At 45.9% G+C, this 72,089-nt stretch overlaps 1 protein-coding gene and 2 pseudogenes across 1 annotated transcript; 2 read left to right on the top strand and 1 right to left on the bottom strand.

The window, feature by feature from the left end:
- The first annotated feature begins 27,789 nt into the window (after positions 1–27,789).
- LOC123170787 (uncharacterized) lies at positions 27,790–31,224 on the top strand. The gene is made up of 3 exons (XM_044588548.1): positions 27,790–29,149; positions 29,846–29,918; positions 30,772–31,224. Exons 1-2 carry the CDS (start codon positions 27,865–27,867, stop codon positions 29,905–29,907), a joined length of 1,347 nt encoding a protein of 448 aa, XP_044444483.1. The 5' UTR covers positions 27,790–27,864; the 3' UTR covers positions 29,908–29,918; positions 30,772–31,224.
- A 94-nt stretch (positions 31,225–31,318) lies between these two features.
- On the top strand, positions 31,319–41,064 carry LOC123182322 (uncharacterized; annotated as a pseudogene).
- A 10,688-nt stretch (positions 41,065–51,752) lies between these two features.
- Positions 51,753–71,192, bottom strand: LOC123159580 (CST complex subunit TEN1-like; annotated as a pseudogene).
- Positions 71,193–72,089: the final 897 nt, after the last annotated feature.

Here is a 72,089-nt window from a genome sequence, read left to right on the forward strand (position 1 = left end):
TGGTACTTGTTGAGTTGGCATAGATCAAGATTAGGATTTGTCACTCCGATTGTCGGAGAGGTATCTCTGGGCCCTCTCGGTAACGCACATCACTATAAGCCTTGCAAGCAATGTAACTAATGAGTTAGTTGCGGGATGATGCATTATGGAACGAGTAAAGAGACTTGCCGGTAACGAGATTGAACTAGGTATTGAGATACCGACGATCGAATCTCGGGCAAGTAACATACCGATGACAAAGGGAACAACGTATGTTGTTATGTAGTTTGACCGATAAAGATCTTCGTAGAATATGTAGGAACCAATATGAGCATCCAGGTTCCGCTATTGGTTATCGACCGGAGATGAGTCTCGGTCATGTCTACATAGTTCTCAAACCCGTAGGGTCCGCACGCTTAACGTTCGGTGACGATCGGTATTATGAGTTTATGTGTTTTGATGTACCAAAGGTAGTTCAGAGTCCCGGATATGATCACGAACATGACGAGGAGTCTAGAAATGGTCGAGATATAAAGATCGATATATTGGACGACTATATTTGGACGTCGAAATGGTTTCGGGTGAGTTCGGGCATATACCGGATCACCGGGAGGTTACCGGAACCCCCCGGGAGGTATATGGGCCTTATTGGGCCATAGTGGGAGAGTGGGGAAGGGAGCAAAGGAGGGAGTGCGCACCCCCAAGCCCAATACGAATTGGGTGGGGGCCGACCCCCCCCCCTTTCCTTCCTCCTTCCTCCCCCTTCCTTCCACTCCTAGTCCAACTAGGGAAGGGGGGAATCCTACTCCCGGTGGGAGTAGGACTCCCCATGGGGCGCGCCATAGGAGGGCCGGCCCTCCCCCTCCTCCACTCCTTTATATACGGGGGAGGGGGGCACCCCATAGAAACACAAGTTGATCATTGATCTCTTAGCCGTGTGCGGTGCTCCCCTCCACCATAATCCACCTCGGTCATATCGTTGCAGTGCTTAGGCGAAGCCCTGCGCCAGTAGCTTCATCATCACCCTCATCACGCCATCGTGCTGACGAAGCTCTCCCTCGACACTTTGCTGGATCGTGAGTTCGTGGGACGTCACCGAGCCGAACGTGTGCAGATCGCGAAGGTGCCGTACCTTTGGTGCTAGGATCGGTCGATCGTGAAGACGTACGACTTCATCAACCGCGTTGTCATAACGCTTCTGCTTACGGTCTACGAGGGTACATAGACAACACTCTTCCCTCTCGTTGCTATGCATCACCATGATCTTGCGTGTGCGTAGGAATTTTTTTGAAATTACTATGTTCCCCAGTAGTAGTCACGTACTACACATATAGCAGAAATATCTACACAAATAGATAGTACAACCAATATAAAATAAATAGGAGCCGACTAAATGAATTATACTCTCCAGTCTACCAGGTCATAGCCGTTGCAGCGGTAGCGTTCTCATCGGCAGCTTTCTTCTCGGCTTCGGCAGACATGCATGATGATGTCAAAGGAGACAATGACGTAGTCGAAGTAGTGGACAAAGACTAACACCGGCGAGAAGTCGCTCCCCAAAACATTGTCCTTCTCCTAGTGCAGAATCACAAAGGGCGGGGTTTCGGTGGACGAGATAGGATTGCTAGAAGCAACGGCAACGAGCGGAATGGCGGCGGGCTTTTGCATGAGGGGGTAGAGCAGATGCAATATGATCTTGGCGACGACTAAGATTGCCGACGCATCCAATATATAGTCGTTCATGGTAGGGAGACGTGGGCTGGACACATTCCTGGGTTGGCAACAACCCAAGATCCAGCGTCTCAGATTCGTCGTGCGTCCATTAATGACTCATAATTAATTATATGTTGCTGACCGGCAAGAAGCACACGCATGACATAGGTCTGAGCTCGGCTTGTTCATGAAACATGGAATGTGAGGCGTGCAGTGGAGGAGCAGTGCGTGAAAATCACTCCTCTTCTCATGCTCCAATAGTATGTGGAAGAGGATCCCTTTTAAGGAGACCGAGAACTTTCTTCACTCCCGGGGTGGCACTAAACTTCCCACCACCATCCTTGCCATGACACTCGCATGGGTATTTAAAGCTTTTTCTAAACTTGTTTTATGGGCCTAAAGCCCTCCTATATTTCAACGAAATCCTGTAGTACCATCAGAACTCCTTTTAAACATCCACATACCATGTTGAAGAGGAATTTTCTTTCCCTTTTGTTTGGCACACGTGAACAATAAAACAGTCTAGACCCATCTCCTTCCATTCCAATTCCTTGGAATCGTTCTATTTTGGTGGAAAGAACATGAAAAATCGCTAGAAAGACGATGTGATATGGGGAAAATGGATTGATCTCACAAGGGAAAACCAAGAGCCAGGGGCACTTCGAACCATCACGCATGAGATGGAGTGATGGACTATGGGGAGGTGTCAACAAACTTCATGGTCTGCCTAGCATGATCTGGTACAACTGGTACCATCGTAGCAGTGCAGGCACCCCTACTTGACTTCTTGTCAAGTGTGCTCGAGACCAAACCATGACTTTCACTTGAAAATTTTGAGCCCTTCCACGAGAGCATGGAAGATGGAATCATGTGTACGACGGTTCGATCTCAGAATATTGTTGAACTACCATGGCAAACAAAGATGTTTTTTTAGCAAAAGAGGGTTTCCCCTTCGATTTCATTTAAAGAAATCAAAACAGTGATCCAGAACAAGTCTGCAAGCGCACGACCCAGACATTCGACTCTGAACCAACTAAGAGCATCTCCAATAGATGGTCCAAATGTAAAAGTAACTAACTTTTGGACCGTCTGAGGCCAAAAACGCAGCTCCAACAGACGGTCCATATGTAAAAAAAAATTGGACCGCGGCCTTCTCGTGATGTAAAATACAACACCTTGCGGTGCAAATTTACATCACGAGGTGCATCTGGTCCAAAACCAGCCGCCGCCCGCGAACGCCCAACCGCTAGTTCCTTTCCTTTCCCGCCCGTCCGCCGCCGCCTCCACACCCCGCCGCCGCCCCGTCGCACTCCGCCCACATCAGATCCGGCCCCGTCCCGCCCCCCGCTGCTGTTTCCACGCCGCCCCGCCGCCCGCCTGCCGCGGATCCGGCCGCAGCGCACGCCACCGCCCCTCAGCTCCGCTCCGTCCGGCTCCGTCCGCCACTGCCCCGGCCACACGCCGCCGCAGCTCCACCGCTCTCACCGCTCTCCGATGGCGCCGGAGAAGGCGCTGAAGGGCAAGTCGGGTTTCGTCGGCGTGAGGTAGAAGCCCTCCAGTAACTTCGGAGTGCAGTTCTCCGACGCCGAGGCGTTGGTGGATCAGCACGTACCCCTCCGCCCACGAGGCCGCGCGTGCCTAGACATGGCGGTGTGGCGTGCCGAGAGGCCTCAGGAGCACCTCAACTTCCCAAAGATCGAGAGTCGGGCGGAAGCGGAGATGCTTGTGCCGCAGGGCATCAAGATGAAGGAGATCCCTGATACGTCTCCGTCGTATCTACTTTTCCAAACACTTTTGCCCTTTGGACTCTAACTTGCATGATTTGAATGGAACTAACCCGGACTGACGCTGTTTTCAGCAGACTTGCCATGGTGTTATTTATGTGCAGAAACAAAAGTTCTTAGAATGACCTGAAACTCCACGGAGATTATTTTTGGAAATAATAAAGAATACCAGAAAAAAATCAAGGCGAGGGGGCCCACGCCCTTTCCGCGAGGGTGGGGGGCGCGCCTGCCCCCCTGGGCGCGCCCCCTACCTCATGGGCCCCCTGACGCTCCACCGACCTCAACTCCAACTCCATATATTCCTATTCGGGGAGAAAAAAATCAGAGAGAAGGATTCATCGCGTTTTACGATATGGAGCCATCGCCAAGCCCTAAAACCTCTCGGGAGGGCTTATCTGGAGTCCGTTCGAGGTTCCGGAGAAGGGAATCCGTCGCCATCGTCATCATCAACCATCCTCCATCACCAATTTTATGATGCTCACCGCCATGCGTGAGTAATTCCATCGTAGGCTTGCTGGACGGTGATGGGTTGGATGAGATCTATCATGTAATCGAGTTAGTTTTGTTAGGGTTTGATCCCTAGTATCCATTATGTTCTGAGATTGATGTTGCTATGACTTTGCTATGCCTAATGCTTGTCACTAGGGCCCGAGTGCCATGATTTCAGATCTGAACCTATTATGTTTTCATGAATATATATGAGTTCTTGATCCTACCTTGCAAGTCTATAGTCACCTACTATGTGTTATGATCCGGCAACCCTGAAGTGACAATAATCGGGACCACTCCCGGCGATGACCGTAGTTTGAGGAGTTCATGTATTCACTATGTGTTAATGCTTTGGTCCGGTACTTCTATTAAAAGGAGGCCTTAATATCCCTTAGTTTCCACTAGGACCCCGCTCCCACGGGAGGGTATGACAAAAGATGCCATGCAGGTTCTTTTCCATAAGCATGTATGACTATATTCGGAATACATGCCTACATTACATTGATGAATTGGAGCTAGTTCTGTGTCACCCTATGTTATAGCTGTTACATGATGAACCACATCCGGCATAATTCTCCATCACCAATCCAATGCCTACGAGCTTTTCACATATTGTTCTTCGCTTATTTACTTTTCCGTTGCTATTGTTACAATCACGACAAAATCCAAAAATATTACTTTTGCTACCGTTACCATTACTATCATACTACTTTGCTACTAAATACTTTGCTGCAGATATTAAGTTATCCAGGTGTGGCTGAATTGACAACTCAGTTGCGAATACTTGAGAATATTCTTTGGCTCCCCTTGTGTCGAATCAATAAATTTGGGTTGAATATTCTACCCTCGAAAACTGTTGCGATCCCCTATACTTGTGGGTTATCAATCCCGACGAAGAAGAAGACGACGAAGAAGCCGTGGGTTGTCGTAAGTGCCGGCGAGACCGACGAGGAGGCGATGGCGAGGTTTGCTCGGGAGCATCCGGAGTACGTCCAGGCCGAGCTGGGGTACTACTGGAAGCGTGAGGCGGAGCAGAAGAAGAAGGGGGCGAAGAAGGAGGACGAGGCCGGTCCCTCGACGGTGATCCCCATCGAGTCCTCTTCCAAGGAGGACTGGGCAGACTTCGAGGAGGAGGGGTGCGACGACCCGGAGAAGGAGGAGTTCTGGGCGCAGTTCCGCAGCTCCGATGACGAGGAGTAGTTTATTTAGTAGTTTGAATAAGTAGTAGTTGAATTTGATGTTTGAACTATGTTGAATGGACTAGTAGTTTGTCGTTTTAAGAAATTTACATCTTCATTTTGGACCATCTATTGGAGTTGCTATTTTGGACCATCAATTTGGACCATCTGTTGGAGTTGAGCTTTTTTCGGAGCTCCAAAACGCATTTTTTCGCGGTCCAAATTTTACATCTCCGGTTTTGGACCACCAAATTTTGGACCATTTATTGGAGATGCTCTAAGAAAACTAACAACGAGCAGGTATCCAAACCATGGTAAACAAAGATGTGTTTAGACTTCTACTCCCTCCATAATAGTGATCTAACGGTCTTGTATTTCTTTATTTACAGAGGGAATAGTTTTGAGGGGAAGAGGCGTTCTATCTTTTGTTTTTGAAAAACAAATTTGTTTCAACCGCAAAAAAAATAAAAAAATTGTTTGGTCTTTGTTGTGCTTGGAAGGATAGCAAACGCACTGTTTTAGTTCGACCAATGTACCGTCCCACCGACAGGTGGGGTCCATGCTGAGCGCATGGGAAGAGCCTTTTCGCGGAGCTGAATGAACCGAGTCCATGTGAGCCAGCCGTCCTCGGCCTCTCTCTCCGATTCCACCACCACCTCAGGCACCCCTCGCTCTCTAGCTACAGTTCCACCACCAAATCGACCACCGCCGACTCCTCTGGCGAGATGCCGCTCCCGCTCCACCGCCTCTCCGGCCCCCTCCGCCGCTCCCTCTCCACCGCCGCGTCGCGCCCCGCCTGGGCGATGGTCTACCGGATCTCCACGGCGGAGGAGTCGGCGCGGGGCGCGTCCCTGTCGCTCACCCCGCCCCCGCTCCCCTCCCGCGTCACCGTCCCTGGGCGCTAGGTCGTTTGTCATGCACTCAGCTATGTCGTTGGAGTTGATGGACTCACTTTATCTTCCAAGCCTTCCGCTGTTATCTTATTTAGATGGCCTTAAGCCATATTTATTGTAATAAGTTCTCTTTGGAGACATTCGATGTAATAAGTGTGTTATTGCTACTCCGTTGTAAATCCTTCGAGTACTGTGTGTGTCAGCATTACCGATCCAGGGATGACACTGAGCATAGAGACTTGACCGTCTGAGGTCGGGTCGCTACACTATATTACTGATAAGGATTATGATTTCTCTGTCGATCCTGAGATAATTACTTTGGTTGAATCTAATCCTTTCTATGGCTATGAATCCGAAACTGTTGTGGCACATCTTACTAAATTAAACGATATAGCCACCCTATTCACTAATGATGAGAAAACTCGCTACTACTATATCCTTAAATTGTTTCCGTTCTCATTAAAGGGTGATGCTAAAACATGGTTTAATTCTCTTGATCCTGGTTGTGTGCGTAGTCCCCAGGATATGATTTATTACTTCTCTACTAAATATTTCCCCGCTCATAAGAAACAAGCTGCTTTAAGGGAAATATATAATTTTGTGCAAATTGAAGAAGAGAGTCTCCCACAAGCTTGGGGGGAGGCTTCTCCAATTACTTAATGCTTTGCCTGATCATCCTCTCAAGAAAAATGAAATACTTGATATCTTTTATAATGGACTAACCGATGCTTCCAGAGACCACCTGGATAGTTGTGTTGGTTGTGTTTTTAGGGAAAGAACTGTTGATCAAGCTGAACTGCTATTGAATAATATGTTGACTAATGAAAATAACTGGACACTTCCTGAACCAACTCCTAAGCCAACTCCGAAGAAAAGGGCTATTCTATTTCCCAGTCCTGAAGATATGCAAGAGGCAAAGAAATCTATGAAAGAAAAAGGTATTAAAGCTGACGATGTTAAGAATTTACCTCCTATTGAAGAAATACATGGTCTTAATTTGCCACCTATTGAAGAAACACATGGTCTTAATAACCCGACATAGGTAGTAAAGGTAAATTCTCTCTATAGATATGATAAAGCTGAAATCCCTCTTACTAAGTTCACTAGCCAATGCTTAGATAAGTTTGATGACTTTATGGTTAAGCAAGAAAACTTCAATGCTTATTTCGGTAGACAATTAAAACACAATGCTTATATGATTGAACACTTGGGTGATTACATGTCTAGAGTTAAAGGTGAACTTAAACTCATTAGTAAACATGCTTCTATGGTTACCACTCAAGTAGAACAAGTACTTAAAGTTCAGAATGATTTGCTCAATGAAATGAATAGTAAGAATAATGACTTTGCTGTTAGAGTGTCTACTAGAACTGGTAAAATGACTCAGGAACCTTTGTATCCTGAAGGCCATCCTAAGAGAATTGAGCAGGATTCTCAGAGAAATAATATTGATGCACCTAGTCCTTCTAAGAGGAAGAAAAAGAAAAATGATAGGACTTTGCATACTTCTAGTGAACCTGTTGTTGACACACCTGAGAATCCAAATGATATATCTATCTCTGATGCTGAAACACAATCTGGTAATGAACATGAACCTAGTGATAATATTAATAATGTTGTTCATGTTGATGCTCAACCTAGTAATGATAATGATGTAGAAATTGAACCTGTTGTTGATCTTGATAACCCACAATCAAAGAACCAACGTTATGATAAGAGAGACTTTGTTGCTAGGAAGCACGGTAAGGAAAGAGAACCCTGGGTTTAGAAACCCATGCATTTTCCTCCTAAACCATCCAAGAAAAAGGATGATGAGGATTTTGAGCGCTTTGCTGAAATGATTAGACCTATCTTCTTGCGTATGCGTTTAACTGATATGCTCAAAACAAATCCTTATGCTAAGTATATGAAGGATATTATCACAAATAAAAGAAAGATACCAGAAGCTGAAATTTCCACCATGCTTGCCAATTACACTTTTAAGGGTGGAATACCTAAGAAGTTAGGAGATCCAGGAGTACCCACTATACCATGCTCCATTAAAAGAAATTATGTTAGAACTGCTTTATGTGATCTTGGAGCCGGTGTTAGTGTTATGCCTCTCTCTTTATATCGTAGACTTGATTTGAATAAGTTGACACCTACTGAAATATCTTTGCAAATGGCTGATAAATCAACTGCTATACCTGTCGGTATTTGTGAGGATGTGCCTGTTGTGGTTGCAAACGTTACTATTTTAACGGACTTTGTTATTCTTGATATTCCCGAGGACGATAGTATGTCTATTATTCTTGGAAGACCCTTTTTGAATACTGCAGGGGTTGTTATTGATTGCAACAAAGGCAATGTCACTTTTCATGTTAATGGCAATGAGCATACGGTACACTTTCCGAGGAAACAACCTCAAGTCCACAGTATAAACCCTATTGGAAAAATTCCATCGATTATTTTTGGAGGTTTTGAATTTCCTCTTCCTACTGTCAAAAAGAGATATGATATTCTTATTATTGGGGATGTGCATATCCCTGTTGAGGTAACCTAGTGATATTCGAAAATTCTTCGGTTTCATGTGATTCGGAATGAGTTTGTTAACAAGACCTAATCAACCTTGTTAGTGGATTCCTTTTGATGAGCATGAGATGGATGAAGTTAGAAAGCACAACCTTCTGTACCCTCCTTTTACTTTCTGTTATTTAGTTGAAATAAGGTAAAAATAGTATTTTTTGTCTGTTTTTTGAATTATCAGTGCAATATAAAAATACCCCGAAAATAAAAGTTCTCCAAATGCCCTGAAAGTGGAATATGATTTTTTCTAGAATATTTGAGAATATCTGGCACTGAGAACACATCAGGGGGAGCAAGCACCTGGCCACGAGGGTCCAGGGCGCGCCCCCTGCCTCATGGGCCCTTGGTGGCTCCCCTCCACTTCTTCCAGCCACCACACACTCCTTCTTCCTCCCAAAAAAATCACCATCCAGCTCAAGCACGAGTTCTAGCTCATTTTGCTGCGATTTTCGATCTCCTAGCTCAAAGCACCTCTCACAAAACTGTTTTGGGGGATTGTCCCTTGGTATGTGACTCCTCCAATGCTCCAATTAGTTTTTGTTCTAGTGCTTTATCCATTGCAAATTTTTGCTGCTTAGGTGACCCTGTTCTTGAGCTTGCATGTCAAATTTATTTGGTCCCAAGTAGTTCTAATGCATGATATAGTCTCTAGGCACTTGTAGGAGTAGTTGCTATCAATTTTATTGAGTTTGGCTCACTTTTATTTTGAAGCTACTAAAATTTTCAGAATTTTTCAGAGGAAGAAATATGTTTAGGAAAATGTATCAAGGTGGTTCTTCAAGGAACCAAGGACCTAGGCTCGCAATGCGCGATGCTGACGAGGAACCACCGAGAGAAGCTCCAGTGCGGGCTTGTGAATGGCCTTCAGAAGACTTTATGGATCGAGCGGGAATCAAGGAAGAATTTAACGCATATGTGCGTAACGCTGATCTTGTGAGCTTCGAGGCAGATAAGTGCCGTCAGTACCATTATCTCACTGACTCCTTTGTGAGAAGGTTTGAGTTTTCATCTTCACGTAATTCTCAAACTGTCCTGTTTGATCTTTATGAAAATTCTTATACCATGGACTTAGAGGATTTTACCACTGCTTGCAAACTTCCACAATGGGGTAGCACTAGTGAGCCTCGCAAATCTGAGTTTAGAGATTTTCTTGCTAGTATAACTGTGGGGGAGTCTAGAGATATAACACAAGCTACCATAGGGAGCATTCATTTTCCTGCTATACATTATTTTGCTCTCTTCATAGGTAGGTGCATAAATGGTAAAGATGAAGCATGTCATGTGTGTGTCCCTGACCTCAGTGTTCTCAGGAGTGCTGTATTAGGAGATAAACGTTATAATTTGGGAGCCATTGTTGCACGTAGGTTGCATAACAATAGATTTAATGGAGATTTCTTTGGTGGAATTTATGCAACCCGTTTAGCTAATTTTCTTGGTGTAGCCATACGTGATGATGATATTGAATTGCCTCCTGCTTATCTAGATTTTAATGCTATGGTTCACCATCAGTTTGTCGAGAGGAATGAACCACCTCTCCCGTACTGACTAATCTTTGACAGGCGTCACGCTGTCAATATTGTTCTCCCTGCCCCTACTCTCTTTGACTTTCAGGCAAAGGGGAGATATTTCATAACCAGGGAGGAGGCTAATGAGTACGAGAGGAGGACGAGGGCAGCTCGCCTCCAAGTTGCAACCCACGATGCAATAGCCGCTGCATCTCAGTACGACCCCAACTATAACTTTGGATATCCGTCAGGTCAGCCGTGGCAGTAGACCAACTTAGGCCAAAAGCCTAAGCTTGGGGAAGTACGTATTTCTCACCGACATTACATTTATGTTCACACATTCATTTCTAGTTGTCGGTGTTCATACTCTTTCATTGTAATATCCATGCTAGTTTACTTTCTTTTTCTTGCTTTCTTCTTGTGTGTTTGAAAAACCTTAAGAAAACTAAAAAAATAGTAGTAGCTTTTAGCTAGTTTACTTTCTGCTGTAGTAGTAATAATTAAATGAAAACCCAAAAAGATTTCCTGTTCTTCTTTTGCTTGTTGGGAGCTTTCCCGTGTAAATAGTTTTATTTCTTTTCTTTTCTTTGGGGGTCGATAGGAGAGGACCATGATGAAATTGTTAAAGTGGCTCTTATATGCATTATTGTTGAATTAACCAAGAACCCATATTACCTTGTCTTCTCCTTTGAATTTGAATGCTTGCAGATTCCAGCTTAGTCCAATGCACGTGCATTATTATTATTATTCACATCGTTCAGTCGTGCAAGTGAAAGACAATTATGACGATATATGATGGACTGACTGAGATGAGAGAAGCTGGTATGAACTCGACCTCTCTTGTTTTTGTAAATATGATTAGTTCATCATTCCTGATTCAGCCTATTATGAATAAACATGTTTGCAATGACAATTAGAGATTATAGTTGCTTATGCCATGCTTAATTAGCTAGGAGTTTATAATGGTTTATCTTGCGTGCCAACATGCTATTAAAATGGTTGTGATGTGGTATGATAGGGTGGTATCCTCCTTTGAACGATTCGAGTGACTTGACTTGGCACATGTTCACACATGTAGTTGAAACAAATCAACATAGCCTTCACGATATTTATGTTCATGGTGGATTATATCCTACTCATGCTTGCACTCAATGTTTATTAATTTTAATGCATGTTCATGACTGTTGTCGCTCTCTAGCTGGTCGCTTCCCAGTCTTTTGCTAGCCTTCACCTGTACTAAGCGGGAATACTGCTTGTGCATCCAATCCCTTAAACCTCAAAGTTATTCCATATGAGTCCACTATACCTTCCTATATGCAGTATCTACCTGCCGTCCCAAGTAAATTTGTATGTGCCAAACTCCAAACCTTCAAATGAAATTCTGTTTTGTATGCTCGAATAGCTCATGTATCAACTAGGGTTGTCTGTATCTTCCATGCTAGGTGGGTTATTCTCAAGAGGAGTGGACTCCACTCCTCACTCACGAGAAAATGGCTAGTCACCGGGATGCCCAGTCCCATGCTTTATGCAAACCAAATCGAAATAATTGCAAACAAAACTCCCCCAGGACTATTGTTAGTTGGAGGCACTCGTTGTTTCGAGCAAGCCATGGATTGATGCTTGTTGGTGGAGGGGGAGTATAAACTTTACCATTCTGTTTGGGAACTGCCTATAATGTGTGTAGCATGGAAGATATCGTCATCTATTGGTTGTTATGTTGACAATGAAAGTATGCCGCTCAAAATATTATCTATCTCTATTTCAAAACCGAGGTCTGGCACCTCTACAAATCCCTGCTTCCCTCTGTGAAGGGCCTATCTATTTACTTTTATGTTGAGTCATCACCCTCTTCTTAAAAAGCACCAGTTGGAGAGCACCGCTGTCATTTTCATCCATTACTATTAATTTATATTGAGTATGACTATGACTGGATCTCTTTTACCATGAATTACAATGTCTAGTCAGTCCTTGATCTTTAAAGGTGCTCTGCATTTATGTTTTGCGGTCTCAGAAAGGGCTAGCGAGATACCATCTTGTTATATCATATCATGATTGTTTTGAGAAAGTGTTGTCATCCGAGATTTATTATTATTGCTCGCTAGTTGATTATGCCATTGATATGAGTAAACATGAGACCTAAGTGTTATTGTGAATATGGTTAGTTCATAATCTTTGCTGAAAACCTGAATGTTGGCTTTACATATTTACAACAACAAGAGCAAACAGAGTTTGTAAAAGTTTTTCTTTATCACTTTCAGTTTATCAACTGAATTGCTTGAGGACAAACAAAGGTTTAAGCTTGGGGGAGTTGATACGTCTCCATCGTATCTACTTTTCCAAACACTTTTGCCCTTGTTTTGGACTCTAACTTGCATGATTTGAATGGAACTAACACGGACTGACGCTGTTTTCAGCAGACTTGCCATGGTGTTATTTATGTGCAGAAACAAAAGTTCTCGAATGACCTGAAACTCCACGGAGATTACTTTTGGAAATATTAAAAAATACCGGCGAAAGAATCAAGGCCAGGGGGCCCACACCCTTTCCACGAGGGTGGGGGGCGCGTCTGCCCCCCTGGGCGCGCCCCCTGCCTCGTGGGCCCCCTGACGCTCCACCGACCTCAACTCCAACTCCATATATTCGTGTTCGGGGAGAAAAAATCAGAGAGAAGGATTCATCGCGTTTTACGATACGGAGCCGCCGCCAAGCCCTAAAACCTCTCGGGAGGGCTGATCTGGAGTCCGTTCGGGGCTCCGGAGAGGGGAATCCGTCGCCATCGTCATCATCAACCATCCTCCATCACCAATTTCATGATGCTCACCGCCGTGCATGAGTAATTCCATCGTAGGCTTGCTGGACGGTGATGGGTTGGATGAGATATATCATGTAATCGGGTTAGTTTTGTTAGGGTTTGATCCCTAGTATCCATTATGTTCTGAGATTGATGTTGCTATGACTTTGCTATGCTTAATGCTTGTCACTAGGGCCCGAGTGCCATGATTTTAGATCTGAACCTATTATGTTTTCATGAATATATATGAGTTCTTGATCCTATCTTGCAAGTCTATAGTCACCTACTATGTGTTATGATCCGGCAACCCCGAAGTGACAATAATCGGGACCACTCCCGATGATGACCGTAGTTTGAGGAGTTCATGTATTCACTATGTGTTAATGCTTTGGTTTGGTACTCTATTAAAAGGAGGCCTTAATATCCCTTAGTTTTCACTAGGACCCCGCTGCCACGAGAGGGTAGGACAAAAGATGGCATGCAAGTTCTTTTCCATAAGCACATATGACTATATTCGGAATACATGCCTACATTACATTGATGAATTGGAGCTAGTTCTGTGTCACCCTATGTTATAGCTGTTACATGATGAACCACATCCGGCATAATTCTCCATCACCGATCCAATGCCTACGAGCTTTTCACATATTGTTCTTCGCTTATTTACTTTTCCGTTGCTATTGTTACAATCACTATAAAACCCAAAAATATTACTTTTGCTACTGTTACCATTACTATCATACTACTTTGCTACTAAATACTTTGCTGCAGATATTAAGTTATCCAGGTGTGGCTGAATTGACAACTCAGTTGCTAATACTTGAGAATATTCTTAGATTAATTATTGTGTGCTACCTAAAATTGTTCTTCCACTCATATTCTTCTCGCAACTACTTGCCAGGCTGCCAAAATTTATGGGTTGGTGTGTCAGCATGGATATTCCATCCCTTCATTCAGGTGTATTAGTGTTTCTGAACTAGCAGGCACAAACGATCGCTGGCAACGCAGGGAACCGCGACATCTTCAGTTGAGGACGGCCCTGCCGTGCCATCCCAGTCCCGCTTCTCCGGGTTTGGCCCCACGGCCGGACCGCCAAGGATCCCACTGGCCGGCCAGGCAGCGCCGGCTGTTGCTCCTCTCCAACAACCTATGGTTTTCGGGGTTCCCACGGCGCCGGCTGGTGCTCCCACGTCTAGCCGTCCCAGCAACAACAACAAGAAAAAGAAGCGGAAGGGTGCCCGGGTTCCTGCGTGGACTTCCTCGGGACCGCCGCTCTTTGTTCCGGTTCCTCAGGCCACTCCTGCTGCTCCGGTGTTGCCTGGGCCCGTGCCGACCGGGCTTTCCGCTGTTTCGGCTGACACGCAGATTGGAGGGAAGAAGACTAGTCTTTGGTGCTACAAGTGTAGGACAGATGATCATCTTTCTAAGGATTGCAATGTGACTCACTTCTGTTACATTTGCAATAATCATAAGCATCCTCTTCATCGTTGTTCTGTGCTGAAGCAGCCGAGACCTATGGCAGCCTTAGGTGGTGTTGGTCTAAATGAGGCCATGTTCGTGCATCTGCCCGACTCGGTTTTTAAGGAGCACCTTGCACCATCATGTTCACCAACTGGTCTGGTTATGATATCGGGAGGTTCGGTGACGGCAGCTATTGTGGAGGCTGAGATTGCTAAAATCGCCTCGGTTCAAACTTCATGGAAGTGGGAGGCCGTTCCTCATGGTGATGATGCCTTCTTGGTTGCCTTTCCATCTATGGAGGTTTTGCGTCGAGTGTCTGCTTTCGAGTTCAAAGTCAAGTCTCACAATGTCATGATTGCTATTAGTGAATGGAAATCAGAAAATGATGTCAAGCCTGCATATAATCCGCTGAAGCCAGTTTGGGTACATGTCACTGGAGTTCCACCGACACTTTGCCACTTTCTTGGTTTGTGGGCAGTGGGATCCGTCATCGGTGCAACACAAGATGTTGACTTGATTTGCTTACGACGTCGTGGCATCGTGCGTATTCAGCGTATTCAGGTGGCTGTCCTGAATCTAAATATATTCAAGAAAGAGGATAATGCAGGGAGTGCCTCAGTGTCGGCTGGGGTGTATATCAAATTAAATGGTTATGACTTCCGGTTTGTTCTCGAGGACAATGATTTCAAGCCCGATGATGATTTTATCCCTCGTATTTGGGTACACCATGATGATGGTCCCGACCATGGGGCTAACCGCGAGGATGACTTGCCTGATTGTGATGCGAATAAAAAGGCAAAAAAATTCTGGAGTCTTCGGTGCAGCTTCATCTGAATCTCATTCTGATGGGAGTGGGACTGTCCCAATGAACACAGATGTTCGTTTTTTGGATGCACAGAGAGTTTGCTCGCACACACCCATGAGCACCATTGAAGAGTCACGTACAAGTACCATTCCATCCATTGATGCGATGCATGCAGATAAATTGGACGCAAGCATTGCTGGCCATGGCAATGCACACGCAGGCCTGGACCTTCCCAACCGAGTCACTGCCATGCATCAGATTAATGGGGAGTTTGGTCCACCAGCTGCTGGCCTAGCGGAGACCGTCGGCTCATCTACATGTCCAGCTGATATGCATGAGGCTACAGATCTCCGCCAGCGAATGGACGTGCCGGTTCAGCAGCCGGCTGTTGCTGTGGTCAGCCCACCCACGCAGGCTGGTCTGCAGTCTTCCAAGCCGTCTCACGATGCTACACAGATGGCTCCATGTGTTCGTCTCTCTGCACCGACTTCGTCTTCAACACCTACCATGTTCGCTACTGCTTCATCATTGTCGACGGATCGCCCAATGACACCAGTGGCTCTTATGTCTGAGGGAAGCTCTCCCCTTCGGCGTAGTAACCGTCACCCCGTCTCCGTTGACGGTTCTTCTCCGACCGATGAACATGCTATGGACAAGGCAATGCGACGTCGGGCTGCACGTAATTTGGACACCGTTCCAGGTAACTTATGCACAAAATATTTTCTTTCCTTTTCAGACTCACGTATTTCTTCTAGCTTAAAGAATGTTGGATGCTCTATTGGAAAGAATGATAATGAAATCAATTTATCGGTTGGGGTGCTTAAACATATGGAGATTGACCGATTAAAGGTTTCTCCGAAGTGTAATGCCTCCATACCTAACCCCGAAACCGAGGAGGAGGATGAAGCAGATGCCAAATATGATGGTCCGCTTATATCCCACTTGGTTGGTGAGGTTACCGAGGTTGGATTGGATGACGCAAGACCTGGGTCCATGTTTTGTGACTTCATAGCGTCCTCGCGAAAATCTAAATCACACTCCTCTAAAAAGAAACAAAAACCGCCCAAGAAGGCGAAGAGTTCCACACCAATCCGAGTTTCCCCATGAAAGGCATGTTTTGGAATAGCAGAGGTCTCTCGGACTTGGCTAAACATAAACACGTCGGTGATTGTGTAAGGGAACATGGATTGGATTTTGTGGCAATTTCCGAGGCTGGTAAGTGTGATTTTCGCCCGCATGTCCTCGATCACCTATCAGGTGGTTTCGACTATGCATGGCATAGTCTACCAGCTCGTGGAAGGTCTGGAGGAATTCTTCTTGGTATTCTGACAATAGTCATGGACTTGTTGGCCTTGTCAATCGGTGAATTTCATATAAAATATCACCTAAGAAACAGAGCTGACAATTTTACATGGACTCTAGTCACAGTCTATGGGGCTGCCCAAGATGAGCATAAACCGGCTTTCCTTCAGGAATTGGTAAACCTGGCGAAGGATAACCCGTACCCAATGCTTATTGGAGGGGACTTCAATATCCTTAGATACCAGGAAGAGAAAAATAATGACCGTTTCGACACTCATTGGCCCTTCCTATTCAACGCTGTGATAGACAGTTTGGATCTTCGGGAGGCGAGTATGTCGGGGCGTCAGTTCACATGGGCTAATAACCGATCTGTGCCGATATATGAGAAGCTTGATGAGTACTCATGGATACCGAATGGGAACTAAGATTTCCTCTGGTAACCGTACGAGCCCTAGAGCGTATCGAGGCGTTATTGGATCATGCACCCATCATTCTAGATTCTAAATCTACGAACCTAGCTGCACGTCGTCCTTTCAAATTTGAATTGGGATGGATGCATCGGGAAGGATTTGTAGACATAATCAAGAATGTTTGGGAGAGGCCTGTTGTTGGTCGTACACCTATTCACAGATGGAACTTTAAAATGAGGGCCATGAGGCAACATCTCACTGGATGGGCGATACATACCAACGGGATATATAAAAAAGAAAAACAATGACTCTGTATCATCATTGATGACCTCGACAAAATTGCTGAGATGCGCACCTTATCTCAACAAGAGATTGAATTGAAAAATAAATCTAATGAGAAGGTTGCACGTCTTTTGCAACAAGAAGAGATCAAATACTACCAAAGATCCAAAGCTGATTTCATTCTGATGGGTGATAGTAATACAAGATACTTCCAATTGGTCGCCAATGGGCGGCATAGGAAGAAATGTATTTACAGTCTCCAACAAGATGAGGGGCGGATCGAAGGTCAGGAGGAACTCAAAAAGTATATCACTAACTACTACAAATCTCTGTTCGGGACGACCGCCGAAGGGAACTTCACCCTTGATGAGACCCGAACAGATGATATCCCACAAGTCACGGCTGAAGAAAACGATATCCTTACATCACCATTCTCTGAAGAGGAGGTGAGAGCTGCGGTGTCCAAATGGAACATAACAAAGCTCCAGGTCCAGATGGTTTTCCCGCAGAATTCTATCAGAATTTCTGGGATATAATCAAGTCTGACCTAATGGAGTTCTTTAATTGCCTTCATGCCGACAACCTTGACCTATTCAGACTTAATTTTGGTGAGATTGTCTTGTTGCCGAAGATTAAGGAGGCTGAACGGATCCAACGGTTCAGACTCATATGCCTCCTTAATGTCAGCTTCAAAATTTTCACCAAAGTGGCTACGAATAGGTTAAACTTGGTAGCTGACCATGTTGTCCGTCCATCTCAAACGGCTTTCATGCAAGGAAGAAATATACTTGATGGCGTAGTGAAAGATCGTGGATGTCGCCTAGAGGGGGGGGTGAATAGGCGCTTTAAAATAATTACGGTTTAGGCTTGAACAAATGCGGAATAAACCTAGCGGTTAATTTGACAAGCACAAAACCTACAACAACTAGGCTCACCTATGTGCACCAACAACTTATGCTAAGCAAGATAAACAACTAAGTGATAGCAAGATATATGACAAGAAACAATATGGCTATCACAAAGTAAAGTGCATAAGTAAAGGGTTCAGGTAAGAGATAACCGAGACACGCGGAGACGACGATGTATCCCGAAGTTCACACCCTTGCGGATGCTAATCTCCGTTTGGAGCGGTGTGGAGGCACAATGCTCCCCAAGAAGCCACTAGGGCCACCGTAATCTCCTCACGCCCTCGCACAATGCAAGATGTCGTGATTCCACTAAGGGACCCTTGAGGGCGGTCACCGAACCCGTACAAATGGCAACCCTTGGGGGCGGTCACCGAACCCGTACACTTTGGCAACCCTTGGAGGCGGTCACCGGAACCCGTCAAATTGCTCGGGGCGATCTCCACAACCTAATTGGAGACCCCGACGATTGCCCGGAGCTTTACACCACAATGATTGAGCTCCGAACACCACCAACCGTCTAGGGCGCCCAAGCACCCAAGAGGAACAAGCTCAAGGGCACCAAGCACCCAAGAGTAATAAGCTTCTCAACTTGTAACTTCCACGTATCACCGTGGAGAACTCAAACCGATGCACCAAATGCAATGGCAAGGGCACACGGAGTGCCCAAGTCCTTCTCTCTCAAATCCCACCGAAGCAACTAATTCTAGGGAGGAAAAAGAGAGGAAGAACAAGAAGGAGAACACCAAGAACTCCAAGATCTAGATCCAAGGGGTTCCCCTCACATAGAGGAGAAAGTGATTGGTGGAAATGTGGATCTAGATCTCCTCTCTCTTTTTCCTCAAAAACTAGCAAGAATCCATGGAGGGATTGAGAGTTAGCAAGCTCGAAGAAGGTCAACAATGGGGGAAGAACACGAGCTCAAGAGATAAGGTTCAATGGGGAAGAAGACCTCCTTATATAGTGGGGGGAACAATCCAACCGTTACCCCCACTTCAGCCCCGCAAAGAGTGGTACTACCGCTTGGCCAGCGGTACTACCGCTTGCCCCTATAAGTGGTACTACCGCTCCCCCTCGCGGTACTGCCGCTGAGCCCAGAGCGGTACTACCGCGGTGGCAGGGCGGTACTACCGCATACGAGCGGTACTACGGCCCCCACTGCCGCGGCTAGTACCGTAAAACCCGACACGAAAAAGACCCCTCGAATCGAGGTGGTACTAGCACGAGACCACCGCGGTACTACGGCTGGGGGCTACTAGCGGTACTACTGCTCTGGAGCGGTACTACTGCTCTGGAGCGGTACTACCGCTCCTAGAGCGGTACTACCGCTTGTAGCACCCAAGCGGTACTACCGCTCCGTCCCGCGGTACTACCGCTGGGACCAGAGGGAGCACACAGTTGAGGCTATCAGCGATACTACTGCTCTGGGCGGTACTATCGCTCCTGAGCGGTACTACCGCTTGTAGCACCCAAGCGGTACTACCGCTCCGGCACGCGGTCCTACCGCTAGGAAACCAAAACTGCCATAACTTCTGCATATGAGCTCCGAATTGAGCAAACTCAAGCTTGTTGGATAGAGGAAGACGAGTAGCATCAAAACAGAGGAGTGAAACCTCCAACCGAGAAGAGGCAGGGGAGGTATGCCAACAAATAGAGGAGTGAAACCTCCAACCGAGAAGAACCGACATAACCTCCAACATCGAAAACATCATAGAAGATGCGAGTGAACTCCGTTTTCGATGAACTCGAGCTTGTCATCAAGATGACCATAAGCTCCAAAACCCACAAAGAGAAGAACCAAACAAGAACCAATAAAGAAGATGCAAGGATGCAATGGTTTGAGCTCTCTATGAACGATACGATCAAGCTACTCATCGAGAGCCCCCCTTGATAGTACGACAATCGATCCTATAACCCGGTCTCCCAACTACCATCACGAGACCGGTAAAATAGAAAACCTATCAAGAGCAAACCTTTGCCTTGCACATGGTCCACTTGAGCTAGATGATGACGATCTTGACTCCCTAAAGATGGACCACCTTTCTTGATTGCGTTGGCTCGATGAAGACTAGTTGATTGCTCCCCCATACTCCACTATGGGTGAGCCACCCTTCCGCACATCTTCACAAGTCCATTGTCACCACAATGGACGACAAGCTTCAAGCATTTGATCTCTTCATGATGCTTCACTTGAGCTTGCACACCGCAACATCTTCACAAGTCCATTGTCATCACAATGGACGGCAAGCTTCAAGCATTTGATCTCTTCATGATGCTTCACTTGAACTTGCACACCGCAACCTAACCCCACAAAGAACTCTCACGAAGATCATGGGTTAGTACACAAAGCGTAATTGACAATGCTTACCACACCATGGGATCGCTTGATCCCTCTCGGTACATCTTCTACGCTTTGTGAGTTGATCAAGTTGATTCACTCTTCACTTAGTCTTGATCAACCTTGAATCTTTTCAACTCTCTTCATTTGGATGATGTCTTGAAGATATACATGAATGACCACACAATCTTCTTCTCCACGACATGCTTGCAATAAGCTCAACTCTCACATGACCAATCTTTGGATAATTCCTTAATAACACCTTGGTCACCACATAAACTCCTTGAAACCAACACATGGACTTCAAGAAATGCCTATGGACAAATCCTTCAAATATAACTCAAGGCAACCATTAGTCCATAGAGATTGTCATCAATTACCAAAACCAAACATGGGGGCACCGCATGTTCTTTCACGTAGTAATCCTACATGAGACCGTCCATGAGATGCACCGAAAAAACATGAGTGGAGTAGTATTCAAGATCGACTTTGAAAAAGCCTATTACAAGGTCAAATGGTCTTTCCTCCAACAGGCCCTAAGGATGAAAGGTTTCTCCGATAAATGGTGCGAGTGGATCCATAATTTTGTAACTGGAGGTAGTGTGGCCATCAAAGTCAATGATGATGTAGGCCATTACTTTCAAACAAAAAAGGATTACGACAGGGTGACTCCATGTCTCGAATGTTATTTAACATTGTCGCTGACATGTTGGCTATTCTGATTGAGCGCGCCAAGCAGGACGACCAGATTGCAGGAGTAGTGCCACACCTTGTGGATGGTGGTCTCTCTATTCTGCAATATGCCGATGACACGATTCTCTTTATGGAACATGACCTGGACAAGGCTCGAAACCTTAAACTCTTGTTGTCAGCGTTTGAGCAAATGTCGGGTCTTAAAATAAACTTTCATAATAGTGAACTTTTCTGCTTTGGAGAAGCCACTGAGGCGGAGGCCGAATATGCTGACCTGTTTGGTTGTGCACATGGCCAATTCCCGATTAAATATTTGGGAATACCGATTCATTATCGGCGTCTCACCATTGCGGAGTGGAAGCATGTAGATGAGCGGTTAGAGAAACGATTGAGCAGTTGGAAAGGCAAATTGCTCTCAGTTGGAGGACGACTGGTTTTGATTAACTCTGTCCTCACAAATATGGTTCTCTATATGCTTTCTTTCTTCCAACTACCAAAAGGGGTCCTGCAAAGACTGGACTATTTTAGATCCAGATTCTTTTAGCAAGGAGATGGTGAAAAGAAAAAATATAGACTGGCCAAATGAAGTGTGGTTTGTAGGCCGAAAGACCAAGGTGGCCTTGGAATTCATGACTTGCAAATCAAGAATGAGGCCCTACTTAGTAAATGATTGTTCAAACTTCTTACTGAGGATGATGTTTGGCAAACCATGCTGCGCAACAAGTATCTAGGCCAAAAGGCAGTGTCTCAGGCATATTGGACACCTGGCGACTCGCACTTTTGGGCTGGCCTAATGGCGGCAAAGAAACATCTCTTTCACTTTGGGTCTTTCGCGATAAGGGATGGGTCGGAGGTTCCTTTCTGGGAAGACATCTGGCTAGGCAATGCCAGTCTTCGAGAACAATATCCAGCCCTGTACAACATTGCTTGCGAAAAGAATAATACTATTGCGCAAGTGCTCAGTTCATCCCCACCCAATATTTCGTTTAGGCGGGATTTGATTGGGCCCCGACTTATGTCATGGCACAATCTTTTATCCCGTCTGGATTCGATTAATATTAGACAAGGCCGGGATGTGTTTCACTGGAACCTTACTACATCAGGGTCATTCACAGTAGACTCTATGTACCGTGCACTCATGCATTCTGAGGTACCGGTGAGTAACAATAAGAAAATTTGGAAGTCGAAGATTCCACTAAAAGTTAAAATCTTCATGTGGTATCTTCGTAGGGGAGTTGTTCTAACCAAAGACAACCTCGCACGACGCAACTGGCCAGGGAGTAAGAAGTGTTGTTTTTGTACTCATGAAGAGACAATCAAACACCTCTTTTTCCAATGCAAGTTTGCATGTACTACATGGTCAATCATCCAAATAGCGTCAAATTTGTATCCACCCACAAGTGTCGCCAATATTTTTGGTCACTGGTTGGACGGTATTCCAAATAGATTCAAAACGCTAATACGGGTGGGAGCATACGCCTTACTATGGTCGCTTTGGCTATGTAGAAATGATTTGGTTTTCAATGATAAAAATGCTTCTCCTTTGCAGGTTATTTTCCGTTGTACGCACTCGCTTCGTACGTGGTCTACGCTACAACATGTGGAGTACCAACCGCTGTTCAAGGCGGTGTGTACGCGGTTGGAGCAGGTGGCTACGGTGGTTTTTACTCAACATGGGTGGCAGCATAATCTCCGGATCGGTCCACCATCCCTTGCGACATAGGCATAGTGTCGGTCTATAGGACTCTACTGTCGCCGATTTGTCGTTTTTTTCATTCATTTTGTCAGACTTTTCATGTTGGGCTGTGTGCATCCTAGTTGTGCAGAAGCTGGGTGTTACTCATAATGTTTTGTATCCGCTTGATGCTACATTTCGAGATAACAAAAGCACCCTTTATCGAAAAAGCAGGCACAAACGATGCCTAGCATTCTTTGTCTGCTGACCACTGTATTAGAATCTGAAGGGTATCACTGTATTAGAATCTCAAGGATATCTAGCCTTGTCATGATGATGCCCACCATTTTTTTTGACTTAAAGGAGCATCGCTCCCATCTTTCATTTCTGAAAGTTGATAAAAACAAATGATGACATGATGACCGCCATTGTTTTTCCTTTTTCTGAAATACTAACTGATTAAAGCCTGAAACTGAAGCTTGATCTTTCTTAAAATTGATCGTGGTGTAATTTTCCACAACCAAACCTTGGATTGAAAATAAATGTGCTATCCAGTTGATATTTCACTAACTTATTTCACTTTTAGAAATACACATTGATGGACTAACTGTAGTAGCATTTCGGTTTACTGAATTTCGTCTTGCTGTTTATCCATATCACTCATCTTCTTGACATGTTCATTCAAATGTGTCTAATGTTTCTTATTTTGTTTTCAGATTTCTCAAAACTAGCCGATTCTGCTCCGTAATCAATTAGGAAGCTGATGGTGGTAGCTTATTGAGCTCTCATTTTGGGGAAAATCTGCAGGAGTCTTGGTTTGATGGTGTTTCGCGATCAACTTAACTGTATCTCGTTCGTAGGGGAATCTGAGAGAATTTTCAGACTATCCGGTCACAGCAGAACATTAAACAGACCCAGCATGTAACGACCATTACTGAACATCATATATGCTGTGTTTGCTAGCTAGCCAATATTCCTAGGACATGTTTACTCCAATGAATAATCTCATTTAGGGATCTCGGATTATGTCATCCATGCAGCATTGGTGGTTTGTTACAGTGTAGTATTGCTATTTGTGCCCTGAGTAATGTACGCTTTTGTGCTAGTTGATGGTATATTGGCATATTGCTCTTGATTTTAGTTAATATATGAAGGATTACAACTCAATTTGGCTTCCATGCGTGATGATTAGATGCATCATGAAAATACTGATTGAAAACGGGAAGACTCAACAGTAGTTTGTTGTTAGCTTGTCATTACTAGACAGTGGGTTGCCTAACAATTCATAACATACTACTTACTCCCTCTGTTCCTAGATACTCCCCCCGTTCCAAAATAGATGACTTAACTTTGTACTAACTTTAGTGCAAAGTTGAGTCATCTATTTTGGAACGGAGGGAGTACAAGTCTTTGTAGAGATTCCAATATGAACTACATACGGAGCAAAATGAATGAATCTACACTTTAAAATGCATCTATATACATCCGTATGTGGTCTATCATGGAATCTCTATAAAGACTTATACTCCATACGTCCGGAAATACTTGTCATCAAAATAGATAAAAAGATATGTATCTAACATCTAGATACATCTCTTTTTATCTATTTTCAGACGGAGGGAGTATTTAGGAACGGAGGGAGTATATAGTATCGGTCTGAAAATTATTTACAGCTCCTCGCTTCTTCTTTGAAGCACGTAAAATGGGGTTTCATGTATTCCATCATAAGAACAACGATGGCCGCCGTTGCTGAGCGATTAGCTTTGGCACCGGTACTGCGGTTGCCCATGTAGCAGCACATCTCCAGTCACACCACTCTTGGGCAATTAGCTCGAGCACATCAGCAGCAAGATGTCTCCCAACTCCTCGCGACCTCGCCGATAAGGTTCACGACAAGTTTGGATATTTTGAGCGAATTTGTGGCAGTTGGTTCTCACATCCAACCACGGTTAATTCAACATGCTTAGCCTTGATCACCACTATCGCTTTTTTTTGCAGGTCTTGATCACTCTGCTTACTTGAAAGGCATCGCTTACCTTCAATCAGAAAAAAGGGTCGACACATCCACCTGTTTAATTATGTCACGAGAAGTTCTACTCCATGCAATAATTCTTGTGATGAGCAATTTTACTTGGATATCTTATCTCCTCTGTTTAGCCGCGTGACAATTCTTTCGAGGTATAAGTTGGATGCTATGATGGCAAAAGTAGAAAAACAACTCCAGGCTTAGCTATGGAAAATTAATATTGGATCTGTTGGAACAAGGTATGGAAAAATAGTTTTGTAATTCACGGCACCTTTTGTTGTCTGACCCGAACAATCGACCGTTCCACTCTGAGATCTTAATGTCCTTTATTTCGCTCGGAAAAACATATTCATGGTCCTGATGAATTATGAGGATTTCTTTTGAACTGTTTTTCTAGAACAGTATTCATTCACTTTTTCTAGAACTGTTTTTCTAGAACAGTATTCATCTACTTTTTTAACTATTTTCTATGAGTGTGTTTCTACATCAGGATGAAACCGACATGTCACATATCTCGATCAACACCAAAATCACGGACCAGGATGAAACAGACACATCGCCATTTGATGAGACACTAGATCTACCTGCACTGATATGGAGCGTATCTCGACCGCCAACGGAAGACGATGGATACCAGCAGGAATTTATCAGTTGGATGTGCACCAAGGGTGGGGTTGCCTACCGCGTGGAGCCACCTGACCACATAGCATATGTCATCCTCCAGTGGTCACTTCGGCCAGGCCATCGCAACCGCTGGCTCCATCGGCCGCACCACCCCATTGTATATGTACCGAAGGGACTACGAAGATCGAGACCGGGACATTGAAGGGAAGGCCGGTTCTGACTGGATTAGACCACAATAGATGCACTCCACCGCTGCACGACGAGCCACTACCCTATTAGCCCCGAGGCCTGGACCACGAAAATGCGAAAAGGCATCACGCCACCGGCCAATCAGAATCCCCCCGACCGAATAGGCCGAGATCCCCATACTTCTCGATTTGTTTTCCTTTTGCAATTAGAACTACTTTTTAATGCGATTATTATCTATACCTACTAATAAAGGAATGCGTGCTTCTGCCCATTCTCGCATTTTTAGAAAACCCTGATGTTTTAGGCAATCAACCCGGAGTCCTTGTTTAAGTGAGTTTACAAAACATTTCGCCTTTTTTTTTTAGAAAACCGCATGCTTTTTTTCTGGTAATTCACACGCAATCCAGTTTTAAGTGAGGTCAGGAAACGTCTCGCTTTTGCAGAGAACCACATGTTGTTTCTAGTAATCAACCCGCAGTCCATATCAAATGCTTTTCAAAAATATCCATATCTTTTAAACCCCAAATCCAATTTAACATGTTATATATGGAATTTTATTAAAAAATGTCTAGAATCTTAATATGATGTTATTTTACTTGTTACCATTTTTAAAAAGTTATTTGGGATGCAACCTTAATCAATAGTGCATGATCCGTCTTTCTTTCGTACCAGTGCCGATCTGCAGATGAAAGAAACCATCTATAACCACACATGCACGCCTTGGCAAAACTTCACAAGGAAAAAAGAAAGCAGATTTCTCATCTTATGCCGAGATAGAGAGAAACGCCTTAGGACTAACCACATTCAAATGCGTTGTGATTGTGTGAGCACTGACCACCGTCGATGAGGGTGAGAAGAAGGATAAGTGGCAAACACAGATGGGAGGGCTTCCCTTTGTCTCACTTCAAACGAGACAGAGCATGCGCTTGCTGAAGGGACGTGGGAATTGGCCGACCCAGTTGCATTGTCCGTGCATTTTTGATTTCATTCGTCTTTTTCCTTAGTCCGTTCCTCGATTTCGTTTTCTCTTTTTATTTTTGTTATATTTTCGTTGAAACTTTAAAAAATATTTCAAAAAAACTTAAGTTTGAAAAAATGTTTGTGCAACTTCAAAAAGATGTTGATAGCATTTGGAAAAATGTTTCAAGATGTATTTGAAATAACAATAACACATATCCAAACAATAAATGTTCAAAAACTTGTGTTTGAAAAAAAGTTAATTATGTATTAAAAATATTAAACATGTATAAAAAATGTTTCTAACGTATATGAAAAATGTACAACCTGTATGAAAAAAGGTAGTTATCAAAACATAAATATGAAAAAGATGTTAATCAAATATTTTAACAATGTTAAAGGTTTATAAAAAATGTTCTACATGTATTCAAAAAATGTGGAAAGTGTATTAAATTTTTTACGTTAAATCATAAATTTTATAAAATGTCGATCATGCATAAAAATGTTAATCATATAATTAAAAAAGTTAAAACATGTATTAAAAATGTTCCTAATATATAGAAAAACATACAGTGTTAATGAAAATTTAGTCACCAAATATGTCTTTAAAAACATATTAATCATGTATACATAAAATATTCCTGATGCACACAAAAAATATACAAACATGTATGAAAAATGTAGACATGTATTGAAGAATAAAAGAGAAACATGAAGAAAGATAATGAAAACAGAAGAAGCGGAAGAAAGAAACAAAGAGAAAGAAAAGAACCAATGAAAACCGAAAAAGAAACAGAGAAAGTGAAGAAAGAAAAGCCAAGAAAACCTGTGAAAAACTGAGAGAGTAACAAAGAAAAAAAGAATATCAGTGAAAACCTGTAAAAAAAGTAAACCAGTTAAGACACGAAAAATTAGAAAACTGAAGAAAATCTGTGAAGAAAGCCAAAAAAAACAGAGAAGAAACAACGAACCAAAGGAAAAAGAAAAAGAAACGAAAAAAACAAAACAAAGAAAACCGCAGCGATGCAACCGGCGAACGAACGAACGCACAACCAAGGAACGAATGCGCGCTGTCCAGTGAATTTTTGGCGGGAAAATGGTGACGTCCGAGGTCCAGCCAGTTGTGCGATGGTACGGCTGTTCATAATGCAGAACTCGGTTCATGCACCAAACCTGAACGAATCTAACTGACTTGCGGGCCCTGGTGAGCCCTCACGGTGTCGTAGCCCGTGGAACAACTTCACGCTGCTTTCCGTCGTCCTGCCACCTCCCTGGTATCTATGCTGCGTGCACCCACTCCATGTGCAGCGAGCCACTTTCCCCACCACCACCACACGGGAAATCCCCACCTGCAGCCGCCGACCGGCGACAGGACCGCGAGATAGATGCCGCCCCGCCACCTCCTACGCCTCTCCGCCGCTCCCTCGCCACCGCCGCCTCGCAACCCCCGTGGGCCGCGATGGGCCACACGGCCTGGACCGTCGGGGCGCCGGGCGCGCAGGTGCGCCTCGCCGAGCCGCCGCGCATCTCCGAGGTGTACGTCCCGGAGCAGCTCCTCAAGACCGGCCCCCTCCCCGACCCCGACGGCGACTTCGTGCAAGGGCATGGCGGCGCCGTCTGCGCCGCAAGCGCCGACGGCCTCCTCCTCCTCGTCTACGCGGAGACGCGCTTGTTTGCTCGCATCGTCGCCAGGCAGGGCGGCCGTCCGCTGCGGCTGCCACCCCAAACCGACGCCCTCAAGAGCATCGACCCCGACCACGTCCCCAACGTCACGCGCTTCGTCCTCAACCCTCTCACGCGCCAGATAACCCGCCTCCCGAACCGCGTGACCAAGTTCGAGGTCTCCCCGCTTTTCAATCTCCGCATGGGCCTCCTCACCCAGCCCGATCGCGGGCACGGGCCGCCTGACAAGTTCGCCGTCGCCGAGCTGCAGGAGGGGGACCTGATGCTCCGGTTTCTCTCGGAAAAGGGCAGGTGGGAGAACGTGGTGCTCTCGCCGTGCCAGCTCCCGTCTGCGCGGCGAATGAAGATAGACCAGCCGGCGCTGGCGTTCGGCGGCCGCCTGTGGTGGGTCGACGTGACCTGGGGCGCACTCTCCGCCGACCCCTTCACCGATCGGCCGGAGCTCTCCTTCATCGAGCTGCCGAGGGGCAGCGTGCTGCCTGCAAGGAGCCCGCTGCCTGAAGCCGAAGGCGAGGTGTCTTGGAGTGAGTACCGGCGCGTGGATGCAAGCCAAGGGCGGCTGCGATACGTCGAGGTCTCTCGAAAGGAACCGTTTCTGCTCAGCTCCTTCGTGGTCGACAACGATGGCACCGGGTGGACGCTGGAGCACCGGGTGGCGCTCAGCAAGCTCTGGGCGGATGGAGGCCACCTATGGCTGCCCTTACCGGCGGGGAAGACGCCACAAATTGAGCTTCTTGACCCACTTAACGCCAATGTGGTGTACCTCACGGTTGACAAGAAACACGTTATCGTCGTGGACATGAACATGAAGAAGGTGATTGGGAGCTATCGGTATGGAAAGGACTTCTCTGTACCATGCGTTTTTCCTCCGTGGCCTGGATCGAGCCGGATCCCTTCTGCAGGTAGATTACATACTTCTCAGTTATACTTTCAGTTTTAGGTGCAGAATGTATGAGGTGGTTTAATTTGTGGGTCATCTTCGGCACAATATATTATGTTTTTCCTAGTGGTTGGATCTGTTGATCATTATGTCAAAATTGTCCAATAGACATAGTGCTTGTCTCATGACCAGATGACTAAAAATTTAGAGATACATCGTGTTTATTAACAATTCTTTATGCACCATGTGTTTGGTAACAATTGGGATTGCAAAGCTCATGTAGATCATAGGCACAGAGAAATCTTTGCATCTGTTGTCATTTCTTCCTGTTGTCCTGGACATAAAGAATTTTGCTTCGAACATATTTACGATAGTGTAATTGATTTAGACTTTGAATAGAAATTTTGCGAGGTTTTGGTTGCTTTGATGTTACACTGTGTGCTCTAAATTTGATCTCCATCTCTCTAACTTATGGATTTAAATATGTAGTATCCTTTTAATAACTCCTCTATACCGTTCAAGTGCTATCCTCTAACTATTGTTGTGCTATTGGTTATTAATACACTGCTGAATTCTTGAGAATCTGCTCTAATTACCATGCCTTTTTTGCTATTAATTCTTGTATGCAATTCACAGAAATCTATACTGTTGTAATTCTGTTGTGCTAGTGTTGCTGTTTGTCAAATTCTTGTACATTGATCAAATAGACCCTTTTCAGGTAAGGCCACCGGAAAAGACAAGACTCTGTCAGACGTGTTGGTTCGCTCAGACATCCAGTAGAAGAGACGAAGGTACCAATTTACCAGCTGATGACTCTCTCGTCATTTCGTTTTAGCTGGTACACTTGTTTATTGATCCATTGTTCTTGGTATCATCCATTCACATATTTAGCATGCTGCATTCTTGTTGCAAGCAGTATCTCTTACGCCATTCATGCAGTTTATGGACTGAAAGCAAACGTCGTGCACATATTTGCCAATTACTACAATTATTTTCAACTGGTTTTCTGTGTATTAATTGTAACATCTGGCTATCCCTAATACCAGTTTCTCGTTGGTTGCGTTGTAGTTGGTGTTTCTATGCAACTTACTCCATAGAATGGTTTTTATGTGCTACCTGAACTTGTTCTTCCATTCATTTTTGTGTGTGTGATGGATTCCATTCATATATATTATTGTGGCAGCAACTTGCCAGGCTGCCAAATTACCGATCGCTGTGTCAGCATGACCTTATACATCCCTCCATCCAGGTGTAGTAGTGTTTCTGAACTGCAAGGCATAAAGAATGCCTAGCCTTGTTCGTCTGGTCACCACTGTATTAGAACCTGAAGTATATATGTCTAGCCTTGTCATCATGACCACAATTGTCTTTCCTTTTTCCTGAAACAGTATGACCAACTGGTTAAAGCCTGAAACTGAAGCTTGATCTTTATTAGAAATGATTGTGGTGTACTTCTCTGCTGCAATCAAGTCTTGGATAGAAAATAAACGTGTTATCAGGATGATAACTCACTATTTTATAGGTATCAGTTTTATAAATAGACGTGGATGGATCTATAGTAGCGTTTCTGTTCTCTGAATTTCTTTTTCCATATCACTCATTCTCTGTTCAAATGTCTCTAATATGTTCTAATTTTGTTTTCAGGTTTCTTAAAACTAAGAGGTGGTGATGTCCAATCCTGATGGTGGTCTCTCATTTTGGGGAAAATCTGGAGAAGTCCTGGTTTGATGGAGTTTTGCGATCAACTTACTGTATCTCATTTTGAGGGGAAACTTGGAGAATTTTCAGACTATGGGTTCACAACAGAACAGAGCATTGCAGTCGAATTGCTAACTCAGTCAGCAAGTAACGGGCATCACAGAGCATCGTGTATGTCGTGTTTTACTAGCTAGAAAATACATTCCTAGAAAAGGGTTGGTGCTTGGACATGTTTACTCTTGTGCAATTATCATATTTATTTACGGGTCCTTGCGTAACCCATCCATGCTGCATTCACGTCCCGCCAGCATTTGCAATACCTTTCGGCACTGGTATGGATTTGGTTACCATTATTATCTAATGTATGTATGTTCCAGTATCAGCAATCACGCTGTATCGGATAAATAAACCAGTTTCGATTTTATGCTTCTCAAAATTCGATTTTAAAGGAGACTGTGCTCTGTCCTGACCCGACCTAACATAGGCCCACCCACAGATACACGGCAGCTGATCAGGATGGATTCCTCGCGGTCTTGCTCTGCTCTTCTCCGCTTCTTCCTCCGCCGTGACAGAGTAATTCTAGGATCCCCTTGAGGTCCGTACACCGTCCGAGCCTGCGGCACGAGCCAATGGTGTCCGGCCCCGTCCGCAAGGAACCCCCCGGTTCGCCCTTTGCGGGCTCGCGCCAATGGAGTCCGCCCCGGTTCGCCCTTTGCGGGCCCGCGCCAATGGTGTCCGCCCCGGTTCGCCGCCGGCGGGCAGGCCTGGCTCAAGACGAGGCGCGGGTGGAACGGAGTTGGGAGCGATTTCCGGGGCGCGGAGCCTGGAAAGAATTCGCCACCGCCCCTGATTTCGTCGGATAGCTCCCAGGTTTGGGTGGATCTCATGCTCAGCACTCTTTTCTAGCTTACTCATACAGTGGAATCCTCAGCAGATCCACTGATCCTAAATAACGAGACATATAGTTTTCTCTAGGTTGTCAGTTTTGCCGTGCTGTTGCCTACTTGCCTGTGCCAATGCCCATGATCAGGTAGTGTAACTGAAACTTATGAGCCCTGCAGATTAAACTGAACCCTAAGCATAACGCATGAACCTAAAGACCCAGGCACAAATTGCTTATCAGCATCCAGTAAACTATCCAACCAACTCTTGATGGATGCCATTGCTGGCTCACTCAGTTTTAGCACCGGCAACGACATGCATCAGGCCCCCGAATTCTCTGTTCTGCTCATGGCACACGAAATCCTGGAGTACAATCTAAATAGCTGTGCGTATACACCGGAAGGTTATGTCTGCTCTGCCAAGGACACAGCAGCCAAACTGAAAATACAACTTGTGCATTGTAAAAAAAGGATGCGCTACAGATGTGCCTGGCTAAACATACAATGACAGTGACAGAATTAAATTGTTAGGCATGTTACACTGAAAGAAAACCTGAAACTGTGGTGATAGTGATACAACTAAACTGCCTGGCATGGTACACTGGAAGGAAATTCGATCGCGATACAAGTACAACTTGCTGAGCATGCTACAGCTGTACAGCATAAGGAAACCTGATTGCAGAGAAGCAACAGCAGAATCGCATCATGTCCTGCATGTGTAGACCATGCAAGGATGGATTGAGCTCATCAAATCCATCAGCTGAGCGGGTCGATCTCATCAAGATCATGTGGGTCTAAGAGTGTTTGCCCGTGCCTGGTGTTTCCGAGAAACCCAGCATGAGACAGCAAAACCCACAGGTGTGTTATGAGCTCCCCTTTTGTAACAAGCCGTGTCTTATGCTTGGCTGCTCTGGTTGATGCTGCCAAGTTGAGGAGGAAACCTGTCCAGAACACTGCTAGATCCCTCCATAGGCCTACTTTATCTTCTCCATAAGCCTCTATCAACTGCTTCCCAAGCTTTGCCCCCATCTGTATTATGGAATCATGGATGTCATCGTCACCGGCAAAAGTACCTTCCCTATTGGTAGCTGGTATGAAACTGTTAGTGGCATCACCACGTCTCGCTGTATTAGGATCTTCCTCATCATTAGCCATCTGGACATTGAGTATTTCCTCATGGATTACTGCACTTTCAGGGGCTACTTGACCCATTGCATCACCCACTCCATTGGCCACTTCCTCCTCAGACTCTTCAGAGTGCTTCATGGCAATCTCCATAAGTTTATCGTAGACATCTCGCAACGACTGGGATGCAGAGCGGCCAGTAGCATGATAGGTTTCACAACGTACCGCATGCAAGACCTTTGTAACAACAATGCCGTTGTCAGGCACCAATGCTATGGTAAGCAGGTATGCACAGTAGTTTGATAAGCTGCTAGCAGTTAAGTAATGTGGCCACACATCCGCTTTAGTTGTTGATTTCTTCGCCAAGAGCCTACTATTTTGACGCCGTACAGTCTTCCGTTTTATCACTTCGGCAGAGATATCTATCTCGCATAAGCATGTCGCGACATGCCAGACCAGTATCCTGTGGGTATCAGCCTCCAGTTCAACTGCCCATGCTAGCTGCTTCACAAGGCCTTCCTTTGATCCAAAGGCATTTAAGAAGTAGGATCCCAACCTCTCTGGATGCTTCTGCAGGCCCTTGAATGACTGAAATATCGCTGTCTTTACTTGTGACTCCAACTTGATCCTTTGGGTTAATTTCTGCTTATTGCGTGAATAAGAAATCAGAAGGTTGCACTGTGAGATCTTCTGGTTCCACTTACCCCCAATGGGCCAGAAAACTGTTCTCATTGCTGCCTCCACAACTGGATGCCGCAAGCACCGATGCTTGACATACATACAAATCATCAGGACCTTAGACCAATTGGAGAACACATATAGATAGACCTCTGACAGCTCCTTGGCAACTATAAGGCCAACTATGACGCGAGTGACAGCCACCCCATGAGTGATGATATTATTGTCGGCCTTGTCCATCCTCTCTGGTATATAACTGACGGGAAATGCAAGGTATCCAGTAGCCCCAACCAGAGACAGAGACATGAGCATACTCAAGACCGGGAATCCAACCGCAAACATGGCAGCATACTTGCTATAGAACAAGTCTTGGAGGAAGGACAACTCCACCTCTGTGACACGGAATGCCCTCTCATAGTTGTTGGAGTTCTCCTGCAGGATGTAGTCGAAGACGAGCCGCCTTGTCTTCTCATGGCTAGCCTCGTGTATCGGGAGATTATAGAACCGACGGCGCAGCAGCTTGTACAGTACGAGTGAGAGGCAGACATCCTTCAGTCGGTTGCCAGTGTCATTGGTACCGCCCAGCAACCGACTGCTGCCAGAATCAACATTCCATATCTTCTCTACGGTGACAAGCTTCTTGTTATCCGGATCCAACCAAATCTTGTATTGTGCTGATGCAGATTTCCTCTCCCGTTGGGCATCATGTAGCACCAGGTCTTCCCCAGAGACCAGGTACTTGTACGACTGCATCCTGATCCCATTGTCAGAATCGGCTGCATCGCCAGAGGGACCGAGTGTGTGCTCGTATCGCATATAGTCGCTAACCAGCCTTGTATTCTCTTGGTTGATGGTCGCAGCCCTATCAGATGAAGCAAAGTATGAGATGATGCGTATCGCATTGAGCGCCCAGATCAACCAGAGGGGAATCCTGAGAAGGAAGAAGGTCTGTATCCGGATGAGATTGGCTGCCCAGAAAGAGGACATGAGATCCAGCACCGGGATCTGCTTGGACATCCGGTAGGGGCGCCCAGTCTTGACGCTGTACTGCAGGGTTACCAGCAGCACCGCCCAGACCTGAAAGTAGTCATTCACCTTCTTCGCCGAGAGCTGCATCAGCCCCAAGGTGTAGTGCACCATGGAGTAATTCAGCATCTCGATGATTCGGACAGTGGCTGCCATAGACCTTTCCGCGTGCCACGGCCCGAAGCAATCCAGCACGAACCTCACCACCAGCAGCAGCGTTGTCAGCAACACCCACAGCTCCACGCTGGCAACGCCAGTGACGCTATCAGTCTTGAAGAGCTTTTTCAATGTAGCCAGGATTGAAGCTTCAGCTAGGCCTGCGGACGACATCTGTGTGTGTGTGTGTGTGTGTGTGTGTGTGTGTGTGTGTGTGGGTGGGTGGGTGTGTTTTGTTCGGTAGGTTCAAGTTCAACTGAAGACCAGCTTCAAAGGCCTCCTCCTCCAATGTCTATTGACTTGGAAACTAGCAGTAGCAGGAGAAACGCTAGTGCATCACATTTGATTGTCCAAGATAAGAATAGACTCAGCGGTCTTGGCCTTTTGGCCTAACGTCTTAGTTTATCATATGCACTAATTAGAAGGAAGCTTCTATGCTTGCTCTGGATAGCTACATCTTCCTACGCGCTCCGAAGTAGCTGTGCAGCGACTAACAACTCTTATATCTTTGCAATGCTCCACACACATATCTTAGCATTCTCTTAGTAAAGTGGCTTAGGATAACTGCTTAGTTGAGAGAGAGAGAGAGAGAGAGAAATTGAATAAAGGGCATGCCTTTTAGTTACTGGATGATTTATTAAATAATGGGTAACCTCTTAGCAATTCAATCTCCTACATATAGCTAAAATGAACTAAACTAATAATAATGATGATGATGTTATCTTTAAGTAAAGTCTAGAGAGTAGTATAACAGCTATAACTATACATTCAATTAGTTATCAAAATCAATGAGAATGGCAGGAAAACAGTTATAATTCTATTCATTTTCAAAATCACTTTAAAATGGTAGGAAAAACAATGTTGCATACACACACGAAAATGTGTAGGAAGTGCGTTAGTGGCCCCTATGCTACTGACACATACCAACCAAATAAACATATAGCTAGCCTACAAACCCATGCCTGGCCAAATTACCCCAATGCTAATCATACATACCAACCATAAACATTTAGCTAGCCTACAAAGTACAAACACATGCCTAGTCAAATTGCCCCAATGCTAATGACACATACCAACCAAAATAAATATCTAGCTAGCCTACCTACCCATGCCTGGCCAAATTCCCCCGATGCTGTTCACACAAGCAGATTGGCCCCCAAGTTACATTATGACTGTTTAATTCAATCATCAGACAGAGACTTGGTCAAGGCGAGCTTACTGTTAGCTTTGCCATCACGCAAGACTATACAATTCGACCATCGGGAGGTGTCGTGTGCAAATGGTATCGTCTCCATACCATAAGAATGCATGCTGCCTCTCTGTTCATTCTCTGGACAGACAACAACCAGCTAGCTGGAACCTAGACGAATAAGTTTCTTTCCTCCCTCCGGACATCACCAGCGATGAGCAGCTAGCCACTGTGCCCAGGTACCAACTATTCACCATTCAGCCTAGCTAGTTACGTACAAATAGTGCTCCTAGTAAGCTTTCTTTTAAAGTAAGACCTCTATTTATCATTTTATCTTCCGGTCTCTGCACCAGAAGATGCATGGCAACAGCCCAACATGATTCATTTAGAACTGCCAAAGTAAATAAGCAAGTACGTAACTTACAGAAAGTCCGCCATCACCTACGTCTAGGTCTGAAGGTACGCCAAGTAGTGCCAGTCAATAGCTCCATCACGGGCACTTCTAATTTTCTGCTCCCCTGTGTCATCATTTCTTGAAACTCGAAGCTATGCAACGTATCCAAGATCGCAGTCAGGAACCACATCTGAAGGCGGCCTGATTCAAATGAGAGGAAATTTGTTTGTAAAAAATACAACCAAATGAGCCAACACACAGCAAGTGTCCCCCACTAGAATTGGAGAACGTAGCCCTTTCCCCAGCCCTTGAAACCAAGGTCCCAACATCTGAGAGATACTAGGGGCAAGTGGTAGATTAAAAGCTGTATAGATTACATGCTCCACACGAAGGGAGCTACATGGCAATCAAAAATAAGCGTTGGATCATCTCATCTTAGGTCACAAAATAAGTTTTACTACCACATTTTTGCATAGTTCTTTTTTTTTTAACTTCTTTGATTGTGAATATCTTCAATGAAGTGACCTTGCAGGCTCCGGTTGCCCAATAGGAACGAACAAAAGCGAGCTAGGAAAATGATGCGTATCCAAGACATCCGTGATGGTGTGTCATCCCTGTTCGTCATGCTGAACAAGGAATCATTCGTCCTGTTTCGGATCGAGTTTCTTGTGGTCCTGGCCAGTCTTGTTCCTTCTGATGTTCATCATGGATGTCTTTCGTCGCCACATCCGCAACACGATGATGACCGCCATCTTTAGCATCTTGGATGCCGTCTCAGACTCTATTGTGTTATACCTGCTGGGGGCCATGCAGACAGCGAGCTTCACAAATCAATTGTTCCCTGTCTGGGCCCTCGTCCTTGTCAGTATCCGTTACAACATTGACTTCATCTCTGGCTATGGTGTTCATGATCGCCATGGGCGACGGTTCAGGGAGTGGAGGAACGTGGTCAAACTTCTGGGATCGGCATTCTTGAACTCTCGCGGCTCAAGGTTCGCAATTCCAATCTGGTTTCTTTTGGCTCTGCTGATACTGAGGAGCTTCCACAGATTAAGTGCGTATGGTTTGGCACTCTGTTCTGTCTGGCATGGCAAGAGTTCAGAGGTGGTTACAGAGTACATGCGTGCTGGCCCTCATACTAGCAACTGGAAACCAGAGGAGTGCAAGCCAGAGAATGATATGGAAGGGTACAAATACTTTGTCCATGGAGAAACCCAAAGGGAAATCAGACTCAAGAAGCCCCAGTATGTCCTGTACATCGATGCTGACCGGTCTGGGCGTGGTTTTTCATCACTGGTCACCTTAGACAAGATCTGGGGATGTCGCAAACACCGGTTACACCCGGACAATAATAAGGGGAATGACCCAAAGGATCTCTCTCTGGCCTTCGCCTTGTCCAGATTGCTCCGGTGCAGGCTCGAGGATGTAACACTGCAACAAGAAATCTTCTGCATTAACCGAAAGCTAGTGAAGACTAAGATCCTTGAGGAGCAGAACACTGATCGCGCCTTCAGGATCATGGAGCTGCAATTATCCTTCGTAAATGAGTATTTCAACACCCGCTACCCTATGGTCTTCTGGAATGGGTTCTATTCTCTCTTCTTAAATCTGCTTCTCTCTGCAGTGAACTTGGCTGTTGTCTTCTGGCTTCTTGTGGACATCTGTAAGGACTATAGCAATAATCCCACGAGGAATCACCGGTATAACCCCCCAAAGAATCACCGGGCTCATGTGGTGCATGGGTTCAATGTTGACATGTTCATCACATTTGTATTCATTGTTTTTATGGTGTTCAAAGAGATCTGGGAGATAGTCAGCTACTTAATCTCAGACTGGACAAGATTACTCCTTGTCTGCAGCTATACACGGCAGGAGAAACAGCCAACTAGAAATAAATGTATGGAGAGAACAATATCATCCATTTTTAAATCTAGGGTAACTACTAAGCAGTGGCATGGACTTATTGACCAGTATGTCTTCTTAGAGTCATATGATGACAGACCAAGATTTTGGAATCTGCTTCACAAGATGACCACAGGAATGGTGCCAAAGAAGGACGATGGAGCAACACTTCGCAACGCCATTGATGTGCCGGGATGTGTCAGGCCAGCAATACTGAAGAAACTTTCTGCAAGCCTGGAGAAGCTCAGTTCTCCTGACATTGTACATGATCAGCCAGACAATCCTAACAGAAATCATGGGGAGCAAGGTCAGCTTCTTCCCAAGGCCATGACATCACTGTATGACGCTGATGGTGAGCGAATGAAGCGGTATGGTTGGGCCTGCTTCGACCTGCCCACATGCTCACATGTAATTCTGGTGTGGCACATTGCAACCAGCCTCTGCGAGATGAAGCTAGCTCGAGGCCATGGTGTCGACTTAAGCAAGTATGGGTTTCTGGGCTCCCTCTTGTCGTGCTTCACAAGTTGCTGCTCATCAAAAACATATCTTATGGATGTGGAAGAGAAGACGAAAGCAAAGAAAAAAGTGAATGAGAAGTTGCCTGATAAGCTCCAGGAAATGTATATCATCGCGAATAGCTTGTCTCGGTACTGTGCATATCTGCTAGTTTCAAAACCTGACCTGCTCCCTGACAGCTTTTGCATACCCAACATGGTCTTACAAGTAACCGTGACATGCGCTCGTGATGATATTCTTAAAAACTGTGACTCGTTACAAAGCAAGTATGACAAACTGATGGAAGAAGCAGAGAAGGTCATCCAAGATGCTGACGACATCATGAAAAAAGAAGATGTTGTGCGATTAGGTGCAAAGTTGGGCAAGGAACTGATTGATCAAGAGAGTCAAGAAGAATGCTGGGGGATCCTGTCTGAGGTATGGGCAGATTTACTGGTGCACATTGCCCCCACTTGGAATGCAGAGGCGCACAAGGAGTGCCTTGAGTCAGGAGGGGAATTCATAACATATATTTGGGCATTGCTATGGCATTGTGGAATCGAGAAGAGCAAATTATGGCCAGTTGAAGATGTGTATGAAAATGATCCCCGTGGAACGCCACCTCAGGATAACAGTGTACGAAACAATAGTGGTCACCGTGCAGATCAGACTTGTGCAGCAGGACCAAGGGACAAAACAGAAACTGACATACAGAGATCAGAAATGCAGCAAGTTCATGCAGAGGAGAGGAATGAGCTAAACACAGATACGGTTGATCATCAGAATGGGCAAGGCAGCAATGTGGTGGTAAGAGGGATGCGGAATGGCGGGAACACGTGTTACTTCAATGCAGTGTTGCAGAGTCTCCTTGCACTTGATAAGCTGCGTGCAAGGATGTTAGGGCCAGATGCTTTGACAGGGGACCTTGGTCAGGAACTGCAGAAGCTCTTCATAATGACAACCAATACCAATGGTGCTCGAGGTGTGCTGATGTCAGATAAATTCTTCTCATATATGTGCAAAAGGAAATCAGATTTCAAACCTGGCGTGATGGAAGACAGCAATAACATGCTTCGTTCCTTGCTAAATGGTTTGGATAACGAGGACCATAGTCAACCTACAATGGTTGAGTCACTCTTCCATAGCCAGGTTGTTAAATATGTCTCCAGCAAAGAGTGCAAGCACACATCAATTACCTTCGAGGACCTTGATCTCAGTCTGGCAATACCACCAAAGAAGCATGCATCAATCGAGGACTGCTTGGATTTATATGTCACTGGGGTGATTGATGATTGGCATTGTACAGACTGTTCTGCTGCTGGAAATGCCTCTTTGAACCAAGAAGGTACAACAGTCAACAATAGCCAACATGAACAGTTGGACAATAAAACATATATGCAGAAGGAATCTAGCTATCCAGCTGACGAACAAACAATGACAACAAATCAGAACAATGGAAAGCTACCGGTGCTTGATAACAATGCAAATCAAATGGAAGAGCGCCATAAAAAACTGAAGGAGGAGGAGAAGATATACAGAACTGCAATAGTACAGTATCACATTACCAAGGCGGCACCTATACTAACCATTCAGCTAAAGAGATTCGACTATTCCCACCCTGATAAGTTAGACAAAGTTGCAAGAACATGTGAGCTTTCAGGATACACTTCATATAACAAAGTTCATGCACCTTGGGTATTGACACTCAACACTTTTATTCAGTTTCATACAGTTAATATTTTAGCCTCTTTAAATATCAGATCTCAGATTATCTCAATGGTCATAACATCGTTGATTATTCCAATTCAAGAAGAAGAAAAATTGATCATCATTTTCCCCTCTAATTTTCAGGCATCTGAAGGATGACGAGTGCAAGTACCGTCTGATTGCTGTCATTGTACACAATGGACCTACCCTACGCGAAGGACACAATTTTGCTTATGTGAGAACAAGTCAAATTGGAGGCCAGCAGCAGGAGAGCCACAGCTCTCCCACATGGTTTCTCGCAAGCGACGACAGCATCACACAAGTATCACTAGAAGAGGTACTCGAGTGTCAGGCCTACATTCTTTTCTATGAAAGGGTTGAACAACCAAAGGGCGTGTCAGTTCTACGAGAACATCCGCCAAGAAAGATGAACGGATGAGGAGAACTGATGGATGAGAAGGAAAAGTATTTGTATATTGTTTTTGCTGTTTCATTCAGCAATCATCACAGTTTGGTTTATTTTGTGGAGTGGAGTGATCCCATCGGGGAAGGGCTTGGAGTTTGGATGAAAAGCTCGCTCAAACCGTTGCTTTGACTTTGATTTTTGCTATTCAATTATGTAGTAATGAAGTAATTTTATCCATTTGCAAACAGTGTTCTTATTTATCTTTTCACTGTTTTCCTCACCCGAAATTGCAACCAAAAATCAGATTAAGAACTTGATGTCTTAAATCCATATTTAGCTTTGTATTGTCTTGTTTGAGAAGCATAATTTTCAGAATTTTGACCTGACCTGACCTGACCTTTATGGGCTTCGGGCGATGAAGTGGCGTATTGTGTCCACCATATTTACTGTTTTCCTCACCTGCTGCTGCAAACAAAGCCAAATCAAAGACCGTACAAGGTTTGTTAGATGTACTCCAGATTCAGATTCTATCTTGCCTTCTCTGAGAAGCATAATTCAGAAACTTTTAACTGAACTATATGATTGCTTTGTCAGATGAAGTGCCGTTTACCAGATGTACTGATGTCGACTGTGTTCATATGTTATGTTTTGCAGCTGCAAACAAAACTAAGCCATCCATAGGCTAGAGTTACTGATTAGTCCGATGTTCCTAACTCGCCAATGCACGATATAGATTTTTAAAGTAATGTAGTGGTGTAGTGTAGCTGTTTTGTTCACAAAATTCAGGACCAAACTGCAGAGCATGTATTATCAGAAAACGTAAAAAAAAAGGTGATCTCGTACATAAAGAACACTACAATTGTTCACAATGATGATAGGATATCACCCTGCAGCTGAATCTGTCAAACAGCACCTCTGCTGCAAGGGAATGCCCTTGCCACCCCACAAAACAGTGTGAAACAGACATGTAAACCCTCAGATAGTAAGAGCTCCTAGAGTTGTGATAGCATATATAGCCTAGGGGAATACTCTGTGCTCAGCAAATTCAGTTAACAGCCACTAGTACTACTTTGCCGGTTTGCACCCATCTAACGAACTGAAGCACAGGATCGTCACGGGTCAGGTGATTCTGTCCTCATGTGATCCATACTTTTTTCTTTTTTAGAACGAAGGCTCGCGAAGAGCCCGGCTTTGAATTAACAAAGCCATCAACCGGCCAGGAAATACAAACACACACAAACCCCCACGACCAAACGATACAAGGGGACACTCTAGGAGGCTTACAACTCAACGGGTCGCACAAGCTCAAAAAGAATACAGGAAAACCACTAGTAGAAAAAGAGGCTTCCATACGCCCCCATTAGTCCCCAAAATAATCGAACCGCGACCAAAGGGGTCTTTAGTCGCGGTTCGGGAGGAGACCCGCGACCAACTATCTGGGCCCAGCGCGCTCGGTCGACAGCTGGCGGACGGGAGGGGCTTTAGTCCCGGTTGGCCTGGCCAACCGGGACTAAAGGTCCTCAGGCTGGCCCGAAGGCCTTTAGTCGCGGTTGGCCAGACCAACCGGGACTAAAGGTTAGACCTTTAGTCCCGGTTGGTCTAGCCAACCGCGACTAATGGCCCGAACCTTTAGTCGCGGTTGGCCAGATTAGAAAAAACAAAAAAAATGATGGAAATGTCAAAAAAATAAAATAAAATAAGTTTCCCATGTGATATGTGGTCTAGTTGTTGGGAAAATTATGTCAAAAAAATAAAATAAAATAAGTTTCCCATGTGATATGTGGTCTAGTTGTTGGGAAAATTAACAAATATGAATTTCGACTTTATTTGCAAAATCTCTCTGGAATTTCTTAAAATGGGCATAACTTTTGCATACGAACTCGGATGAAAAAGTTTTTTATATGAAAAATCATCTACTCGAAAAGTTACATACGAATTTAACCCGTTAAACATTTTCAAAATCCTCAAAAACCTAACAGAAAAAAGATACGGGGCTTTTAAGATCTGGAGAGGCAAAAAATTCAAAAAATTTCAAATTGTGGTCAAACTGTGGTCAAACAATGGTCAAACTAATTATTCTAGAATATTAGTGTTACTAAATAATTATTTCAGTTTTTTTAAAACTTTGGTCAAATCTGGTCAAACTGTGGTCAAACAGTGGTCAAACAATGGTCAAACTAATTATTCCAGAAATATTAGTGTTACTAAATAATTATTGTTTTTTAAAACAATAGTTTCAAACTCAAACAGTGAAATGTGTCACTTCGTGCTCAAGCTAAATTCCTGAGGGTTAATAGAATTGACATCCTACTATTGTCAGGAAAACAACAAGTGCAGACTTGGAAACGAGGGAGAATAGAACCCGGAAGTTAAGCGTGCTCAGGCTAGAGTAGTGAGAGGATGGGTGACCGTCCGGGAAGTTAGATGATTTGGAATGATGAGGGGTGATTAGAGATTAGAGGATAAATTGAGCAGTGATGAGGGGTGGTGATTAGAGATTAGAGGTTAAAATAATTCAGAAATTTGAAAATAAAAAAAATTTAAAAAATTCGCAAAGAAACCAGGTTTAGGGGGGCTAAAACCCTAAACCTGCGGAGGAGGCCTTTAGTCCCGGTTAGCCACATGGACGGGCCTTTAGTCCCGGTTAGCCACGAGAACCGGGACTAAAGGTCCTCCGCCCCGACGGACCCCTGGCGCCCACGTGGACGGGCCTTTAGTCCCGGTTAGCCACGAGAACCGGGACTAAAGCCTTTAGTCGCGGTTCGTAAGAGGCGCGACTAAAGGGGGGGGTCTTTAGTCGCGCATATTTAGTCCCGGTTGCACAGCCGGGACTAAAGGCCTTTGCGAACCGGGACTAAAGGCTCATTTTCTACCAGTGAACAAAGCTTGAAACTTGTCCTAGCCGAAGACTATAGCCAAACAGCCATCTAGGAATGGGGCACACACGAGCACGACGAGGACCTGCTTGCAACAGAGTGTGGTAAGTGAGCCCGACCAACGCCCAAGTAGAAAGACAACACACATCCGCCGTCTCTCGCGCCGCAGAGGGACCCTTCCCTCTCGCCATGGCTCGCAAGGCGCCGTACCGGCGGACTTGAGAGACGCTCACCCTAGAGCAGGGGACGTGCCAGCTTCTGGACCTGGAGCAGCCGCAACACATCACCACTTGAACATTCGAGCACTCCGCGACTGCCCCATCGCCACAACCTAGAACGCCTGAGAGCTGCAGGAAAACCACCAGGTGCAGCTACTGAAGAAGGCAGCAGAGGCATCAAGTAACCGACAGGCCACCAAGGAGCATGCGGACCTCGTGACACCGCCGTCACCGGACCACCCAAGCCACCCAAGCTCCGACCTTGAACCCCTCACCTGAACGCAACCCTCCCCAGGCGGCGCCCCCAACGAAGACACGACGCACAGCGCGCCGTCGCCGCCCAATCCAAGCCGGATTTTGGGCTTTCACCCGGGAGGAGGAACAGGGGTGGAAAGGGGAAGGGCCTCTGCAGCACCTCCAAGGAGGAGACGGCGTCGGGGACATCGCTGCTGCCAGGCCGGCCAAGCCAGCCAACGGTTTCCCGCGGCCCAAAACCAGACCACCGGTGTTAAGGCATATCTCTCTAGATGTAGTTTTGGTGATTGATGACAACATGTTTGCGGACTAATCGTGTGCTTTGAGCATTTCAGAGATTCATCATTTGGCATGAGACGATTTCTTTCCCCTCGGAGTGTCATTCAAGACGGTGTAGCTCTTTCGCTTCTTTTGGTGGATTAGTTTCGTAGGAGTCACCGTACTATCAAGAGGGGGTCCGCTTTGGTAAGGCTAGGGTGGAATCAACACGTACACATCCTCTTTACACCCTCTGAGCCTTTCCGCTTCATTGGAGTTTCCTTTCCTCTCTCCTTGGGTTGAGTCTGGTCCCAGCGGTAGTACCGCGGTACCCAGCGGTAGTACCGCTTAGGGCTCACAAGCGGCAGTACCGCTCCGCAGCGGTAGTACCGCTGGTGGGTCCTCAGCAGTAGTACCGCTACGGTACCAGGCCCCTACCGCGCCGACTCGAGGGGTCGTTTTTCGTGTCGGATTGTGCGGTACTTCGCAGCGGCAGTAGAGCGGCAGTACCGCTCTTAAGCGGTAGTACCGTCCTACCACCGCGGCAGTACCGCCCATGTCCTTATCTCCCCTGCCCTCTAGTCTCCACGGTAGTACCGCCGTGGGAGCGGTAGTACCGCTTGTCTCAGCGGTAGTACCGCTGCCTTATGCGGTAGTACCGCCCTCTGCGGGGCTGTTGCGGGGGGTAACAGTTGGATTGTTCCCCCCACTATATAAAGAGGTCTTCTTCCCCGTAGTTGACTTACCTCTTCCCCCAAAAGCTCCATTGTTGCTCCAAGCTCCATTTTCGCCCGATCTCTCTCCCTAGCCAATCAAACTTGTTGATTTGCTCGGGATTGGTTGAGAAGGCCCCGTTCTACACTTCCACCAAGAGAAATTTGATTCCCCCCACTTATCCCTAGCGGATCTTGTTACTCTTGGGTGTTTGAGCACCCTAGAAGGTTGAGGTCACCGCGGAGCCATAGTCCATTGTGGTGAAGCTTTGTGGTGTCGTTGGGAGCCTCCAATTAAGTTGTGGAGATTGCCCCAACCTTGTTTGTAAAGGTCCGGTCGCCGCCTTCAACGGCACCAATAGTGGAATCACGGCATCTCGCATTGTGTGAGGGCGTGAGGAGAATACGGTGGCCCTAGTGGCTTCTTGGGGAGCATTGTGCCTCCACACCGCTCCAACGGAGACGTACTTCCCCTCAAAAGGAAGGAACTTTGGTAACACATCCTCGTCTTCACCAGCTCCACTCTTGGTTATATCGTCCCTTTACTTTCGCAAGTTTACTTGTGTTATATCTCTTACTTGCTTGCGTGCTTGTTGTCATTGCATCATATAGGTTGCTCACTTAGTTGCATATCTAGACAACCTATTTTGATGCAAAGTTTAATTTGGTAAAGAAAAGCTAAAAATTGTTAGTTGCCTATTCACCCCCCCTCTAGTCAACTATATCGATCCTTTCAATTGGTATTAGAGCCTCGTCTCTTTTTAAGGACTTACCGTCCGAAGAGTATGGTTGACGTCGTAGACGGTGTGGAGGAGCACTCCGGTGTGAATCCGGTCTCGTCTACGGGAGATGGGGGAACCGCGGTCTCTCGTGAGGAATTAAATGTGGCGTTGGACACATTGAAAACCTCCATGACTACCGAGGTCGAAAGCATGTTTAATAAATACTTAGAAGGGCTTAAGCTTTCCACCGCACCGTTGAAAGTGGGTGATCCTGCCAACAAGGTGACGGATGCTACCTCCGACAAAGGGGAAGCTACTAGCGAGAAAGCTCCTTCTTCTAGTGGTAAAAAGGGCACCGGCATCTTTTCCCATGTGGAACCTCCACTTGTCTATGGTGGACCGCTCCCTTCCACTCATTTAAATCATGCCAGCCCGGCTCCTAAGATTGAGAAGAATGTAGATTTTGATTCTTGGGTCTATCGTTTTAAGCGTCATTTAAATCATGTGAACACTAACCTTTGGAGAATCATTGAAGAAGGTTTTTATCCGCATGACCGAAGTAACTTCACTCCGAGAGAAGTTGTGGATCATCAATTCAATGAGAATGCTCTCTTCATCATCCAAGAAGCAATCCCACCCGAAGATCTTCCTCATCTCCGGCCCTACACCGTGGCCAAAGATGCTTGGCTCCAAGTTGTTTCCCTCTATCGGGGAAGCGCAAGCATTCAACGCTCCAACTATGAAGTGGTGCAAGATGAAGCCGATGAGTTTGCAATGAAAGAAGATGAAGAACCTCGTGAGCTTTTTCGGAGAGTAACCAAACTCGCGGTCTCTCTCCGAGATCATGGAAGTAAGGACACGGATGACAATTGGATCAAGCGCAAATTCCTCAAGGCAATGATGCCCTACCACAAAGCCATGTCCTCCGTAATTCGTCAAAGGCCGGACTTCCACACCTTGTCCTCAAGTGAAGTGTTGGATGAATTTGTTGCTATGAGCATCTTGGACAAGACCGCCGACAATGCGGTTCTTCGCTCTCAAAGAGTAAAGAAGCCCAACCTTGCTCTAAAGGTCAAGGTTAGTATGGAGGAAGAGGATGAAGAGGAAGAAGAGGAGGGCAACCTCGAAGATACGAAGTATGCCTATCATGAACACATGGCTCTTGCTTCAAGGCAATTTTGGAGCAAGAAGAACACAAGGCAAAACTTCAACAAGAACAATTCAAGTGGCGCAAAGGGCAAGCAACGAGTGAGGACTTGCTTCAATTGTGGCAATGCGAGCCACTTTGTTGCGGAGTGCCCTTACGAGAAGAGGGAAGACAATGGTGGCAAGCTCATTAGAAAGGACAAGGCCAAGTCGTTCCCCAACAAGAGCAACTTCACCAAGAAGACTGCTCCCAAGGCATTGGTGGTACAAGAAGAGTACAATGAGGATGATGACGATGATGAAGATGGTGAGTCGGTTGCCATGGCCCCCGTTGCCATTGCGATGACTCCACGGATGTCTCTCTTCGACTCACCCAATGAGAACATCACTGCCAAGTGCCTCATGGCTAAAGCCACCAACAAGGTAACCCCCAACATCAAAACTACCATCATTAATCATCCTTCTTCGACGGATAGCATTGATGAACATGAGGGGACAAATGTGGAGGAAAATGAGTTTGAGACCTTTATGGGTAAACTCAAGGGTAAATCCAAGAAGCACTTCGTTGCTCTCTTGGAACAACTTGGTGAAGCCAATGACATGATCGAGGCTCATGAAGATACCATCTCTAAGATGGAGGGGCATAGTTGTGACTATGCCGATGAGATTTCAGATCTTTCCAATGCTCTTGACGAAGAGCGTGGTCTTCGTTTGGCTCTTGAGGAGTCATACAACGATGATCATGCTAAGTTAAAGAAAAATCTTGATCATGCTCTTGTTGTGTCTCGTGTGCTAAACTCCGAGAAGGCAAAACTTGGGGTTGATCTTGCTAGACTTAAAGAGGAGTTTGACATTCTCGACAAGGCTCACAAAGTCTTGAAGGGTGTTCATGCTAGCCTCAAGGAGTCTCATGGTCAACTCCAAGTAAAGCTAACTAAGGAGAAAGCCACCTTTCCTCATATGGTGTTAATTGATAATGCAAATGCTACTAACCCTTGTTGTGAGCATGTGCATCTTGTTGAGGAGAATGCTAAGTTGAAGGAGCAACTTGAGAAAGGCCTTGTGTCATGCATACAAGGTGAGAAGAACCTCAACGACCTTTTGAGAAACCAAAAGGAAGTTGTGGCCAAGGAGGGGATTGGGTTCGCACCCAAGCCCAAGAACAATAAAAAGAATGGGTGATGGTTTTATCCTACCCATTGAGGAACCCCTTGTGGCCGAAGGAGAAGGACAATGCTCCACTCAAGTGGAGCCATCACCAACCCAAGGCCCACACGCTTTCGAAGAACAAAGTGAAGGCCCTCAACCTCATGAACAAGACCAAGGGTAAAATCATGATCAAGACGGTGGAGACACACCAAGTGATGCCCAAGGTCAAGTTCTCTCCTCCGAGCAAGTTCAAGATCTAGAACAAGCTCAAGACGGCGCTCAAGATGATCAAGTGACCGCTCCTCAACTCACCTCCGAGGAGCAATTGGAGCGTCGTGCCGCCAAGATTGCTTCCAAGCTCTCCACCAAGGGTCATCTCATGAAGAATGTGCTTGGAAGCATTCAAAAGGGGGTAAGCACTCGTAGACAATTGGCAAACTATTGTGAACATCACGCGTTTGTCTCTTGTGTGGAACCCCAAAAGGTATATGAAGCTCTCGAAGATCCGGATTGGCTCAATGCCATGCATGAAGAACTCAACAACTTCGAGTACAACAAGGTGTGGAGATTAGTGCCAAGGCCAACGGGGAACCACAATGTCATTGGAACGAAGTGGATATTCAAGAACAAACAAGATGCTCATGGGACCATCATCCGCAACAAGGCACGATTGGTGGCACAAGGCTACTCCCAAGTCAAGGGTATCGACTACGGTGAAACCTTTGCTCCCGTTGCTCGCCTTGAATCTATTCGTTTGTTGATTGCTTATGCTTCTCATCACAACTTTAAGTTGCAACAAATGGATGTGAAGAGTGCTTTTCTTAATGGACCTATTAATGAGTTGGTGTATGTCAAGCAACCCCCCGGGTTCGAGGATCCCTACTTTCCCGATCATGTGTATCAACTCGATAAGGCACTCTATGGCCTTAAACAAGCCCCACGTGCGTGGTATGACCACCTTACCGAGTTGTTACAAGATTGTGGGTTTGAAATTGGGCTAATCGACCCCACTCTTTTTACTAAGAAGGTCAAAGGGGAGTTGTTTGTGTGCCAACTATATGTTGATGACATTATCTTTGATTCCCCTAACAAAGCTTTCAATGAGGAATTTGCCGCACTCATGACCTCAAAGTTCAAGATGTCTTCCATGGGAGAGTTGAAGTTCTTTCTCGGTTTCGAAGTAAAGAAAAGAAGAGAAGGAACCTTCATCAACCAAGCCAAATACACTCAAGACATGCTCAAGAGATTCAAGCTAAGTGATGTCAAGCCGGCGTCCACTCCAATGCCCACCAAGTGCCAACTTGGCATCGATCCCAATGGTAAAGCGGTGGATCAAAAGGTATACCGCTCCATGATTGGTTCATTACTTTACCTTTGTGCATCTAGACCGGATATCATGCTGAGTGTGGGAATTTGTGCACGTTTTCAAGCCGCACCTAAGGAAAGCCACTTTGTGGCGATCAAGCGAATCTTTCGATATTTGGCTCATACCCCAAACTTTGGCTTATGGTACCCAAGAGGAGCAAACTTCAAGCTTGTAGGGTATTCGGACTCCGACTGGGCGGGAGACAAAGTGGATAGGAAGTCCACTTCCGGAGGGTGCCAATTCCTTGGTTACTCTTTGGTAAGTTGGTCTTCTAAAAAGCAAAGTTGTGTGTCTCTCTCGTCCACCGAAGCGGAGTATGTGGCGGCCGGGATTTGTTGTGCACAACTCTTATGGATGAGGCAAACTTTAAAGGACTACGGTGTCATTTGTGACAAAGTGCCTCTTTGGTGTGACAATGAAAGTGCCATCAAGATTTCTCTCAACCCGGTGCAACACTTCAAGACGAAGCATATTGAGATTCGATATCACTTCATCTGGGATCATATTAGGCGAGGGGAAATCGAGCTTAACTATGTCAACACTCATGATAACCTTGCAGATATTTTCACGAAGCCGTTGGATGAAGCAAGATTTCGCGAGTTAAGGCATGAGCTAAATATCATTGATTCGAGCAATGTTGCTTGAGCACTTGCACTCCCCACCATACTCGACTTGTTATCTTGTTTAGGTGTAGGCATGGACATAGGGGGAGTGTTGTTCTCTTAATGAACTCTCCCTCCCCTTATTATGCATAAATTGACCAACTCTTTCACAGTAGCCATTTTTGATGGTACTTGTGCTTCAAAGACGAGTTTTGGTCATGGGCCCAAGGATAATTCTTCGCGGTGCCATACCAATTGACTCAAACATAGGTGGCCTCGGCCACCGCCCTCTCTTGTAGAGGTGTGTGGTTCTTGTCCTCGTGTTGATGCTTTTGTTGCTGTGTGTTTGCTCTCTTCTCTTGCCGTTTGTTTCTCTTTTCTTTTGACCTAAGCCTTTGTATCTAGTCTTTGGAGTATTGGCTGGGCGGTACTACCGCTGGTGGTGCGCGGTACTACCGCTTATGTTGACAAGCGGTACTACCGCCCACCCGAGCGGTACTACCGCTAGGGGGGCGGGATCAGGGGGTTATGTCGGGGAAGGGGGAGGTTTCTCCTCCCCCATACCCATTCGCACCACCCCTTCGTCCCTCTCCCTCTGTCCAGCGACTCCTCGCCGCGGGAGGGCTCCGACGGGCCGCCGTCTCCGGGCCATCCCTCTCCATTCCCTTCGGTGGAGTCGATCCCCACCTCGTCCTCTTGCCATGGATGCCAGTATTGCCCTCGTTCCTTCTCTCTTTTTGTCTAGTTCTCAGATCTAGCGTTTTTGGGGCAATAGTGGTTGCATCTCTAGATTTTTGGCTAAATCTCGGCTTGAGTAGTTTGGAGAAGGCGTCTAGACTATGTGGATTAAGTTTTGGTAGCATTATTTTTGAATTTGGTAGTCCGGTAGTGCCGGATCTGACCACGGCAGTAGGAACTGCCGGTTCCCCGTCTTGCGCGGTACTACCGCTCCCGCTGGGGCGGTACTGCCACCTATGGCCAGCGGTACTACCGCTGCCTGCCAGATTCCATCATTCCCCTACCTCTGTTTGATCCATGCTGTTTTGTTTGAAGGCTTACGCTTTTTCTTTCGTGTTGGTTTTTTTTTCTGTTCGTGTGTTTGGTTCCAGGTGGTGAACGTCCTGAGGAGCAAGTCCACCGTGTCAACCCCGGTCGTGCAACCACAAAGCGCTACCGCACCTCTGAGTCAGTAGGTGCTTCCTCAAGTGCGGCTCCTCCGCCTCAACATCAGAAGAAACTTGCCAACAGGCCGAAGGCAAAGGGCAAGACTGTGACTGAGATGTCTGCTAAGGAGTTCTGGGAAAGGCATCGCCGCAACCCCTATGCGGAAGACCAAGAACCCAATTTTGTCAACCGCCCGTTCTGGAACCGCTTTTAGTTTGCCATCTACTTTGATGTGATCAAGGCCAAGAAGAATCTCTTTATTAGTGTTCGCTCCATCGACACGGATGCCATGGAGAAGGATCCTGAGTACTTTGGTGAAGCTCTTCAGATGTGTACTCAGCTCAACATTCTCAGAATCATGCAGTTCAACAAGGACTTTGATGCAGATTTGGTGGCTCGGTTCTATGCTACTGTCCATCTTGGAACTGATGAAGAAAGGACTCTGACCTGGATGACAAATGGCAAGTTACTGTCTGTCAAGTGGAAGGCTTTCATGGTGTTACTTCATGTGGAAGATCGCGGGCTTGAGACTCCTGTCGGCTTTTGCCCTCACCGCAACGTCAACTCCACTCACAAGCAAGCTCTCTGGCCCTACTGCACTGTGAAGGTTCACCCTGTGACTAAGAAGGAAACCTATGAGTTGTCTACCTACCTGGACATCCTTCATCGTGTCTTTCGAGAGACCCTCTTTCCTCGCATCGGGAATCTAGATATGGTCCACTCCTATCTCGTGGATATGCTTCTCTTCTGCCAGCATGAGAAGGAAGCAAACACTGGCGAGTCCCTGGACATTTCTCATGTTATGTGGTCTGAACTTCTCACTGCCATTTCTGAGCGCAAGTGCCCGATCTATGGTCCATTTATCATGCTGCTCATTGAGAAGGCCTGGGCACGTGTCCATCCCCAGGTGATGCTGGAAACTGGAGAATTGGTCTCACATGAGATCAAGCGTCTGAGGAAGAAGGACAGTTGGGGCGTCCCAGCCCCTAAATCCGGGGGGCCATCTACTGCTGCTGACATGGAGACTGAGGATGGGACTGAGGCCGATGATGACGATGAGGATTATGCGCCTTCTGGGACAGAGCCCTCTTGGGCAAAGAAGATCAAGCGCAAGATGAAGAAGCTCTTCTGCATGGAGTCTCGTGGTCAGTACATGACTCATGTGGCTGAGAAGAAGGCCAGGGGGCATCACAAGGAGATCATGCGTCATCTAGGTGCGACCGTTGTTAGTGGGTCTGAGGGCCAGATCACTGAGGAAGAGGAGTGGATTCAGCAGCACTATCCGTGGACCGATTCCGACACCGAGCAGTTTCCGACTGAGGATGGCGGTGCAGATGACCCTGCTGGGATGTGATGAGAGAGCTCCTCAGTTTGCCTTCACCTGGAGCCGTAGCGTCGCTCTTTGCCCTTTTGGTGTCTCGATGCCAATGGGGGAGAGAGCTTAGGGATTTGCTTTATGGTGTCGGTGTGCTTTATGGTGTCGTCATTTTCTGTGTTGTGTCGTTGTGTTTTCTCGCGATTTGCCGTGTTTGGTTGTGTGCCAGTGAGACCTAAGTTCCAGATATATGGTGTAAGACATATGCTACCTTATCTTTATCTATGTCTTTCTAGTACTTTGGTATCTTATGAGTTGCTTGTCTATCATGTATCCTATGCTTAGGTTGTTGGACTATAAAATATAGGGGGAGTGTTGATCCTAATGTGTGTGTCCTACATTCCAAAGGCACTACCAACTAGGTGCACACATTCAGGGGGAGCCCGTCTATATTTTGTAGTTCTTAGTTTCTTTACTTTCATGATATATCCTTGTGCAAATCCCTGGTTGTCATCAATCCACCAAAAAGGGGGAGATTGTTAAGGCATATCTCTCTAGATGTAGTTTTGGTGATTGCTGACAACATGTTTGCGGACTAATTGTGTGCTTTGAGCATTTCAGAGATTCATCATTTGGCACGAGACGATTTCTTTCCCCTCGGAGTGTCATTCAAGACGGTGTAGCTCTTTCGCTTCTTTTGGTGGATTAGTTTCGTAGGAGTCACCATACTATCAAGAGGGGGTCCGCTTTGGTAAGGCTAGGGTGGAATCAACACGTACACATCCTCTTTACACCTTCTGAGCCTTTTCGCTTCATTGGAGTTCCCTTTCCTCTCTCCTTGGGCTGAGTCTGGTCCCAGAGGTAGTACCGCGGTACCCAGCGGTAGTACCGCTTAGGGGTCACAAGCGGCAGTACCGCTCCGCAGCGGTAGTACCGCTGGTGGGTCCTCAGCAGTAGTACTGCTACGGTACCAGGCCCCTACCGCGTCGACTCGAGGGGGCGTTTTTCGTGTCGGATTGTGCGGTACTTCGCAGCGGCAGTAGAGCGGCAGTACCGCTCTTAAGCAATAGTACCGTCCTACCACCGCGGCAGTACCGCCCATGTCGTTATCTCCCCTGCCCTCCAGTCTCCACGGTAGTACCGCCGTGGGAGCGGTAGTACCGCTTGTCTCGGCGGTAGTACCGCTGCCTTATGCGGTAGTACCGCCCTCTGCGGGGCTGTTGCGGGGGGTAACGGTTGGATTGTTCCCCCCACTATATAAAGAGGTCTTCTTCCCCGTAGTTGACTTACCTCTTCCCCCAAAAGCTCCATTGTTGCTCCAAGCTCCATTTTCGCCCGATCTCTCTCCCTAGCCAATCAAACTTGTTGATTTGCTCGGGATTGGTTGAGAAGGCCCCGATCTACACTTCCACCAAGAGAAATTTGATTCCCCCCACTTATCCCTAGCGGATCTTGTTACTCTTGGGTGTTTGAGCACCCTAGACGGTTGAGGTCACCGCGGAGCCATAGTCCATTGTGGTGAAGCTTTGTGGTGTCGTTGGGAGCCTCCAATTAAGTTGTGGAGATTGCCCCAACCTTGTTTGTAAAGGTCCGGTCACCTCCTTCAAGGGCACCAATAGTGGAATCATGGCATCTCGCATTGTGTGAGGGCGTGAGGAGAATACGGTGGCCCTAGTGGCTTCTTGGGGAGCATTGTGCCTCCACACCGCTCCAACGGAGACGTACTTCCCCTCAAAAGGAAGGAACTTCGGTAACACATCCTCGTCTTCACCGGCTCCACTCTTGGTTATCTCATCCCTTTACTTTCGCAAGTTTACTTGTGTTATATCTCTTACTTGCTTGCGTGCTTGTTGTCATTGCATCATATAGGTTGCTCACTTAGTTGCATATCTAGACAACCTATTTTGATGCAAAGTTTAATTTGGTAAAGAAAAGCTAAAAATTGTTAGTTGCCTATTCACCCCCCTCTAGTCAACTATATCGATCCTTTCAACCGGTCACCCACCCACATCATACCGGCGCTCGGAGGGAGGCTGGCGAGAAGCGGCGGGGACGAGGGAGACAGGGGAAAGGAGCCAACCTCAGATCTGACGAGGAGGGGAAGACCTCCGTGCCGCTGCCGCCACCCGCCGTCGTCTCACCACCCGCGTGGTCGAGGCCGCCAGCCAGAGCACACTCGCGAACGACGCCGGCCGAGAAGGCGCCGCCGCCTCGCCAAGAAGGGCCACCGCCCCGATCCGAGGTCCTCCTCGAGGAAAGGAGCGTCCGAGGCCTCGCCGCCACCATTACGGGCGGTCGCGCGAGCGGATCCGGTGGCTTTCTCAGGTGGCGGCGAGGGAGGGAGGGTGAGGGAGCGGCGGCGTGACGGGGAAACCCTAGTCGCCGCCCGAGTCGCCCGAAGCGGATGACGCGGGGGCCGCGTGGGGATGTGATCCATACTTCAGAGGAACTGAACTGAGGCCATGAGAATGGTTGACGGCTTTGGATCATGCCTTCCTAAAGCTCAGCAGTCTGGCTTCATGCAACTGCGATAAAGGTTCAGGTCAAGGCCATCGACGTTCCTGCCACACGTGCTTGCAGAATCGCCTGCGGGACGTACATAAGCAACAGATTCGGTGTAGCATCACTGTTCCAATGACACCATACATATATAATTCAATGAGAAAAGGCGGAGAAGGACAAAGAGCTATGTCGTCGTTTGGCCGGATCAGGAGCTCGCCGACGCCGATGAACTGAAACATAAAGGCGCAGTGGACTGGAAACCAATGTCCCTCAGGTGTTGGGTGTCGATCTTCAGCGTCGCGCTGCCATCTCGAATGACAACAACTGCAGAGTCCACATCGTATGACTGAATGCTGGAGAATCGCAAGCCAAGAAGGTTAGCACAGTTAATTAAAATGTGCGGTTACGTTCGTCCCGGACCTCGTCGCGGCGCGCACTCTCACCGCCGACGACGGCGAGATCCTTCTGCCACGGCGCGCTTCGGATGGTGCTGATCGACAAGCGAGGCGTGACGGTCGATGCACGAGGGAGAGTGCATCAAGGTCAACCAGGTCATCTCCTTCCCGTGCCATCTGGCTAGGGTTGACCGCCTCATCTCGCCGCCATGCACGATCTCATCGCATGCGGGTCCCTGCATGCAAAGCGGGGAGGAGGAGAGACATGCAGCGGTTGGATACGCTACATCTGGCATCGCGAGAGCTGCCGGATCCGATTCATGGCCGTCTCACCGCCATGAGGGGCCCAATATGGCCATGACGAGGAGATATTTAATGGACACCGAGGGGAGGGGGTCCACCCAATTCCCCACCTACCACCACTACGACCAGGTCCGATTTGCATCTCGTTCATCTCTTCGGGCATCTATGGGAGAGAGCTAGGGTTTCCTCATCCCCTCTACCTCCTCCGCGTGATTCCTTTGGCTGGTGGCGTGGCAAGGTCGGCGGCGGCGACCGCTCCTTCGCTCAGATCGCCGGGAGACCCGTGGCAACCCGCCTGCGACGATGGGAGATCGAGACGGGGGAAGATTCGGAGGGCGCGCGACACCTCTGGCCGCGACGGGTTTGGGGGAGGGCGCAAGGCGCCGCCGCCCAACCAGACACGCCATGGTGTGGCAGCGGCCAGATCCAGCGATGTATGCGCGTGGGAGTTCGAGATCTGCTGGAGGAGACGCTGGAGACAGATGGGAAGCGGCGGCGTGGGCGATGCGAGGAGGAGCCAAGGAGTGGGAGACCTAGAAGACAGCAGCGTCCAAGGAAGCGGCGCCACCTCCTGCCGCTGATCCGACTACGCCTCCGGGCATCAAGTGCTCTGAGGAATGGTGCCTCAACTATAACAATCCAGGTCATTTCGCTCCTTGTTGCCCTACCATTCGTTGCGAGAAATGCAACAAACTTGGTCATATGGCTCAGTTATGTCAATCACTGAGGCCTTGGGAGTGTGTTCCTTTGCTGTGTGGATTTCAGTCCCCTGGACAGGGTTTTTTCTATATCCCTGATCTGTGTGCGTCTAAACAAAACTCTGAAAAAAACAAACAACGTGGTAATCACCATCATAGGGGGGGCTGTTACTGTGAAAGAGATTGAACATGAATTTAATGTTTTTTTGCTCATAAACCTGGGAAGAAAAAGTGGCGTTGTACTGCTCGCTCCATTAGCCCTACCCAATTTGTTATGCGGTTTCCTAATGCTAGTGAGGTAGAAAGAGCCTGCTGTTATGGCAAACGTCTCCCTCTGAAAGATGGCTCGGTTATTGTTTGCATAAATCCATGGTCTGCTTCTGCGGGAGCTAAAGGAAATATGGAAAAAGCATGGGTTCGAGTTAGAAATGTTCCCTTGGAAAAGAGATGTACTGAGCATGTTGCATATGCTGGGGACTGGTGGGCATAACTTTGGAAGTAGATGAAGCCACTTTGCATAAACCTGAGTATGCTAGAATATTACTTGGGTGCAGAGAGGTGAAAAAAATTCCTCCATCTGCTAAGGGGATGCTAGGTGAACAATTCTATGATTTCTTTTATGAAGTAGAGAAAACGTGTCTGTTGGGAGGGGATAAGAATCAATCCTCGGTTGCTGTGGACAGCAATGCATCCCCCTCATTTCCAAAGAAAGCTAGGGTGGACTCATACCCTGCTTCTTCTACTGAACAAGGGGAGACTAACGCTTCTATGGTGGGGAATTATTCATCCCAGAGCTATGATAAAAGCTCGCAATGTTTACCTGCTGTTGTTGAAAACGATAATGAGGAGGATAGTGATGAGGGAACCACACTGAGCTGCTGATTGAATCCATGGCTAGAGAGCATGCTAATGAAAAAATGGCTCATTATGATTCTCCTGTGAAAACAATGGTGATGAGGTGGAAAATGATAGTGGGGGTGTGTGTCCCCTATCCCTGCTATCAACCATAAAAAAGGTGCTTGCGAAATTATCCAAACCCCTATCCCTCCTCCTATGTTTCTTCAGTACTACGATAACCCTCTTGGAGTTGTGTTTCCTCCTTTGTCAGATTATGTGATCTAGCCCTCTTTGCCTCATATTGTTCCTCTTGAAGAAGGTTCAGCGGAGGGGGAGAGAACTCCAGTGAATACAATGTTGAGTCACCTTCTGGGTCGCCCATGCATGATTCTGTGGTGCCCGAGGACAGGGCTACACGCAAACAATTCCAGAAGCTGGAGAGGGTGGAAGATTGGGCTGCCAACAGACTGAAGAAACGTGATGTTGAAGGTAAAAAAAATGCTCAACACTAATAATCAGTTCTTGGTCTTGTCTAATACTGATATTGTGTTGCGTGCATCCCTTATGGGAGTACAAATTCCTGATGATAATTAACTTTGCCACTATTGATGTCATTCGCGAACTAGACATCTAGGAATTTACTTCTTGACAAAAAAATGAGAAAGAATCTCCTAACATAACTATTAATGATGGGCTGGGTAATAACATTCCATTATCTTTGACTTGGGATGAGGAATATAAAGAAGAAGATGAATCTTTTACTCTTGTCCAATCAAGGCAAAAAAAGAGGAAAACCAGCGAAGAAGAACAGTGGTCATTTCGTCCCCTAATGACCCTGTTAGGCCTATGACTAGAAGTCAAAAGAGAAAGGGAGATGGTAGGGATGCTATGAATCCTCGCAAACCTACCAGGTTGAGAGATAAACCGGAACGATATAAATGATATGTATCTTTTGGAATTGTAGGGGGGCAAGTAAGAAAGGCATGTCTACCTGCCTCACTGACATGATTAATGCTAATGGGGTGGACTTCCTTGGGTTGCAAGAAACTATGAAAAGCAACTACACTCCTTCCTTTTTTAGAAAACTGGATCCATATCAAAAGTTTCATTGGGAGTGGAACCCTTCTAGGGGGGAATCTGGAGGCATCCTTTGTGGTATTAATAAAGATAAGTTTGATATCCTTGGGGTGAAACACGGGAAATTTATTTTACAAATCGACCTTTTCGACAGAAGGAAAAAGAGCAAGTGGGCCTTGATGGTTGCATATGGTGCTGCTCATGATGAGCATAAACCTGAGTTTATGGCAGAAATGTCCTCTATGTGCCATAATACCCACATTCCTTATTTGGTGGGGGGGGGGGTTAATATTTTGCGTCATAGTGGGGAGAAAAACAAAAAAACATGTCCCATTTTTCTGATGTGTTCAATTCTGTCATTCACCTGTTAGGGCTGAGAGAGATCAATATGTCAGGAGGCTGTTACACTTGGTCTAATAAACAGGAGAACCCTACCCTAGAAAATTTGGATAGGGTGTTGATGTCATCTGATTGGGAGGATTTATATCCTCTTGTTTCAGTTCATAAAATGGTCAAGATTTCTGATCATAACCCACTTCTCCTAGATGGGGGGGGGGTGGCACCATCTAGGGCCCCGGGGAATAGATGCTTTAAATTTGATAATGCCTGGCTGAGTAACCCAGACTTTCTCCCCTTGGTGGCTGAGATCAGGTCCAGGCTAGTTTATACTAATGATCCTATTGATATTTTAAATATCAAATTGAAGAGGTTTAAGAAATTCTTCAAAGGTTGGGGGTCAAATATTTTTGGACATAATAAAATCAGGAAGAATCTTATTAAACTCGAGTTTCAAGAATTAGAAACACTTGAGGAAACTATTGGTCTTTGTGGGGAGGCTTATACTAGAAAGCTGGATATCCTAGTTGAGCTTAATGATCTATATGTAGAAGAAGAACTTCACTGGCATCAATTATCTAATGAGAGATGGCTCTTGAAAGGGGATAATAATACTGATTTTTTCATAAAGTGGCCAATGGGCGACGTAGGAAAAACTTTATGATCTCCTTGAGTGCGGTTCTGTGATTGTAGAAGGGGCCAAAAACCTATTGTCCCATGCTACTACATACTATAAAGATTTGTTTGGACCAACCCCTGGCAATATTTGTCACATAGATGCCTCTCTCTGGTCCCAGGATAAAAAAATTTCATCTGAGGATAATGAGGACCTGACGCGACCTTTCTCCCTTGAGGAAATTAAAAAGGCTCTATGTGAGATGAGATCTAATCGAGCCCCTGGTCCGGACAATATCCCTGTTGAATTCTATCAACATTGTTGGGATGTGGTGAGCGCGGACCTTTTCAGCTTGTTTGAGTGGTTCTATGAAGGCAAGCTGGATGTGCAACGGTTGAACTATGGTATCAACATGTTGCTTCCTAAATCAACAGATGCCAAAAAGATCCAGCAGTATAGGCCTATATGTTTGCTCCGTTGCCCCTATAAATTGATCACTAAAGTCATGGATCTTAGGGCCGGCAAGTTTGCTAACAAAATGTTTAGCATCCAACAAAATGCGTTCATTAAAGGAAGGCATATTGTGGATGGTATCTTATCCCTACATGAGGTGTTGCACTATACTCATGTGAAAAAGCAGGCGAGAGTAGTTCTTAAGATCGATTTCGAGAAGGCCTATGACAAAGTGAATTGGGAGTTCCTACTTGATTGTCATGTTAAACGTGGCTTTAATTCCAAGTGGTGCGGGTGGGTTTCGCAAATCCTTAAAAATGGTACAGTGAGTGTGAAGATCAATGATGAGATAGCACCATATATCCAAAGTGCCAAGGGGGTGCGACAAGGCGACCCACATTCTCCTTTCTTGTTTAACCTTGTAGTTGAGTGCTTGACTAAGATGGTACTTGCTGCTCAAAAAAAGATCTCATCAAAGGACTGGCCTCTGATCTGATTGAGGGAGGGTGGGAATCCTCCAATACGCTGATGACACAGTCCTATGTTTTGAGCATGACATAGACAAGGCTATCAATGTCAAATTGTTGCTATATCTGTTCGAGCTTATGTCAGGGTTAAAAATTAACTTTGAAAAAATTGAAGTATTCGTTATTGGAGGGGATAATGAAACTGAGTTGGTATATGCAGAGATGTTTGGTTGTCGGGTGGGCACTTTACCTATGAGATACCTGGGGGTGCTAGTCACCTATTCCACTCTTAAAAACATTGAGTTGGACTTCCTGGATATTAATGAAGGAAATATGCCCTAGAGGCAATAATAAAGTATTATATATTTCCTTATATCATGATAAATGTTTATTATTCATGCTAGAATTGTATTAACCGGAAACATAATACATGTGTGAATACATAGACAAACAGAGTGTCACTAGTATGCCTCTACTTGACTAGCTCGTTAATCAAAGATGGTTATGTTTCCTAGCCATAGACATGAGTTGTCATTTGATTAACGGGATCACCTCATTAGGAGAATGACGTGATTGACTTGACCCATTCCGTTAGTTTAGCACCCGATCGTTTAGTATGTTGCTATTGCTTTCTTCATGACTTATACATGTTCCTATGACTATGAGATTATGCAACTCCCGTTTACCGGAGGAACACTTTGTGTGCTACCAAACGTCACAACGTAACTGGGTGATTATAAAGGTGCTCTACAGGTGTCTCCAAAGGTACTTGTTGGGTTGGCGTATTTCGAGATTAGGATTTGTCACTCCGATTGTCGGAGAGGTATCTCTAGGCCCACTCGGTAATGCACATCACTATAAGCCTTGCAAGCATTGTGACTAATGAGTTAGTTGCGGGATGATGTATTACGGAACGAGTAAAGAGACTTTCCAGTAACGAGATTGAACTAGGTATCGAGATACCGACGATCGAATCTCGGGCAAGTAACATACCGATGACAAAGGGAACAACGTATGTTGTTATGCGGTCTGACCGATAAAGATCTTCGTAGAATATGTGGGAGCCAATATGGGCATCCAGGTCCCGCTATTGGTTATTGACCGGAGAGGTGTCTCGGTCATGTCTACATAGTTCTCGAACCCGAAGGGTCCGCACGCTTAAAGTTACGATGACAGTTATATTATGAGTTTATATGTTTTGATGTACCGAAGGTTGTTCGGAGTCCCGGATGTGATCACGGACATGACGAGGAGTCTCAAAATGGTCGAGACATAAAGATTGATATATTGGACGACTATATTCGGACACCGAAAGTGTTCCGGGGAAGTTTCGGATTAAACCGGAGTGCCGGAGGGTTACCGGAACCCCCCGGGGAAGTATTGGGCCTTAGTGGGCCTTGAGGGGAGAGAGAGGGCAGCAGCCAGGAGGTGGTGCGCCCCCTCCCAGGAGGAGTCCTAGTTGGACTAGGAGAGGGGGGCGCAGCCCCCTTTCCCTCTCCCTCTCCCTCTCTTTCCTTCCCCCTTCTTTTCCTAGTAGGACTAGGAAAGGGGAGTCCTACTCCTACTAGGAGGAGGACTCCCCCCCTCTCCTTGGCGCGCCTAGGGCAGCCGGCCTCCCCCTTGTTCCTTTATATACGGGGGCAGGGGGGCACCTCTATAGACACTGGATATACGATATTTTAGCCGTGTGCGGTGCCCCCCTCCACCATATTACACCTCGATAATACCGTTGCGGAGCTTAGGCGAAGCCCTGCGTCGGTGGAACATCATCATCGTCACCACACCGTCGTGCTAACGAAACTCTCCCTCAACACTCGGCTGGATCGGAGTTCGAGGGACGTCATCGAGCTAAACGTGTGTAGAACTCGGAGGTGCCGTACGTTCGGTACTTGATCGGTCGGATCGTGAAGACGTACGACTACATCAACCGCGTTGTGATAACGCTTCCGCTGTCGGTCTACGAGGGTACATGGACAACACTCTCCCCTCTCGTTGCTATGCATCACCATGATCTTGCGTGTGCGTAGGAATTTTTTTGAAATTACTACGTTCCCCAACAGTGGCATCCGAGCCTGGTTTTATGCGTTGATGCTATGCACGAGTAGAACACAAGTGAGTTGTGGGCGATATAAGTCATACTACTTACCAGCATGTCATACTTCGGTTCAACGGTATTGTGAGATGAAGCGGCCCGGACTGACATTACGCGTACGCTTACGCGAGACTGGTTTCACCGTTCGGAGCACTCGTTGCTTAAAGGTGACTGGCGGGTGTTTGTCTCTCTCACTTTAGTTGAACCGAGTGTGGCTACGCCCGGTCCTTGCGAAGGTTAAAACAGCACCAACTTGACAAACTATCGTTGTGGTTTTGATGCATAGGTAAGAAGGTTCTTGCTAAGCCCGTAGCAGCCACGTAAAACTTGCAACAACAAAGTAGAGGACGTCTAACTTGTTTTTGCAGGGCATGTTGTGATGTGATATGGTCAAGACATGATGTGATATAATTTGTTGTATGAGATGATCATGTTTTGTAACCGAGTTATCGGCAACTGGCAGGAGCCATATGGTTGTCGCTTTATTGTATGAGATGCAAACACCATGTAATAGTTTTACTTTATCACTAAGCGGTAGCGATAGTCGTAAAAGCAATTATTTGGCGAGATGACAACGATACTACGATGGAGATCAAGGTGTCGCGCCGGTGACGATGGTGATCATGACGGTGCTTCGGAGATGGAGATCACAAGCACGGTGCTTCAGAGGTGGAGATCACAAGCACAAGATGATGATGGCCATATCATATCACTTATATTGATTGCATGTGATGTTAATCCTTTATGCATCTTATCTTGCTTTGATTGACGGTAGCATTATAAGATGATCTCTCACTAAAATTTCAAGATAAAAGTGTTCTCCCTGAGTATGCACCGTTGCGAAAGTTCTTCGTGCTGAGACACCACGTGTTAATCGGGTGTGATAGGCTCTACGTTCAAATACAACGGGTGCAAAACAGTTGCACACGCGGAATACTCAGGTTAAACTTGACGAGCCTAGCATATACAGATATGGCCTCGGAACACAGAGACCGAAAGGTCGAGCGTGAATCATATAGTAGATATGATCAACATAGTGATGTTCACCATTGAAACTACTCCATCTCACGTGTTAATCGGACATGGTTTAGTTGCTTTGGATCACATAAGCACTTAGATGATAAGAGGGATGTCTATCTAAGTGGGAGTTCTTAAGTAATATGATTAATTGAACTTAAATTTATCATGAACTTAGTACCTGATAGTATCTTGCTTGTCTATGTTAATTGTAGATAAATGGCCCGTGCTGTTGTTCCGTTGAATTTTAATGCATTCCTTGAGAAAGCTAAGTTGAAAGATGATGGTAGCAATTACACGGACTGGGTCCGTAACTTGAGGATTATCCTCATTGCTGCACAGAAGAATTACGTCCTAGAAGCACCGCTAGGTGCCAGGCCTCCTGCAAGAGCGACGCCAGAAGTTATGAACGTCTGGCAGAGCAAAGCTGATGACTACTCAATAGTTCAGTGTGCCATGCTTTACGGCTTAGAACCGGGTCTTCAACGACGTTTTGAACGTCATGGAGCATATGAGATGTTCCAGGAGTTGAAGTTAATATTTCAAGCAAATGCCCGGATTGAGAGATATGAAGTCTCCAATAAGTTCTATAGCTGCAAGATGGAAGAGAATAGTTCTGTCAGTGAGCATATACTCAGAATGTCTGGGTATAATAATCACTTGATTCAACTGGGAGTTCAACTTCCGGATGATTGCGTCATTGACAGAATTCTTCAATCACTGCCACCAAGCTACAAGAGCTTCGTGATGAACTATAACATGCAAGGGACAGATAAGACAATTCCCGAGCTCTTCGCAATGCTAAAGGCAGCGGAGGTAGAAATCAAAAAGGAGCATCAAGTGTTGGTGGTCAGTAAAACCACTAGTTTCAAGAAAAAGGGCAAAGGGAAGAAGAAAGGGAACTTCAAGAAGAACATTAAGCAAGTTGCTGTTCAGGAGAAGAAATCCAAGTCTGGACCTAAGCCTGAAACTGAGTGCTTCTACTGTAAGCAGACTGGTCACTGGAAGCGGAACTGCCCCAAGTATTTGGCGGATAAGAAGGATGGCAAGGTTAACAAAGGTATATGTGATATACATGTTATTGATGTGTACCTTACTAATACTCGCAGTAGCACCTGGGTATTTGATACTGGTTCTGTTGCTAATATTTGCAACTCGAAACAGGGGCTACGGATTAAGCGAAGATTGGCTAAGGACGAGGTGACGATGCGCGTGGGAAATGGTTCCAAAGTCGATGTGATCGCCGTCGGCACACTACCTCTACATCTACCTTCGGGATTAGTTTTAGACCTAAATAATTGTTATTTGGTGCCAACGTTGAGCATGAACATTATATCTGGATCTTGTTTAATGCGAGACGGTTATTCATTTAAATCAGAGAATAATGGTTGTTCTATTTATATGAATAATATCTTTTATGGTCATGCACCCTTGAAGAGTGGTCTATTTTTAATGAATCTCGATAGTAGTGATACACATATTCATAATGTCAAAGCCAAAAGATGCAGAGTTAATAATGACAGTGCAACTTATTTGTGGCACTGCCGTTTGGGTCATATCGGTGTAAAGCGCATGAAGAAACTCCATACTGATGGAATTTTGGAATCACTTGGTACTTGCGAACCATGCCTCATGGGCAAGATGACCAAAACACCGTTCTTCGGAACTATGGAGAGAGCAACCGATTTGTTGGAAATCATACATATAGATGTATGTGGTCCGATGAATATTGAAGCTCGTGGCGGATATCGTTATTTTCTCACCTTCACAGATGATTTGAGCAGATATGGGTATATCTACTTAATGAAACATAAGTCTGAAACATTTGAAAAGTTCAAAGAATTTCAGAGTGAAGTTGAAAATCATCGTAACAAGAAAATAAAATTCCTGCGATCTGATCGTGGAGGAGAATATTTGAGTTACGAGTTTGGCCTACATTTGAAACAATGCGGAATAGTTTTGCAACTCACGCCACCCGGAACACCACAGCGTAATGGTGTGTCCGAACGTCGTAATTGTACTTTATTAGATATGGTGCGATCTATGATGTCTCTTACTGATTTACCGCTATCATTTTGGGGTTATGCTTTAGAGACGGCTGCATTCACTCTAAATAGGACACCATCGAAATCCGTTGAGACGACGCCTTATGAACTATGGTTTGGCAAGAAACCAAAGTTGTCGTATCTTAAAGTTTGGGGTTGCGATGCTTATGTGAAGAAACTTCAACCTGATAAGCTCGAACCTAAATCGGAGAAATGTGTCTTCATGGGATACCCAACAGAGACTGCTGGGTATACCTTCTGTCACAGATCCGAAGGCAAGATGTTCGTTGCTAGGAATGGATCCTTTCTAGAGAAGGAGTTTCTCTCGAAAGATGTGAGTGGGAGGAAAGTAGAACTTGATGAGGTAACTGTACCTGCTCCCTTATTGGAAAGTAGATCATCGCAGAAATCAGTTTCTGCGACACCTACACCAAGTAGTGAGGAAGTTAATGATAATGATCATGAAACTTCAGATCAAGTTATTACTGAACCTCGTAGGTCAAATAGATCAAGATCCGCACCAGAGTGGTACGGTAATCCTGTTCTGGAGGTCATGTTACTAGACCATGACGAACCTACGAACTATGAAGAAGCGATGGTGAGCCCAGATTCCGCAAAATGGCTTGAAGCCATGAAATCCGAGATGGGATCCATGTATGAGAACAAAGTATGGACTTTGGTTGACTTGCCCGATGGTCGGCAAGCCATTGAAAACAAATGGATCTTCAAGAAGAAGACTGACGCCGATGGTAATGTTACTGTCTATAAAGCTCGACTTGTTGCGAAAGGTTTTCGACAAGTTCAAGGAATTGACTACGATGAGACCTTCTCACCCGTAGCGATGCTTAAGTCTGTCCGAATCATGTTAGCAATTGCCGCATTTTATGATTATGAAATTTGGCAAATGGATGTCAAAACTGCATTCCTGAATGGATTTCTGGAAGAAGAGTTGTATATGATGCAACCAGAAGGTTTTGTCGATCCAAAGGGAGCTAACAAAGTGTGCAAGCTCCAGCGATCCATTTATGGACTGGTGCAAGCCTCTCGGAGTTGGAATAAACGTTTTGATAGTGTGATCAAAGCATTTGGTTTTATACAGACTATTGGAGAAGCCTGTATTTACAAGAAAGTGAGTGGGAGCTCGATAGCATTTCTGATATTATATGTGGATGACATATTATTGATTGGAAATGATATAGAATTTCTGGATAGCATAAAGGGATACTTGAATAAAAGTTTTTCAATGAAAGACCTCGGTGAAGCTGCACATATATTAGGCATTAAGATCTATAGAGATAGATCAAGACGCTTAATTGGACTTTCACAAAGCACATACCTTGACAAAGTTTTGAAGAAGTTCAAAATGGATCAAGCAAAGAAAGGGTTCTTGCCTGTACTACAAGGTGTGAGATTGAGTAAGACTCAATGCCCGACCACTGCAGAAGATAGAGAGAAGATGAAAGATGTTCCCTATGCTTCAGCCATAGGCTCTATCATGTATGCAATGCTGTGTACCAGACCTGATGTGTCCCTTGCTATAAGTTTAGCAGGGAGGTACCAAAGTAATCCAGGAGTGGATCACTGGACAGCGGTCAAGAACATCCTGAAATACCTGAAAAGGACTAAGGATATGTTTCTCGTTTATGGAGGTGACAAAGAGCTCATCGTAAGGGGTTACGTTGATGCAAGCTTTGACACTGATCCGGACGATTCGAAATCGCAAACCGGATACGTATTTACATTGAACGGTGGAGCTGTCAGTTGGTGCAGTTCTAAGCAAAGTGTCGTGGCGGGATCTACGTGTGAAGCGGAATACATAGCTGCTTCGGAAGCAGCAAATGAAGGAGTCTGGATGAAGGAGTTCATATCCGATCTAGGTCTCATACCTAGTACATCGGGACCAATGAAAATCTTTTGTGACAATACTGGTGCAATTGCCTTAGCAAAGGAATCCAGATTTCACAAGAGAACCAAGCACACCAGAAGACGCTTCAATTCCATCCGGGATTTAGTCCAGGTGGGAGACATAGAAATTTGCAAGATACATACGGATCTGAATGTTGCAGACCCGTTGACTAAGCCTCTTCCACGAGCAAAACATGATCAGCACCAAGACTCCATGGGTGTAAGAATCATTACTATGTAATCTAGATTATTGACTCTAGTGCAAGTGGGAGACTGAAGGAAATATGCCCTAGAGGCAATAATAAAGTTATTATTTATTTCCTTATATCATGATAAATGTTTATTATTCATGCTAGAATTGTATTAACTGGAAACATAATACATGTGTGAATACATAGACAAACAGAGTGTCACTAGTATGCCTCTACTTGACTAGCTCGTTAATCAAATATGGTTATGTTTCCTAGCCATAAACATGAGTTGTCATTTGATTAACGGGATCACCTCATTAGGAGAATGACGTGATTGACTTGACCCATTCCGTTAGCATAGCACCCGATAGTTTAGTATGTTGCTATTGCTTTCTTCATGACTTATACATGTTCCTATGACTATGAGATTATGCAACTCCCGTTTACCGGAGGAACACTTTGTGTGCTACCAAACGTCACAACGTAACTGGGTGATTATAAAGGTGCTCTACAGGTGTCTCCAAAGGTACTTGTTGGGTTGGCGTATTTCGAGATTAGTATTTGTCACTCCGATTATCGGAGAGGTATCTCTGGGCCCACTCGGTAATGCACATCACTATAAGCCTTGCAAGCATTGTGACTAATGAGTTAGTTGCGGGATGATGTATTATGGAACGAGTAAAGAGACTTGCCAGTAACGAGATTGAACTAGGTATCGAGATACCGACGATCGAATCTCGGGCAAGTAACATACCGATGACAAAGGGAACAACGTATGTTGTTATGCGGTCTGACCGATAAAGATCTTCGTAGAATATGTGGGAGCCAATATGGGCATCCAGGTCCCGCTATTGGTTATTGACCGGAGAGGTGTCTCGGTCATGTCTACATAGTTCTCGAACCCGAAGGGTCCGCACGCTTAAAGTTACGATGACAGTTATATTATGAGTTTATATGTTTTGATGTACCGAAGGTTGTTCGGAGTCCCGGATGTGATCACGGACATGACGAGGAGTCTCGAAATGGTCGAGACATAAAGATTGATATATTGGACGACTATATTCGGACACCGGAAGTGTTCCGGAGAAGTTTCGGATTAAACCGGAGTGCCGGAGGGTTACCGGAACCCCCCGGGGAAGTATTGGGCCTTAGTGGGCCTTGAGGGGAGAGAGAGGGCAGCAGCCAGGAGGTGGTGCGCCCCCTCCCAGGAGGAGTCCTAGTTGGACTAGGAGAGGGGGGCGCAGCCCCCTTTCCCTCTCCCTCTCCCTCTCTTTCCTTCCCCCCTTCTTTTCCTAGTAGGACTAGGAAAGGGGAGTCCTACTCCTACTAGGAGGAGGACTCCCCTCTCCTTGGCGCGCCTAGGGCAACCGGCCTCCCCCTTGCTCCTTTATATACGGGGGCAGGGGGGCACCTCTATAGACACTGGATATACGATATTTTAGCCGTGTGCGGTGCCCCCTCCACCATATTACACCTCGATAATACCGTTGCGGAGCTTAGGCGAAGCCCTGCGTCGGTGGAACATCATCATCGTCACCACACCGTCGTGCTGACGAAACTCTCCCTCAACACTCGGCTGGATCGGAGTTCGAGGGACGTCATCGAGCTGAACGTGTGTAGAACTCGGAGGTGCCGTACGTTCGGTACTTGATCGGTCGGATCGTGAAGACGTACGACTACATCAACCGCGTTGTGATAACGCTTCCGCTGTCGGTCTACGAGGGTACGTGGACAACACTCTCCCCTCTCGTTGCTATGCATCACCATGATCTTGCGTGTGCGTAGGAAATTTTTTGAAATTACTACGTTCCCCAACAATTAAGATGATCAAAAGGCTGGATGCATGAGTGGCCTATGCAGCATCCTCTGGGGCCAGGCTAACATTATTGGACTCTTGTCTTGATGGAGTCCCATCATACTTGATGTCCATGTTTCTCTTTAACAAAACCTTTATTGAAAAAATGAATAAACATCGTAGACGCTTCTTTTGGAGGAGGAAGAATAAGAAACATGCTTACCATGGTCAAATGGGCCAGGATTTGTCGATCTAAAAAAATTGGAGGTTTGGGTATAAAGGATCTTCATAAGCAGAACATCAGTCTCCTTGTGAAATGGTGGTGGAAGCTCGAAACTAGTGATGGGCTGTGGCAACGTATTATCCGTGCAAGATATTTCAGGAACAGAACTGTTGCGAATATCCGTAGTCGTTTCTCTAACTCCCCTTGCTGGAAAGCCATCATGAAAGTCAAGGAAACTTATATGGCTGGGAGGAGAATTAACATCAATAGTGGGGATTTGGCCAGGGTCTGGCATGATCCATGGTTAGATGATAGTATTCTACGAGATCGCTTCCCTGTTCTATTTGACATTTGTCAAAACCAAGATTGCACTTTTGCCTCGTTCATAGCAAAAAACTATGAACTTACCTTTCGGCGTAGGCATTTTGGTGAGTTGGAGGAACAATGGAAGTGGGTGGTGTGCGAGGCAAGAAAAAGACCTCTAAATGATGATCCAGACTCAGTATCCTGGTCTTTGACTAGGAAGGGGAAATTTACCACTAAATCTGTATACGAATGGTTGGAGAGAAACCTATCTAGTCCCAGTTACAAATGGGTGTGGAAAGCTGTAATCCCCTTGAAAATTAAAATTTTCTTGTGGCAGCTGTTCCAAAATGCGGTGCTTACGCGCGACAACATGCGCCGAAGGAATTGGCCGGGGAATCCTGTGTGTTCATTCTGCACAAACATGAAAACTGCTAACCATCTCTTTTTTACTTGCCCGCTCACTCGTACGGTCTGGGGTGTGCTGGGATTGACAGCAGGGGTATCTTGTTGCCCTCGATCTCTATGGACAAGCTTGGCTTGGTTATACAAACTCTTCCCGGGAGGGGATAAATTTTATATAATGATAATTGCAGGCATTTGCTGGGGGATTTGGTGCCTTCGTAACAAAGTTACTTTTGAAAAGTATGATGCTCGCACTCCTTTGGAGGCTGTCTTCACCGCTTGCTCGTTTATGCTATATTGGGCAGGGTTACTTAAGGAGGAAGACAAGACGAAGTTCCAGGCTGGTGTGAAGAGGCTGGCTCATGTGGCGGCTGCTCTGGCGGACAGATCATACTCGCGCGACAGGCTTCTTCTGGGAGATGGTGACGGTATCCAGATCGGCTAGCTCTTCATCCTATTCTAGCATAGCCTTCATCCACAGCGGTTTGATGCCTGCTGGATCATTGCTGTTATCTTTTGGCCCTTCTTTTGCGGAGTCTTATTCCTTAAACGGTCTTATATCTGAGCACTAGTTTGTTGTATCGCCAAGTTTTTGCTTCATAGCTGATGGTCCGTTTCAGGGTCATCATGCGGTGGGTTTCCTGGCGATGCACCAACTCGCTCCCCCCTTTCAGTCCCCTTTTGCTAGTAGTTGCTCCATATGGCTCGGTGCCTAGTTAGTGTGTGCTGTTGAACTGATGCTACAGACAGACTGATGTATTTTCGTTGATTGCAAAACTAATGGAAAGGGGTGTGAGCCCGGTTGGAAAAAAATAATTAAAATGTGCGGTTTTTAGACGGAAGCAACCGCGATAACGTACATTCCAGTTACTCGAATGGATGCTCCTTGCTTGAACATCTCCGAGGAGGGCTCTAGCTCTTGCAGAGTGACAGGCACACCTGTTTTCAGAGTGGAAGATGCCATCTAGCTAGCATACAGGGAACTGATGAAATGCAAAATGAGGGGCTTATTCCGCCTCTAGTGACAGTCTTAACAAAGAAAACGAGTGCGGATACCGGTAAAAAAATTACAAGATTGCACACTAGTACTTAATATAACTGATACAGTTTCAACATTATCCTGGTGCTCAACATTGTATTTGTTCAGACGCATGAGACGGCAATATGGATACTAGTGCTGCATACTGATCTAGCATTGGAATCTCAATTACGGGGAAGGAGGCAAAATGTATCAGCTACCAAGGAAGGGCTTCAAATCAGTAACATGCAATTCCAGTCCCATACAATCATTCCAACATCCTGGCATGAGATTCTAATCTGAAACTTGACTAAATCCTTATTTTTGCACCTGACAGAAACGGCTAACAGCGTACCTAATGCGCACGGGCTGCCTGATGAAATCCACAACCCTGGCAGCGATTGCCTCTGTGCTGACCTACTCCTTCCCCCTCCTGCTCCTCCATCGCGCGTCGCCGGCGAGGCGGCCTCGCCGATTGCGCGCAAACAGTCCAGCCGCTCGAGACACGAGGCGGGAAGCTGGAGGGAGGGAGGAATTGGGGCGGAGAATCACAGCTTTCCTGTGGGAGGATGGGATGGAAGGACGGCGGCGGAGGAGAGATTCCGTCAACCCGGCGCTGGGTTCTTGGGAGGAAGTCGACGAGGCGCACAGCGCACTGGGAGTTTTTTCTTTTTTTTTAGGCAAGCGCACTGGACTGAGAGTATGCATGTTTAGAATCGTTTTTTTGCAGGCAAAAATATACACATGCTATTATGTATTTTTTTGTGGTTGGTCCACATACATACTGTCACTTTATTTTTCTTGTTCTTGCTTCAGTTAAGAACTCCTATTTTAAAACTAATT

This window comes from Triticum aestivum, chromosome 1D (genome assembly GCF_018294505.1).
Source record: "Triticum aestivum cultivar Chinese Spring chromosome 1D, IWGSC CS RefSeq v2.1, whole genome shotgun sequence".
In the NCBI taxonomy this organism is placed as follows: domain Eukaryota; kingdom Viridiplantae; phylum Streptophyta; class Magnoliopsida; order Poales; family Poaceae; genus Triticum; species Triticum aestivum.

Bases quoted from the DNA above. Each gene is read 5' to 3' on its own strand.
- LOC123170787 (XM_044588548.1), top strand. From the start codon at position 27,865: ATGTGCAGCGAGCCACTTTCCCCACCACCACCACACGGGAAATCCCCA. The intron at 29,150-29,845 runs GTAGATTACATA...GACCCTTTTCAG, and splicing joins GAGCCGGATCCCTTCTGCAG to GTAAGGCCACCGGAAAAGAC.